This window comes from Hevea brasiliensis, chromosome 18 (assembly GCF_030052815.1).
Source record: "Hevea brasiliensis isolate MT/VB/25A 57/8 chromosome 18, ASM3005281v1, whole genome shotgun sequence".
Lineage (NCBI taxonomy): Eukaryota > Viridiplantae > Streptophyta > Magnoliopsida > Malpighiales > Euphorbiaceae > Hevea > Hevea brasiliensis.
In genome coordinates, this window is record NC_079510.1 from 300312 (window position 1) to 361259 (window position 60948).

Consider the following 60948-nt stretch of genomic DNA (forward strand, 5'->3'; position numbering starts at 1 on the left):
TGACAACATAGATGTAGATATGGTTTTTCCGGGTAGCCCAGTATTAGTGGATGGAAAGATCCTCCCAGCAGACTTGGTTCCTCTACCAGTAATGGACTTTGATGTAATTTTGGGGATGGATTGGTTGGCAACTCACTATGCCACTTTAGACTGCAGGAACAAAAAGGTGTATTTCCACATACCTGGTGTGGAAGAGTTTAGCTTTGATGGTGACAGGAGCGTAGCTCCATATAACTTGGTGTCAGCAATTAGTGCCAGAAAAATGAGGCGTGGATGCCAAGGGTATTTGGCATTGGTGAGAGATACATCTGTAGAAGGTGTCAGCATGGGAAATGTTCCTGTTGTCAGAGAATTTATGGATGTCTTCCCAGAGGAGCTTCCAGGGTTGCCACCAGAAAGGGGAATAGAGTTCTGCATTGATGTTGTTCCGGGTACAAACCCCATATCAATGCCACCTTACAGGATGGCACCAGCAGAATTGAAAGAGTTAAAGGAGCAACTACAGGAGCTTTTGGACAAGGGTTTCATACGTCCGAGTACTTCGCCCTGGGGTGCTCCTGTTCTATTTGTGAGAAAGAAGGATGGGTCATTGAGGTTGTGCATTGACTACGCATACCGAACAAGGTGATGAAGAACAAGTATCCACATCCACGTATCGATCAACTGTTTGATCACCTCCAAGGGGCTAGATTCTTTCCAAGATAGACTTGCGATCGAGCTACCATCGCTTGAGAATCGGGAATGAAGACGTGTCCAAAACGGCTTTCGTGACAAGATATGGTCATTATGAGTTCTTGGTGATGTCTTTTGACTCACTAATGCACCAAAGAAATTTCATGGACTTGATGAACAGGGTGTTCAAGCCATTTTTGGACCATTTTGTCATCGTATTCATAGATGACATTCTGGTATACTCTTGGACCGAGGAAGAACACGTGTGGCACTTGAGGATGGTGTTGCAGATGTTGAGGGAGCACCAGCTATATGCCAAATTTTCAAAATGTGAATTTTGGCTAGAAAGCATCTCATTCTTGGGACACGTGGTTTCTAGTGACGGCATTCAAGTGGATCCCAAGAAAATTGAAGTCAGAATCGATTGGCTTAGGCCTACAGCGATTCTTGAGGTGCGCAGCTCGGGTTTAGCTGGCTACTATAGGCGTTTTGTACAAGATTTCTCCAGATAGCGCTCCCTAACTAAGTTGACCAGAAGAATGTTCCATTCATTTGGACAGATGATGAGGTGAGTTTCCGAAGCTTAAGGAGTGTCTAACCACCGCCTCGTGTTGACACTACCGTGAGTGGTGAAGGATACACCGTGTATTGTGACGCCCTCGAGTTGGCCTAGGGTGTGTCTTAATGCAGAATGGAAAGGTAGTGGCTTATGCTTCAAGGCAGCTGAAGAGGCATGAGCAGAACTACCCCACCCATGATTTGGAAATGGCGGCTGTAGTCTTTGCACTAAAAATCTGGAGACACTACCTGTATGGTGAAGTGTGCGAGATATACACCGACCATAAGAGTTTGAAGTACATCTTCCAACAGAGGGACTTGAACTTGAGACAGAGGAGATGGATGGAGCTTCTGAAAGACTATGATTGCACCATCCAGTACCACCTTGGAAAGGCCAATGTTGTGGTAGATGCCTTGAGCAGAAAATCTTCTGGCAGTTTGGCGCACATTTCAGTAGAGAAGAGACCATTGATTCAGGAGGTACATGAGTTGATGGATCAAGGTTTAATCCTAGATCTTTCAGATGAGGGGGTATTGTTGGCTCACTTTTCAGTGAGGCCAGACTTGAGGGACAGAGTTAGAGTTTCCCAGCACAGAGACCAACAATTGATGAAGATCATAGAAAGAGTACAGCAAGGTGAAGGTGGTGAGTTTGGATTTGCCAATGATGGTGCCCTAGTACAAGGTTCTAGGATATGTGTGCCCGATGTAGACAACCTCAGGAATGAAATCATGCGAGAGGCACACTACACACTGTACAGTGTCCACCCAGGTTCCACCAAGATGTACCATGATGTGAAGGATAGCTATTGGTGGAATGGCATGTAGAGAGACATAGCAGACTTTGTGTCCAAGTGCTTGACTTGTCAGAAGGTGAAGTTTGAACACCAGACCGTCGGGAAGCTGCAAGAGCTCCCTATCCCGTAATGGAAGTGGGAAATGATCACTATGGATTTTGTGATCGGGTTGCCTGCACCACGCAAGGATATGATTCGATATGGGTAATTGTAGACCGCTTGACCAAATCAGCTCACTTCTTACCTGTGAAGACTACATATTCTGTGGCACAGTATGCCCGGCTCTACATTTGAGAAATAGTCAGATTACACGGAGTTCCGGCTTCCATAATATCTGACAGAGGGCCCCAGTTCACTTCTCGGTTTTGGAGAAAGTTGCAGGAGGCACTTGGCACACAGTTGAACTTCAGTACGGCTTTCCACCCTCGCATGCACGGACAAATTGAAAGGACAATCCAAACATGGAAGACATGCTTCACATGAGTGTCTTGGATTTTGGAGGTCAATGGGATGAGCCTAGCTTTGGTGGAGTTTGCCTACAACAACTTATCACTCCAAAGATAGGATGGCACCCTATGAGGCATTATATGAAAGAAAGTGTAGGTCTCTCTGTGTTGGACAAAAATGGGGAAGCGAAGGTGCATGATGTAGACCTAGTGCAAGACACTTGCAGGTAGTTCCTTTAATCGTGGAACGACTAAAATAGCTTTCGAGGCGTAAGAGTTATGCACTCCGCACGAAGGGATGTGGAGTTTGCAGTGGGCGACTATGTATTTCTGAAGGTTTCTCCAATGAAGGGAGTCATGAGATTTGGAAAGAAGGGCAAGTTGGCACCTCGGTATATTGGACCTTTTGAGGTTACGGATAGAGTTGGAGCAGTTGCCTACCGGTTGGAGCTACCACCCAACCTTTCTCACGTTCATCCCGTGTTTCACATCTCCATGCTCAGGAAATACATTCCCAATCCTTCTCATGTACTGCAGCCGGATGCGATAGAGCTAAAAGAGAACTTGACATTTGAGGAGCAACCTGTAGCCATAGTGGACTACCAAGTAAGACAGCTAAGATCCAAACAGATCCCTATGGTTAAGGTTTTGTGGAGGAGCCAGTCAGTGGAAGAGTGCACCTGGGAGTCAGAACGGGACATGCGTAGCAAGTACCCCTATCTGTTCAATGTATAATCATGTGCTTTATTCTGCCTTGTGTAAAATTCGAGGACGAATTTCCTGTAAGGGGGGAAGAATGTAACACCCCAAAATTTAATTTTTATGAGCATTTTGGTATTTTAATTTTATTTAAATTTTAGGAATTTTTTTGAGATTTTTCGGATTTTAAAAATCGGGTTCGATTTTCCGAAAATATAAACTTTGATGAATTTTAAAAATTTATTTAAAGACCACGTGGCAAAACTAAAAATATATTTGGAGTCTACGTATTTTTCTGAGTTTTCTGGAATTTTTTCGAAATTTTTGGACCTCGTTTTCGGTCCCGAGGCAGAGTAAAAATTCAAAATTTTGTATTTCGAATCGAACCGGCCGAATCGAACCGGACCGGTCGAATCGGACCGGTCTTCTTCCCTTTTTCTTCCTCCCGCGCGCGACATTCCCTCTCCCTTTTCTCTCTCTTTTCTCTCTCCTCCCTCGCCCGGCCACCGCCTCCCCCCACCCCACTCGACGCCGCCTCCCACCGTCCCAATGACGGCCGCCCCAAACGGCCGGAAACGCGCGCGAACGCCCCTCCCCTGCGCGCGCGGCGTTTCGGCTTCTCCGGCCAAAATCCGGCCGATCCGGCCACCAATTGGACCGGGTCTTGTGTCTAAAATCATCTACTCGGCGAGAGCTTTCCATAGACACCAAGAACGCCGAAATCCATCGAGCGGTTTGTCCAATTTTTGCTCGGGAAGTTTTTAGCCCATTTCGACTTTTGGGCTAGATTTCTCGAAAATCGTGAATCCCACGAGAAAACCGAGGCTACCAGCACGCTCCACTCGTCGAGAGCTTCGCAACGACATAAATTTCGAATTTTTTCGACACCGTTTTTTGGTGGATCCCACGGAACTTCGCAGTGTTTTTTCGAGCATTAAATGAGCTTAGAAAATTCTGAAAAATTTATGTACTAACCCCCGTGTTATGGGCTTCGTGTAGGTATCCTCAATTCGCGGAAATTCGACAGTTGACCGGGTCTGTGAATTTCCGCCGCATGCACTACATCGAAAAGTCTCCGAATTGGACCGAGGTTTTGGCTACCCCCCCCATTGTCAGACGTCCCGAGTGCGTCCCCGAAGTCGGAATCGGCAAAGGTAAACCCGAACCTTGCTTTATCGTAATTTTCTAGTGCTTAAATAGGATTAAAAAATTCATAAAATATTCGTGGTAGCTTAGAAAATTACGATTCTTTTTGCAATAGCAGTAATATTGCTAAGGACCGCGGGGCAAAGTTTTATAATTTTTAGAGCTTGTTTGGGCAGTTTTTGCAAAAATGATCAATAATAAGGACTAAATTGAAATTTTTCTTATTGTGATGGATGACTAATTTGATGGGCCCAGGAGAGGCTGTGTGATATGATTGAACTGTGGATATATGGATTGTGAATATAGAAGTGTGTTTTGAGCCATTTTGCAGGTTGGGTAGGTCCTAGGTATAGGGAGACTCACGATTTTCGGCACGACTTAGGACGTATTGGTCTTTTTCTTTGTTTGTATTGAGTCAAATTTATTAAATGATTGTAATAAAATTGTTAGGTGAGCCGGGACAGCCTTCTTCCTCCGCCCAGCCGCCTCAGTGACCATCGTCAAGTCTGTGAGTAGAATATTAATTTTAATTGTAATTTCGATATTATTATATGTTCAAGCATGCCCATGCATCACTTATATGCATATATTTATGTAGTTAAACTCTAGGCACGATTTATGTTGCATTCATAACTGTTGATGTGCCATGGATGTTGTTGTGGTAATTTGGAGCAATAATGTGCGTTGGCGTGCGTGTGATGTGGTGTGGACTATGGATAGGACGGGGTAGTCACACTTGAGTAATTCATCGACCCGATCCTTCGAGGGGTAGTCACGGCTTGAGTAATTCTGGGACCTCGATTTGGTTATTAAGTGGAAGTCCGAAATGAGTAATTACCGCACCAAGTTGGATTTAAGAGAGTCAGATAGGGATCACTCCCATATGTTATGATTGATACTACAGGGTGTGTGAGTGCTCCAAATTACCTTTTTGATGTTATGATGTGAAAATGTTGTTGATGTTGCATTTCACTCTACAGGGTGCATTAGTTTTAGATAGTTATAGGGATTATGGTTAAAATTGATATTTTACTCTCTGAGTCGAACGCTCACTCCTGTTCAAAAATTTTTACAGGCCACAGGAGGATATTTTATTCTGGGTTAACCTGCTTTTATACTTCGCAGGTTGTTTATCAATATTTTTGTAATTTTATTTACTCCTAGAATTTTCGCATGTGTTAGCAGTATTTATTTGAATTTGGTCTGTAATATTATTATCATGTTGGACCTGTAAACTTAATATTCTATGTCTGTTTGATAGATTGGATGAGGGAGCTGAGCTCCCATTTCTTTTATGATGTTATGAGTATGTGGAGGGTGAGCTGAGCTCCCCAATTGAGTATTATTGTGTTTACAGGTCGGGTGAGTCAAAAACTCCCCGTTGGAAAGTCCATTTTATGGCCGGACTCTGTCCGTTTGGTTTCTTGAAATTGGGCCCAAATGGGCCTTAGAATTGGGTTAATGAACAGTTAGGCTTACTACAGGCCTCGGGGGCTTTAGGCTGGCCCAGGTCCTAGTGCCGGTCCGGCCCATAGGTTGGGTCGTGACATTGAGCACGTCTTGAAACAACATGTCTACGCACAGCAAAAATGAGAAATATATTTTTTGCCATAACATCAACATGCTTACAGTGAAAAAATTAAATTGACATTTCCAAGGCATATTCCTCGATATAACTCGAGTAATTGCAAACTGTTCTTGAGAAGAAACACGTATGATAGTGGGATGGTTACTTGGAACTTGGTACTCCCGAGTCGCGGTATGAGTGCGTGATACGCAGTACGCTACTAAATGAAATATAGGATTCGCAGGAGTAGTCTTAATTTATACGCTAATACGATTTAGTTGATACGTCAATTCGATTTGGAGTATGTAAATTATATTTATTTAATTAATAATTTATTTTTTAATTTTATTTAACGTAATATATTTATAAATTTAAAACATTAATTTAATATGACAATTTTTTAATATAATATATATATATTTTTTTTATAAATTTCAAAGTTGTTTAATTATTTTTTAAGGAAAATTATTTAATTATTATTATATTAAAATAATATGATTTTAAATAATTAAAAATATAATTAATAGTTAATAATGATTATATTTTCTAAACAAGTTTAATTTTCTCCCAATAAACTATTCATTTGCACTCCAAGACCAAGATTATACTGCCACCTAACCCATTCAACCCACTAACAAGTCTATCCACCTACCCCACTTTTAGTAATTTAGTCTTTCAAAACGTACTTGCTTCTTTCTTCTTCTTCTATTTCATTTTTGCAACTTATTTTCTTCTTCTTCTTCCTATGCCTGTTGTTGTTGTACACATGTGCATGCCTTTTGATCTTTCTTCTTTCTTTCTTCCTTCCTTTCTTCTTTTTATTCTCACATAACCTCTATTTTAGAGACCCAAATCCCGTCCCTTAGCGTTTTGGAATCTTGATGACTTGCGATTCAGAATGCACGACCCAAATTGCAGTTCCCAAGGCGTTTGAGCAAATCTAGTAACTATATGTGCTAAGCTCGATCGATTTTTTATTTTTAAGTCATGTCAGCTTAGCGATTGGGCCATATCCTGATTCTATTTAAACTGCTATATCAATAAAACCCATCAATTATATAAATTAATACTGTGAGGATAATTTGATAGCGGATGATAAATTCAATTAGAAGGTGACATACGGCAATCTCTAGACTTGGCAAATGGCATAGTGTCACAATCTCAATTTTCACATGACAACCTCTCTTAAGGTTTTCTGATGTTTCCAAACGCCAACTACACAATCAGTTTTTACATCAATAATTTTCCTTGTTACTATTATAATTTACTTTTTTATTATATATTATTATATATTAATATTATTAATATTATTAAAAGAAAATTAGTCATTAAAAAAGTTAAAACAATAATATATATGGGTAATTAATAATTTAGTCCATAAAATATGACAAAATTATAGTTTAGTGCTTTTTTTTATGACAAATAAGATAATCCTTGAGGCATATTTTTAATAACAAAATAGTTTTTTTGTTAAAATTCAACCTTATTAAGTTGAAAATTGTAATAGTTTAGTCTATTACATTTCACTTTTTATGATAATTTTGTTCTTGTAATTTTAATAGACTCATGGATTTGAGTTACCTACTTTGATTATGATTGGTTAATGGTAAATTTTAATAGAATTACTATTTCGTTAATAAAAATATACCTCAATAACTAAATTGTTTCTTATAAAAGTAGAGGGATTAAATCATAATTTTATATCATATCTAAAAGACTAAATTATAAAATACCTTATATAAAAATAGATTTATTCAACATTAAAAAAAATACTTTTAAAATTTAAAAATATTATATATATATATATATATATATATATATATATATATATATATATATATATATATATATATAAGTTTAATTGATTGAATATAATTAATTAATTATAAAATGAAGATAAATCTCTCTTTCTAAATCGATGAAACAACAACTAATTACAAATAAATGATAAATCTTAAAATATTATATGAAAAAATTAATCAAGTTGTTTCTAATTAGAGTTTTCCTCACCATAGAAATATTACCATGTCAATTACAATTTATTAAAATATAATTCATATAAAGTAAAAAAAAAAAAACAATAATAACAATCAACAAAACATATTTCGTAAAAGGAATATAAATATTAATAAAATAATTAGACTGTAACATGAATGTGTTAATTAACACCTAGAATTTATTAAGAGTTTAATTTTTTCCCATTAATTAGCGGTTTATTATTGTTATTATTATTTTTTAACTGATTAAAAATACATGTACATACATGAGATATGGAAAGCGCACGTCCTTTAACAAAATCATGACAATTTTAAATATTTATTTCAGGCAATAAGTGATTAAAGTTAGTTGTAAAACCGTGTAATGTACAAATTAATTATTTTTTTTTTCATGGGATGATATAATAAAATTTTTAAAATAAGTATATTAAAAAAAATCGTGTTATCGAGCCTTTCTTCAAGCAAGAGTTTGTGATTTTTCTTGTGATCATGCATTTCTTGAGACCGACTGCTCCTGAGGTCGAGGAGGGGAGCTCTGTACTTCTACCAAGTCTCGTCGAGGTGTCTGAGCAGCGGCGGCACTAGCCTCTTTCATCAAATGTACCTTTCGGGAGACCTTCCTCTTTCGCTTGCGGCTCTCTTTGGAAGCGCCACCATTCGCCATACTGCACAAAGAAGAAGTCAGTTAGTTCGCTAAGATTGAGAGACTAGAGATCTAAATTATACCGATTGCAGGACCGAAGTCAGAAAGTTAAAGCTCGTAATCTTCATGGGAGATCAGCCGCATCATCCACCATTTCAGTTCGGCCATGATTGCATCTAAGCACGAATATTTATGGGTGGCCGCCTGAGCTTTTAATTCCTTCACCATGGCGTCTTCGTCTTATTTAAAGTAAGCTTCTCAGGGACTTGGAGGACCAAATAATTCTAATTATGTGGGATCCCCTCAAAGCCATTTTGATCCTTTCTCTTAAGGATGAAAAACTGATCCTTCCAGTTCTTCAGCGAAGAAGGGAGATAGGTGAAAAGCCTGCAGTTCGTCTTTGCCTGAAAAAATCAGAATTCATCATCCTTTCTTCGGGTAAGCCGATGAAGCTCGGCAAAGACCCTAACCGTGGGCTCCAGTCTCTTGGCTCGGCAGAGACCTCTGAAGGCTACTAAAATCCGCTAGGAGTTCGGATGCACTTGAGCTACCGAGACATGGTGGAATTTCAGGATGGCCTTATAAAATCCATCCAAGGGAAAACAGAGCCAGGACTTCAGCTGCTCCTCGTACACTATGACAAGATCGCCTTCTTCAAAGAAGTGATCGGCCCGAAGATCGCCATGGCACCTGATCAGTTCAAAAGAGTCGATCCGCAAATTGTATTATTGACTTATAGATTGGAGATCAGTCTCTCTAAGGACTGACGGCAGTTCATCAACTGGCAGGCTCTCCTTTCTCAAAGACATTCCTCGCTTTAGTCTGGTAGCCGGACCAGTAACTGGAATGATGGCTGTGCTGGATTGCCCGTTTGGTCTAATCGCATCGCCTTCTTCCGAGGTCCATGAAATATGGACGGAAGGCGGGGTCGCAGCTCTCTGACCCTCGGCACTACTAATTTTCACGAAATAAAAAGAAAAATTGATTGGAAAAAGATTAAAGCTCTTACTGGAGTGTTAGTCGGTGCCAGAAAAACTTGAAAAACAAGAGAAAATTTGATATCGATGAGAGAAATCTAAAAGTGGCATGATTTGCGAATGACTAACCCCCTCCCTATTTATACCCACTAGTGCATTAAATCCTGCATTGATAAGCAAGATCTGACCAGTGCCCTGAGAAAATTCCAGAAGCACGGAAAGGAGATCAGATAAAGGAGATCGGTTTATAAGTTCGTTTAGCGGATTAGACTGGACACAATTAAAAGGGATCGAAAAATAATGCAATAATAATACAAAATAAATATTCAAATAAAATTTCATTTCATTTCCAAAAGATTAGATTACATCATTTGGGCGATCTCTCAAGATCAATAATTATAAGTATCCCTACACAATAGTCTACCAAATTCAGACTACTTCCGAACTCAAAATGTCGCACGATGGGCCTATGTCAAAGCCTAGTCTTGTGGCTGAATCAAAGATGTGTTTGATCAGAAAGCCAGCCACAAATATTAGATAGATGTGCAGCTCAGATAGGGTGACTATGACTCTCATGATATTGAGCAGAGTCATCGCTGATGTCATTGACCAGAACCGAGCTACAGTCAGGACGCCCGATATGGTTGGGAGCCAAATAAACTTCAAGAGGCGGTCACCAACATCAAGATTGAAATTAGCAGCCCTCTTGTCTGAGATTAGTCTACCAATCGTACCGGTAAACTGATTTGAGATCGGCACAGCCGTCACTTTCGATCTTGATTGGTAAATTAGTTCAGTTCTCTCGCTATCATTAGATGACGTTCTCATAGCTCTCCGATTGCCGGGATCATAAATTTTCAAGCGAGGGGCGAAGGAAATAGTCGGAAAAACATTAAAATGGTCATCATAATTAGAATTATCACCGGAAAAGCTAGAATTGGAGAAGTGGTGCATTAAAAATAAACTAAAAAAGGAAAAAGTGAAGTGTGAAAGTGATTTCCTATTGCTGCATATATATAGGGCCCTAGCATTTATTGCGAAACTCAAAATGGGCTCATCGGTAACCGAAGAATTTATTGCTTTGACCGATACAGGTCAGATTGAGTAGGAGGTTGGAAAATAGTGAGATCGAGAAATAAAAAAGACCGGATGCAAAAGAAGATAGAGATCAGAATAACAATCTTAAGATGGGTCAGTCACAATAAGATTGGAAGAAACAGGGGATGATCTATAGAGATTGGAGAACGCAGAGGGGTTAAATAAATTTCAGTCAGAACTTTCAATTAACTCCCTTCACCGTCAGATCCGAGTTAGTTAAAGCATTACAGGCATGATCAGATCCTCACCACACATCTCATTTGCAAGGATGCCCCCCTAGCCGCCAGACGCCAAACGGTTAAAGCAACCCTGTACATCTTGATCTACACCGTTGAATATAATTGTAAGGATGGTGTTAGTAGTATGCCCTAGAGCATATCATTTAGTATGTATCTTGTACATATTTTATTAATAAAAGGCATTTCCACTTTTTCGTTTACATAATATATTTATGTGTAATAGAAAAGGTCCATTGATATTTTGTTAGAAATTCTATTCTTAAGTTGTTAAGAATATGAGTGACAGTATTTCTAGTACAAAGTATCATAAATAGGTTCACAATCGAGGATACTTCATAATAAGGACATGACTTATCCAGAAAGATTGTATTCATGTTTGTTCCCAAGTTATTTATATGAGATATAAATAAGATGGAATAGTGAGTCTCATGCCATATGACAAACATGATAGGCACTTATAAACGATAAGTAGGCCGAACCAGTGACACTTATGACAAGCGCATGGAGTTTACTCTTGTCAATGTTTTGTCATAAATCATATCAGTGCATATAATCTTTAGACCTGAGATAGCACAGTTATCTTGTATATAGGTAGTTTGAGTTTGATACTGCTTTCATACTTGTACTGTGTATGGGTATATAGGCATGTGTTGGCTCCTACTAGTTATATATGGAGGTAGGTGTTGATCAAGATGGAATCTGTTCCTCTAAGTAAATAGAGATAAAATCCTATGTTCATTTAATTATTCTTGATGTTTCAAGTTCCTGACCAGGACAGATAGATTTATTCAGAAAAGAGTTTCTGATGAGAAAATCTTTTTAATCAAGAACTGGAATTAAAAGAGAACATAATATTCATAGCAAATGGAGTTTGACATAAACCATGACTCCATCTTGAGTTGGGATTTTGTAACAGAGAGATTCTAGTGCATGGTAACATATGATTATAGGTTCATTTAAGGTAAACCTTATTACTAATTGGGTGGCTATCGCATGCTATGCTAGGTGTTAACCATGGTCTATGAGGTTCTTAAAATGATTTAGAGAAATCATTTATGGTAAGAAAGAGTTCTGATGATATTAAGAGTTGATATCATGTCTCATTGCCAATTAGTGATGAGCCTAGTAAGTCACACACATACACAAGTTATCACCTATTTAAATATGATTTAATTAATTAATTAAAGAGTTTAATTGATTAATTAAATAGGTTTGGTTTGCAATTAAATTGCAAAGTCCCTAGCATGACTTCAAACCAAATCTAGATTATTGGATGTATAGTATAAGTTAAATTTATATTTAAAGTGTTTAAATATGAATTTAATTAATGAGAAATTAATTAATAGAGATTCATTAATTAATTTATATTTGATATAAATTGATTAGAAGAAGAGAAATAATTAGTATGGGTTGAGAACTCAAAATTAAGACACAGGGGCATTTTGGTCATTTCACAGTGTGACACGTGGCACCATGAGATGGTGACACATGGGATTACACATAAGCTTGCCAAATGTTTTTTAATCATGTAAGATGATTAAAATTACGATTAAATATAAGTTTGACACTTGGCACAATGTGATTGGGTCACTTAAACCTAGAGCTAATCAAAGGGTGACATGTGGCAAGGGTTTAATGTGTTAACCTAGCTATATAAGTGTTGTTATGAAAAAGAAAAATAACCAGCAGCCACTCCTCTCCTTTGTCACGCCATTTTGAGGCTCTCCATCTATTCTTCTTCATCTCTCATCAATTCAAAGAGATTAGCCATCAATCTCTTGAATTAAGAACACTAGAAATTATTTCTAGTGTCCTGTTTACATCTTTAATCTCTTAAAAGGCAGAACTTGAATTTCTAATTAATAGAAAAAGCTTTAGAAGCTGTTCAAGGGCTGCCATAGGTGTTCTTGGTGTGGACAAGCTAGAGGGACAACATCTGGTGTCCTGAAGACGAATCTCAAAGGCGTAGACACGCTGCAGTGCATCAAGAGGTTAGTGTAATCGTTCTTGATTTAATCTAGGGTTCTAAAATTAATCTGATTAATTTTAAAATCTTAAATGGCAAATACAGATCCAAAAATATATTAAAAGAGTTTTAATATGTCGTTTATCATTGAAATCAAATAGATAAAAATAAATCTTGCATGCGCATGTGACCCTAGGTGAAAATTTTTGAATTCAATGGTATAAACTTGTGTTTTTCACGCTTCCGTTCCTTCAATTGGTATCAGATCCACTATATTTGCCATTTAGATTGATGTTTATATGATTTAATTGTGTGTTTGATCATAAGATCAAAAGTTCATTGTTGGTTGCAAAGCCAAGGTGGCGGCACAAATGATGAACACCATGGTGCGCATGGTTGATGCACCACAATGGTGTGCAAAGGTAAATGGATGGTGAATGTGCAATTGTTGTATGATCTAAGATCCATTTTATGTCTAATTAAATTGTTTAATTAGAATTTTTATCACACAATTAAATTATGATTCAAATCAGAATTTTAAAAAATTGTTCGAATGTGATTCAAATCTGAATTTTAAAAGTTATTTGAATGTGATTCAAATCTGAATTTTTAAAGTTGTTTGAATCATATTTAAATCTGATTTTTTAAAATTGATTGAATAAAATTCAGATCTGATTTTTTAAAAAATGTTTGAATGTGATTCAAATATGAATTTTTAAAGTTTTTTGAATGTGATTCAAATCTAAATTTTTAAATTTGTTTGAATGAGATTCAAATCTGAATTTTTAAATTTATTTGAATCATATTCAAATCTGAATTTTTAAGTTGAATATGAGATAGTCAATTTAATTTAAGTATGTATGTTTTCTTTAATTGTTAAATAGTGAAATGCATGATGGATGATCATGGACTATAAAAGACCAATGTGATTGGATTTATTTCTTTTATGTTTCTTTGGGATTGTAAATTAATTAATTTATTTTGGGCATGTATTATTAAGTTTGTAATAATTTTTGGGTTGTAATTTCATTTTTTTAAGTTCTTGTAAATTCACCTTGGTATGCCAAGGATTACTATGTAATATTGGATTGCAAGAAGTTCAAGGAGGTCAAAAGCATTGGTGAGACCAGTGGGAGGAATTCAAGATCAAGTGTTGATTATGTACTCCTTCAGCAACTCTTGTAAAATGAATGAATGAAATGCACCTAGGAATGCCCTGATTCAATTCTTGGTGGCTCAGAATTGAATCCCTTAGAAAGTCCATGATCATACCATATTTATTGCTTATCCATGAATGCATGAGATGTATGGGAATGTATGCTATTATATGATATATGCATGCTAAATGGATAATGTGCAAAGTGAGACCTTAATAGTAATTAGGATGACCATAAAATCTTCTAAACAAATGATTAAGTTGGAAATGCTATAATTAAAGTAATTATAACATAGGCCCTCCATTGAGGCAATTATTTTAAGAAATTTTAAATATTTGCATGAGATGCAATTAATTTAAGAGATTTTCTTAAGAATAATTGTTAAGCATGAGATGTTGTAAATATGTAAATAGTTTGGTGGCCAATATTGGATGTACCTGAGGACAATAAAATTATTTGCATAATTACTAGCTCAATGGGATCAACTTAACTAATGCAAGATAAGTCAATAATGGATGTACCTGAGATTTTGAGCATTAGGGGCTAGGTAAAGGATTGAACCTCACATGAGATGTGATGGGCAAGGAGTTGCTCACTTATAGTTTATTGTAATTCCAATAACGGATGTACCTGATGATGATCAATAGAATTATAAGAATTCAATCACCCACTAGAAATCTATCCAACTAGGATTTCCGTTTTCTACTTTGGAAGTGTAGGATTCGCTAAGTTAGTGGGAGGACCAATTTGATTAAAAGACCATAATCATTTTGGTTAATTACACGATACATTTACTAATATATCTGGTTATTTATGCAATTAATTTTCTGATAATAATGAGCACAGAACAACCACCACCATCCAATATCATTGCAAGCATACTTGATCGCAATAGGTTGACAGGACCTAATCTCTCTGATTGGCTAAGAAATTTGAAACTTGTCCTGAACCTTGAACATATAGGATATGTTCTAGATTCAAATGTTCCTGGTCCCTTACCTCCAGAGGCCACTCAATAGGAACATGAAACTTTGGACAAGTGGAAGGAGCATGATATGAGAGCTAAGTGTTACATGCTTGCTTCCATGAGTAATGAGTTACAGAAGCAGCATGAAAACATGCAGAGTGCAAGTGAGATCCTCCTTCAACTACAAGAGTTGTATGGTGAGCACAGTAGGAATGCTAGGTATGAGATATCTAGGCAGCTGTTCCGCATGAGGATGTCTGAGGGACAGAATGTTGGGGATCATGTCCACAAGATGATTCGGCTGATTGAGCAGTTGGAACATCTTGACTTCAACATGGATTTCCAACTACAGACGGATTTGATCCTTCAGTCCCTTCCTGAGTCTTTTGGGAATTTTGTGACAAATTTCCATATGACTAAACAGGAATGCACCTTAGCTGGTTTACTCAACATGTTGGTTTTTGCTTAAAAGAATATGCCGGGCAATAAAGAAAAAGAGGTAGCTTTAATTGCATCTTCTTTTGCTGGAAAGTCCAACAAGAAGAAGGGCAATAAGAAAAAGAAACTTCAGATTCCTGGTCCTTCTAAGAAAATAGCTAAGCAGAAAAGGAAGACCAAAGCTGACAAAGGCAAAGGAAATTGTTTCCACTGCCAATAGGAAAGTGTTTCCATTGCCAACAGGAAAGTGTTTCCATTGCCAACAGGAAAGTGTTTCCATTGCCAGTAAGAAAGTGTTTCCACTAGCCAGAGTATAGCAATCTAAATGAATGCATTGCCATGGTGAAAACCAACTCAAGTTCAAAATATATTTGGCACGTAAGGTTATGTCATGTTGCAGAAGATAGGATTACAAAATTGGAGAAAATGGGGATTCTATCCTCATTGGGCTCTGAGCCTACTCCAACTTGTGAATCTTGTCTTCAGGGCAAAATGACTAGATCACCCTTTGTTGGACAAGGGCTAAGAGCTGAAAATATTTTGGAGCTAATACATAGTGATGTATGTGTTCCATTTAAAGAAGTGGCTAGAGGGAGCTTTCATTATTTTATTACCTTTACTGATGATAAATCAAGATTTGGGTATTTGTATTTGATGAAATACAAACATGAATCCTTTGAAAAGTTCAAAGAATTTAAATCTGAAGTAGAAAATCAAACAGGAAAGAGTATTAAAGCTCTTCGATTAGATCGTGGAGGTGAATATTTGAGTACTGAATTTGATGAATACTTGAGAGAGCACGGCATTGTTTCCCAGCTGACTCCTCCAGGAACGCCACAGCTGAATGGTGTATTTGAAAGGAGAAATCGTACCCTATTGGATATGGTACGTAGTATGATGAGCTATACTGATATGCCAATCTCCTTTTGGGGATTTGCATTAGAATCAGCTTTGTATATTCTGAATAGGATTCCATCAAAATCAGTTTCTTCCATACCTTATGAGATATGGCATGGAAGAAAACCAAGTCTTAAGCATGTTAAGATTTGGGGTTGTCCAGCTTATATCAAAAAGCTGAACACTGATAAATTGGAAAACCGGATCAGAAAAGGGTCGATTTGTTGGATATCCAAAAGATAGTTTTGGATATTATTTTTATTTGCCTACTTCACAAAAGGTTGTGATAAGTAGAGATGCCACATTTCTTGAACAACAGTTTGTTCAAGAAAGAGGCAAAGGAAGGCAAATAGAGTTGGAATTGAAGAATTCTGACCAATCAACAGATAAGATGGATATAGATCCATCTAGTCAACCTATACCCATTGATGAAACATCTACAGCTGTTCCTCGTAGAACAACCAGGGTATCTCACCCACCAGTGAGATATGGTTTCCTTCATGAAGAAGAACAAGAGTTGTTTACTCATGAAGAAGTAGATCATGGAGATGATCCACTCACCTATGAAGAAGCTATATCAGATATAGACTCTTCAAAATGGATTGATGCTATGAAATCCGAGATTGATTCCATGTACAAGAATCAAGTTTGGGATCTTGTTGACCCACCTGAAGGTATTGTACCTATAGGGAACAAATGGGTTTTCAAGAAGAAAATTGGTTCTGATGGAAAGGTAGAGACCTATAAGGCAAGGCTAGTAGCGAAAGGGTTTCGCCAAAGGCAAGGAGTCGACTATGAGGAGACTTTCTCGCCTGTTGCCATGCTTAAATCAATTAGGATTTTATTAGCAATAGCTGCATACTATGATTATGAGATTTGGCAGATGGATGTCAAAACAACTTTTCTCAATGGATACATTGAAGAAAACATTTTCATGGAACAACCTAGGGGTTTTGAATCTCAAGATGGTTCCAAGGTATGCAAGCTAATGTGATCCATTTATGGGTTGAAACAAGCTTCAAGGAGTTGGAACATCCGTTTTGATGAAGCCATTAAATCCTTTGGTTTTATCAAAAATGAGGATGAGCCATGTGTATATAAGAAGGTTAGTGACAGTGCTATCACTTTCCTTGTCTTATATGTGGATGACATACTGTTGATGGGTAATGACACAGGTATGTTGACAACTATAAAGGTATGGTTGTCAAATACATTCTCCATGAAAGACTTAGGGGAGGCAACCTATATTCTTGGGATTCGCATCTATAGAGATAGAACGAAAAGAATAATTGGTTTATCCCAAAGTCTATACTTGGAAAAGGTGTTAAAGAGGTTTAACATGCTTGATTCCAAGAGAGGATTGTTACCAGTGAGACATGGTATCCACCTTTCTAAAGAGATGTCTCCAAAGACACCTGAAGAAAGAGATAAGATGGCCAGGATTCCATATGCTTCGGCTATTGGAAGTTTAATGTATGCAATGTTGTGTATTAGGCCGGATATCGCATATGTTGTTAGTTTGACTAGCAGGTATCAATCCAATCCAGGTTTGGAACACTGGATAGCTGTCAAGAATATCCTTAAGTACTTGAGAAGAACTAAGGATTTATTCTTAATTTATGGAGGTGGAGACTTGCAATTGGATGGTTATACTGATTCTGACTTCCAATCAGATATCGATGATAGAAAGTCTACCTCTGGATATGTGTTCATTTGTAATGGAGGTGCAGTCAGTTGGAAGAGTTCCAAACAGAGCACGACTGCAGATTCCACTACAGAGGTTGAGTATATTGCTACATCAGATACTGCAAAGGAAGCTGTTTGGATAAAGAAGTTCGTGACAGAACTTACAGTAGTTCCTTCCATTGAGTCAGCAGTTCCACTACACTGTGACAACAATGGAGCAGTCATACAGGCTAAGGAACTAAGGTCTCACCCAAAATCCAAACACATAGAAAGGTACTACCACATTATCAAAGATATAGTTGGGCAAGGCGATATAGCCATGCAGAAAAATAACATCAGCTGAAAAATCCAGCTGATCCATTCACTAAGCTTTTGTCACAATCTCAGTTAGACCGACATCTTGAGAAGATGGGTCTAAGGTATTGTAATGAATGGCTCTAGTGCTAGTGGGAGATTGTTAGTAGTATGCCCTAGAGCATATCATTTAGTATGTATCTTGTACATATTTTATTAATAAAAGGCATTTCCACTTTTTCGTTTACATAATATATTTATGTGTAATAGAAAAGGTCTATTGATATTTTGTTAGAAATTCTATTCTTAAGTTGTTAAGAATATGAGTGACAGTATTTCTAGTACAAAGTATCATAAATAGGTTCACAATCGAGGATACTTCATAATAAGGACATGACTTATCCAGAAAGATTGTATTCATGTTTGTTCCCAAGTTATTTATATGAGATACAAATAAGATGGAATGGTGAGTCTCATGCCATATGACAAACATGATAGGCACTTATAAACGATAAGTAGGCCGAACCAGTGACACTTATGACAAGCGCATGGAGTTTACTCTTGTCAATGTTTTGTCATAAATCATATCAGTGCATATAATCTTTAGACCTGAGATAGCACAGTTATCTTGTATATAGGTAGTTTGAGTTTGATACTGCTTTCATACTTGTACTGTGTATGGGTATATAGGCATGTGTTGGCTCCTACTAGTTATATATGGAGGTAGGTGTTGATCAAGATGGAATCTGTTCCTCTAAGTAAATAGAGATAAAATCCTATGTTCATTTAATTATTCTTGATGTTTCAAGTTCTGACAGACAGATAGATTTATTCGAGAAAGAGTTTCGATGAGAAAATCTTTTAATCAAGAACTGGAATTAAAAGAGAACATAATATTCATAGCAAATAGAGTTTGACATAAACCATGACTCCAGCTTGAGTTGGGATTTTGTAACAGAGAGATTCTAGTGCATGGTAACATATGATTATAGGTTCATTTAAGGTAAACCTTATTACTAATTGGGTGGCTATAGCATGCTATGCTAGGTGTTAACCATGGTCTATGAGGTTCTTAAAATGATTTAGAGAAATCATTTATGGTAAGAAAGAGTTCTGATGATATTAAGAGTTGATATCATGTCTCATTGCCAATTAGTGATGAGCCTAGTAAGTCACACACATACACAAGTTATCACCTATTTAAATATGATTTAATTAATTAATTAAAGAGTTTAATTGATTAATTAAATAGGTTTGGTTTGCAATTAAATTGCAAAGTCCCTAGCATGACTTCAAACCAAATCTAGATTATTGGATGTATAGTATAAGTTAAATTTATATTTAAAGTGTTTAAATATGAATTTAATTAATGAGAAATTAATTAATAGAGATTAATTAATTAATTTATATTTGATATAAATTGATTAGAAGAAGAGAAATAATTATTATGGGTTGAGAACTCAAAATTAAGACACAGGGGCATTTTGGTCATTTCACAGTGTGACACGTGGCACCATGAGATGGTGACACATGGGATTACACATAAGCTTGCCAAATGTTTTTTAATCATGTAAGATGATTAAAATTACGATTAAATATAAGTTTGACACTTGGCACAATGTGATTGGGTCACTTAAACCTAGAGCTAATCAAAGGGTGACATGTGGCAAGGGTTTAATGTGTTAACCTAGCTATATAAGTGTTGTTATGAAAAAGAAAAATAACCAGCAGCCACTCCTCTCCTTTGTCACGCCATTTTGAGGCTCTCCATCTATTCTTCTTCATCTCTCATCAATTCAAAGAGATTAGCCATCAATCTCTTGAATTAAGAACACTAGAAATTATTTCTAGTGTCCTGTTTACATCTTTAATCTCTTAAAAGGCAGAACTTGAATTTCTAATTAATAGAAAAAGCTTTAGAAGCTGTTCAAGGGCTACCATAGGTGTTCTTGGTGTGGACAAGCTAGAGGGACAACATCTGGTGTCCTGAAGACGAATCTCAAAGGCGTAGACACGCTGCAGTGCATCAAGAGGTTAGTGTAATCGTTCTTGATTTAATCTAGGGTTCTAAAATTAATCTGATTAATTTTAAAATCTTAAATGGCAAATACAGATCCAAAAACATATTAAAAGAGTTTTAATATGTCATTTATCATTGAAATCAAATAGATAAAAATAAATCTTGCATGGCGCATGTGACCCAAGGTGAAAATTTTTGAATTCAATGGTATAAACTTGTGTTTTTCACGCTTCCGTTCCTTCAGATGGACCTAGAGCCCTCAGATCAAAAGCAGATGATAGATTCGGTGCCTTTTGTTCCCAGCCTTTGAATCCATTTTGTAAGGCGAGACCCTTGACCGTTGGATTAAGGGATGAAATGATAAATATTTTGAACGGAATCCCGACCCTCCATTTTGATTCTCTTTAATTCTCAGACATTAGATTATGTCCTTTTGAATCCAAGCCCTCTGTCTCCCCCTGATAAGATCCTGACCCTTCATTTTGAACACCCATTCCCTATAAATACCTACATGCAATACCAAAAACAAAAGAGAGAGGTGGTGATTATCGTGGATACACACTATACTCTGATTCAGTCTTACTGCATTGCCATTCGAAGCTCTCAAAGTTTTGAGAAACTTTAGAAACCAATTTTCTGAAGTATTTCATCTAAAAAAGCTTTAAATCCTGCAATTTTCATTTTCAGTACCTGTGCACTACCCTGAGAACCCATCTTCACTCCGCCTCATTCCCGCCACTCTAGTATCTGTGCATTACCCTTCGAGCTCAACTTCATTTTGCTTTATTCCCATTACCTTGGGTAAGCTCAAGTCCTTCGGCCGTCCACCTTCACCTCTCTATGATTCGTGGATTTCAGAGTCAGCTCGCCTGTCTCCCCAACTTTCCATAGGTAAGTGTCTAAACTGTCATTTTGTTGAATATCCTTGGTTTGTTTTCTCAAGTTTTCTTTTAAAGTTTTTTTTATATCCAGTCACACTAAATCTCAAAATAGGTTATCTTAGCCCGTAGTTATTTCCTTTGTCTTCTTTTTATTCATTCGTAAATTCCATTTATCATCATTTCATTTTCATTCCTATCGAGAGTATATGTTTGAGTCATTGGCGACTCATAAATACTCTAAAGAATATAGGCAGGAGTACTTTAACATGAGAGTTTTTGGTCTGAATAAATGAAAAATGATAAAGGAAAATAGGTGTAGCAAAGGTCAAATAAGTTCGAAACAAGATTAAGTCAAATAAATAAGTTATGAGATCAGGCCTTGGAACGAGCCCAGACGATAAGACAACAGATCGAGAATCAAGACGAGTTCGGATCTCGGGTGAGCGACTAAAAAGAGTTCTGATAAAGCGATCATGCGGAAGATCGGCAAGGAGTTCGGCTTATCGTCCGCCATCTAGTTATAAAGTCCCGTAGGTTAGGAAAAGTTTTACACAGGGGTTTCCTGTGTCTTCGGTATTTCATTCCCACATAAAAGGGATCAAGAAAGACCCTTTACCCGAATCCCTAGTTCGAAGTTCTTATAAAATGTTGTTCTTATCAATACATTAAGAGATCGGGAGAGAGTTCTTGCCTGAACTTAGCCTAATTTTTAACACAATATATTAAGAGATCGGGGGAGAGTTCTTACCCGAATTCTTAGCCAAAATCTTAAAAAAATATATAGAGATTGGGGGAGAGTTCTTACTCGAAATCCTCTGCTTAAATTTTAACAGAATACATTAAGAGATCGGGAGAGAGTTCTTACCCGAACTTAACCTAATTTTTAACACAATATATTAAGAGATCGGGGGAGAGTTCTTACCCGAATTCTCAGCCAAAATCTTAACAAAATATATAGAGATTGGGGGAGAGTTCTTACTCAAAATCCTCTGCTTAAATTTTAACATAATACATTAAGAGATCTGGAGAGAGTTCTTACCCGAATTCTCTTAGCTTAAATTCAAACTAAAATATACTAAGAGATTGGGGGAGAGTTCTTACTCGAGCTCTCGAATTAAACTCTTAATACACCAAGGGATCGGCGAGAGAGTTCTTCCCAGAGTATCCTCAAAGCACTCATTTTTATAAGACAAAAATTTATAAGACATAAAATATTCAGGATATGAGTGCTTTGAGGAAGACTCTCCATTGGGCCTCAACCTAATATTCAGGATACTCTGGGAAGAACTCTCTCACCGATCCCTTTGTGTATTAAGAATTTAATTCGAGAGCTCGAGTAAGAACTCTCCCACAATCTCTTAGTATATTTTAGTTTGAATTTAAGCTAAGAGAATTCGGGTAAGAACTCTCTCCCAATCTCTTAATGTATTCTGTTAAAATTTAAGCAGAGGATTTTGGGTAAGAACTCTCCCCCAATCTCTATATATTTTGTTAAGATTTTGGCTGAGAATTTGGGTAAGAACTCTCCCCCGATCTCTTAATATATTGTGTTAAAAATTAGGCTAAGTTGGGGTAAGAACTCTCTCCCAATCTCTTAATGTATTGATAAGAACAGCGTTTTATAAGAACTTCGAACTAGGGATTCCGGTAAATGGTCTTTCTTGATCCCTTTTATGTGGGAATGAAATACCGAAGACACAGGAAACCCCTGTGTAAAGCTTTTCCTAACCTACGGAACTTTATAACTAGATGGCGGACGATAGGCCGAACTCCTTGCCGATCTTCCGCATGATCGCTTTATCAGAACTCTTTGGTTTGCAACATCCGATCTCTTTTTAGTCGCTCACCCGATATCCGAACTTGTCTTGATTCCCGATCTGTTGTCTTATCGTCTGGGCTCGTTCCAAGGCTCGATCTCATAACTTATTTATTTGAATTAATCTTGTTTCCAACTTATTTGACCTTTGTTACACCTATTTTCCTTTATCATTTTTCATTTATTCAGACAAAAAACTCTCATGTTAAAGTACTCTTGCCTATATTCTTTAGAGTATTTACGAGTCGCCAATGACTCAAACATATACTCTCGATAGGAATGAAAATGAAATGATGATAAATGGAATTTACGAATGAATAAAAAGAAGACAAAGGAAATAACTACGGGCTAAGATAACCTATTCTGAGATTTAGTGTGACTGGATATAAAAAAAACTTTAAAAGAAAACTTGAGAAAACAAACCAAGGATATTCAACAAAATGACAGTTTAGACACTTACCTATGGAAAGTTGGGGAGACAGGCGAGCTGACTCCGGAATCCACGAATCATAGAGAGGTGAAGGCGGACGGCCGAAGGACTTGAGCTTACCCAAGGTAATGGGAATAAAGCAGAATGAAGTTGAGCTCGAAGGGTAATGCACAGATACTAGAGTGGCGGGAATGAGGCGGAGTAAAGATGGGTTCACAGGGTAGTGCACAGGTACTGAAAATGAAAATTGCAGGATTTAAAGCTTTTTTAGATGAAATACTTCAGAAAATTGGTTTCTAAAGTTTCTCAAAACTTTGAGAGCTTCGAATGGCAATGCAGTAAGACTGAATCAGAGTATAGAGTCTATCCACCATAATCACCACCTCTCTTTTTTGTCTTTGGTATTGCATGCAGGTATTTATAGGGAATGGGTGTTCAAAATGAAGGGTCAGGATCTTATCAGGGGGAGACGGAGGGCTTGGATTCAAAAGGACATAATCTAATGTCTGAGAACTAAAGAGAATCAAAATGGAGGGTCGGGATTCCGTTCAGAATATCTATCATTTCATCCCTTAATCCAACGGTCAAGGGTCTCGCCTTACAAAATGGATCCAAAGGCTGAGAACAAAAGGCGCCGAATCTGTCATCTACTTTTGATCTGAGGGCTCTAGACCCATCCTTACAATTATAATCAACGGTGTAGATCAAGATGTACAGGGCTGCTTTAACCGTTTGGTGTCTGGCGGCTAGGGGGGCATCCTTGCAAATGAGATGTGTGTTGAGGATCTGATCATGCCTGCAATGCTTTAACTAACTCGGATCTGATGATGAAGGGAGTTAATTGAAAGTTCTGACCGAAATTTATTTAACCCCTTTACGTTCTCCAATCTCTATAGATCATCCCCTGTTTCTTCCAATCTTATTGTGACTGACCCATCTTAAGATTGTTATTCTGATCTCTATCTTCTTTTGCATCCGGTCTTTTTTATTTCCTGATCTCACTATTTCCAAACCTCCTACTCAATCTGACCTGTATCGGTCAAAGCAATAAATTCTTCGGTTACCGATGAGCCCATTTCGAGTTCCGCAATAAATGTGAGGGCCCTATATATATGCAGCAATAGCAAATCACTTTCACACTTCACTTTTTCCTTTTTCAGTTTATTTTCAATGCACCACTTCCCCAATTCTAGCTTTTCTGGTGCTAATTCTAATTATGATGACCATTTTAATCTTTTTCCGACTATTTCCTTCGCCCCTCGCCTGAAAATTTATGACCCCGGTGATCGAAGAGCTATGAGAACGTTATCTAATGACAGCGAGAGAACTGGACTAATTTACCGATCAAGGTCGAAAGTGACGGCCGTGCCGATCTCAAATCGGTTTACCGGTACGATCGGTAGACTATTCTCAGACAAGAGGGCTGCTAATTTCAATCTTGATGTTGGTGACTGCCTCTTGAAGTTTATTTGGCTCCCACCCATATCGGGCGTCCCGACTGTAGCTCGGTTCTGGTCAATGACATCAGCGATGACTCCGCTTAATATCATGAGAGTCATAGTCACCCTATCTAAGCTGCACATCTATCCAATATTTGTGGCTGGCTTTCTGATCAAACACATCTTTTATTCAGCCACAAGACTAGGCTTTGACATAGGCCCATCGTGCGACATTTTGAGTTCGGAAGTAGTCTGAATTTGGTAGAATGTTGTGTAGGGATACTTGTAATTGTTGATCTTGAGAGATCGCCCAAATGATGTAATCTGATCTTTTGGAAATGAAATGAAATTTTATTTGAATATTTATTTTGTTTTATTATTGCATTATTTTTCGATCTCTTTTAATTGTGTCCAGTCTAATTCGCTAAACGAACTTATAAACCAATCTCCTTTATCTGATCTCCTTTCCGTGCTTCTGGAATTTTCTCGGGGCACTGGTCATATCTTGCTTATCAATGCAGGATTTAATTCACTAGCGGGTATAAATAGGGAGGGGGTAGTCATTCGCAAATCATGCCACTTTTAGATTTCTCTCATCGACATCAAATTTTCTCTCGTTTTTCAAGTTTTTCCGGCACCGACTAACACTCCGGTAAGAGCTTTAATCTTTTTCTGATCAATTTTCCTTTTTATTTCGTGAAAATGAGTAGTACCGAGGGTCAGAGAGCTGCGACCCCGCCTTCCGTCCATATTTCATGGACCTCGGAAGAAGGCGACGCGATTAGACCAAATGGGCAATCCAGCACAACCATCATTCCGATTACTGGTCCGGCTACCAGACTAAAGCGAGGAACGTCTTCGAGAAAGGAGAGCCTGCCAGTTGATGAACTGCCGTCAGTCCTTAGAGAAACTGATCTCCAATCTATAAGTCAAGAATACAATTTGCAGATCAACTCTTTTGAACTGATCAGGTGCCATAGCGATCTTCGGGCCGATCACTTCTTTGAATAAGGCAATCTTATCATAGTGTACGAGGAGCAGCTGAAGTCCGAGCTCCGTTTTCCCTTGGATGGATTTTACAAGGCCGTCCTGAAATTTCACCATGTCTCGGTAGCTCAAGTGCATCCGAACTCCTAGCAGATTTTAGTAGCCTTCAGAGGTCTCTGCCGAGCCAAGAGACTGGAGCCCACAGTTAGGGTCTTTGCCGAGCTGCATTGGCTTGCCCGAAAAAAGGATGATGAATTCTAATTTTTTCAAGCAAAGACGAACTACAGGCTTTTCACCTATCTCTCTTCTTCGCTGAAGAACTGGAAGGATCAGTTTTTCATTCTTAAGAGCAAGGATCGAAATGGCTTTGAGGTGATCCCACATAATTGGAATTATTTGGTGCCCCAAGTCCCTAAGAAGCTTACTTTAAATAAAGACGAAGACGCCATGGTGAAGGAATTAAAAGCTCAGGCGGCCACCCATAAATATTCGTGCTTAGATGCAATCATGGCCGAACTGAAATGGTGGATGATGCGGCTGATCTCCCATGAAGATTACGAGCTTTAACTTTCTGACCTCGGTCCTGCGATCGGTATAATTCAGATCTCTAGTCTCTCAATCTTAGCGAACTAACTAACTTCTTCTTTGTGCAGGTATGGCAAGTGGTGGCGCTTTCAAAGAGAGCCGCAAGCGAAAGAGGGAGGTCTCCCGAAAGGTACAAGCGATGAAAGAGGCTAGTGCTGCCGCTGCTCAGACACCTCGACGAGACTTGGTAGAAGTACAGAGCTCCCCTCCTCGACCTCAGGAGCAGTCGGTCTCAAGAAATGCATGATCACAAGAAAAATCACAAACTCCTGCTTGAAGAAAGGCTCGAAAACACGATTTTTTTTAATATACTTATTTTAAAAATTTTATTATATCATCCCATAAAAAAAATAATTAATTTGTACATTACACGATTTTACAACTAACTTTAATCACTTATTGCCTGAAATAAATATTTAAAATTGTCATGATTTTGTTAAAGGACGTGCGCTTTCCATATCTCATGTGTGTACATGTATTTTTAACTAGTTTAAAAAAAATAATAACAATAATAAACCGCTAATTAATGGGAAAAAATTAAACTCTTAATAAATTCTAGGTGTTAATTAACACATTCATGTTACAGTCTAATTATTTTATTAATATTTATATTCCTTTTGCGAAATATGTTTTGTTGATTGTTATTATTGTTTTTTTTTTTTACTTTATATGAATTATTTTTTTAATAAATTGTAATTGACATGGTAATATTTTTATGGTGAGGAAAACTCTAATTAGAAACAACTTGATTAATTTTTTCATATAATATTTTAAGATTTATCATTTATTTGTAATTAGTTGTTGTTTCATCGATTTAGAAAGAGAGATTTATCTTCATTTTATAATTAATTAATTATATTCAATCAATTAAACTTATATATATATATATATATATATATATATATAATATTTTTAAATTTTAAAAGTATTTTTTTAATGTTGAATAAATCTATTTTTATATAAGGTATTTTATAATTTAGTCTTTTAGATATGATATAAAATTATGATTTAATCCCTCTACTTTTATAAGAAACAATTTAGTTATTGAGGTATATTTTTGTTAACGAAATAGTAATTCTATTAAAATTTACCATTAACCAATCATAATCAAAGTAGGTAACTCAAATCCATGAGTCTATTAAAATTACAAGAACAAAATTATCATAAAAAGTGAAATGTAATAGACTAAACTATTACAATTTTCAACTTAATAAGGTTGAATTTTAACAAAAAAACTATTTTGTTATTAAAAATATGCCTCAAGGATTATCTTATTTGTCATAAAAAAAAGCACTAAACTATAATTTTGTCATATTTTATGGACTAAATTATTAATTACCCATATATATTATTGTTTTAACTTTTTTAATGACTAATTTTCTTTTAATAATATTAATATATAATAATATATAATAAAAAAGTAAATTATAATAGTAACAAGGAAAATTATTGATGTAAAAACTGATTGTGTAGTTGGCGTTTGGAAACATCAGAAAACCTTAAGAGAGGTTGTCATGTGAAAATTGAGATTGTGACACTGTGCCATTTGCCAAGTCTAGAGATTGCCGTATGTCACCTTCTAATTGAATTTATCATCCGCTATCAAATTATCCCCACGGTATTAATTTATATAATTGATGGGGTTTATTGATATAGCAGTTTAAATAGAATCAGGATATGGCCCAATCGCTAAGCTGACATGACTTAAAAATAAAAAATCGATCGAGCTTAGTACATATAGTTACTTGATTTGCTCAAACGCCTTGGGAACTGCAATTTGGGTCGTGCATTCCGAATCGCAAGTCATCAAGATTCCAAAACGCTAAGTGACGGGATTTGGGTCTCTAAAATAGAGGTTATGTGAGAATAAAAAGAAGAAAGGAAGGAAGAAAGAAAGAAGAAAGATCAAAAGGCATGCACATGTGTACAACAACAACAGGCATAGGAAGAAGAAGAAGAAAATAAGTTGCAAAAATGAAATAGAAGAAGAAGAAAGAAGCAAGTACGTTTTGAAAGACTAAATTACTAAAAGTGGGGTAGGTGGATAGACTTGTTAGTGGGTTGAATGGGTTAGGTGGCAGTATAATCTTGGTCTTGGAGTGCAAATGAATAGTTTATTGGGAGAAAATTAAACTTGTTTAGAAAATATAATCATTATTAACTATTAATTATATTTTTAATTATTTAAAATCATATTATTTTAATATAATAATAATTAAATAATTTTCCTTAAAAAATAATTAAACAACTTTGAAATTTATAAAAAAAATATATATATATTATATTAAAAAATTGTCATATTAAATTAATGTTTTAAATTTATAAATATATTACGTTAAATAAAATTAAAAAATAAATTATTAATTAAATAAATATAATTTACATACTCCAAATCGAATTGACGTATCAACTAAATCGTATTAGCATATAAATTAAGACTACTCCTGCGAATCCTATATTTCATTTAGTAGCGTACTGTGTATCACGCACTCATACCACGACTCGGGAGTACCAAGTTCCAAGTAACCATCCCACTATCATACGTGTTTCTTCTCAAGAACAGTTTGCAATTACTAGAGTTATATCGAGGAATATGCCTTGGAAATGTCAATTTAATTTTTTCAGTGTAAGCATGTTGATGTTATGGCAAAAAATATATTTCTCATTTTTGCTGTGCGTAGACATGTTGTTTCAAGACGTGCTCATTGTCGTTTGTCCCATGGGCTAGCTAGTTTTGCATTGATTACTTAGTTAGGGCATGTAAAATGAATTATATGTAGAATATTTTGATATTACTTTGTGGATGCCATATTATATCAACCTTTAGAGAGTAGGATCGTCAATATTATAGATCCAACGGCAGCATTTTTTCAATAGTTCTGGAGACTGTTCATTGTAAATTTTTTTAAAGGGAACACAAGTATTTCACTTGAAATATTTTTGGTGTGCAAGTTTTTTTTTTTTTTTTTTAATAATTTTTAATTTTACACGTTTTTCACGTTAAAAATACATTTTACAAGTACAATTAGTTTTTAACTAAAAAGCACATATCACAAGAAAAATAAAAAACTCCTTGAAGAAAGGCTCGATAACCTAGTTGTTATTCATGCATTGTTCATGCTATAGTCTAATTATTTTATTAATATTTATATTCCTGTTATGAAATATGTTTTGATGATTTTTTTATTTTTTTTATATATTTTTTTGTAATAAATTATAATTGACATGATAATATTTCTATAGTATTATATTTACATCGTTTTATAAAATATTTGTATCATTTGATACAAATTTACACTGTCAATAAATTTTGTACCACTAACGATGAATTTGTATTATGTGATATTAACTAAAAAGTTATACACAATAAAATTAACAAATGAATTATAAAAAATTAGACTGAAATGTCAAAAAAATTATAATATGATAAATTTTAGAAGAATGAGAAAGTTTTGGGTGAAAAAAGCATAGGAAATCAGATAGAAAACCCAAGAGCTAATCACATAGAATTGTCCATAAAGAAAAAAAAAAAAAAACTCTATATATATCTATGCGATGATCCTGTTAATTCCACTGCATGTACACAAGCACCGCTCAAAAAAAAAAAAAAAAAAAACAGACATCTGATCTTAGTGATAAATATTATACACCTTACCACTAATGTCATCGATTCCCCCAAATTCACCCTGGAGAGGATGCGCAGCATTCTTTCCACAACCTGTATCTGAAAGTAATCAATCTGCAGCTCAATTTCTTACTGAAACTGTCTACTACTTTAATTGCCGTGTAATAAATCCTCCTTTAGATGATATCGAATGCAGAAGCAGTGATGGCGAACAAGACATCCTTCGCCATGTCTTCCGTTGGGATACTGCACCTTATCAACACGTTTTTCAGCATGGATTCGAAGCAAGGCGTCAAGGAGGTACTCCCGATGAAATTTACTTCAATTTGGATCACTATGTTCATCATAGTGGCAGACCTCTTGATTCCACTAGGCCTGCCACGCATGTCTTCATTAGCACCACCCTTAGCAGTGCTTGGTATCCAACTCTCCCTGATGGGACACAAGAAGTGTATCGTTATGAGATATATGCACCAGGGGGTATTTGGGTTGCTGAGACACTTGGAGATCGTTACAGATATCCTGCCCAAGATGAGGTTGCCTTTGTTGCTGGCATAGCCCCTCAATACATTCGCTCTGCTCAATTGTTCAGACTTACCCATAGTGGAAGGTTAGTATCTCAATTATAATTGATCACAAGTTAACCTCAAATAACAAAGATTTTTTTTTTTTAATGCATTCAGTGCGATGGATCTAAGCGAGGAAGGGATTGCGATCACTTCTAACATTTAAAAAAAAAATTATATATAAGATTTTATATTATGAAGTAAATTTTATATATTAGGATCCTTCATATCTTCATTGTTTTTGATAAGATTCAGAGGCTACCCTCCGAATCAAAGTGCTCAAGTTCACAACAAGGCTAATAAAATAAAGCCACTTGAATTACATTTCAAACATGTGAAGTTCTAATTCAATGGAGGTTTTTTCCTTTTATTTTTAACAATAAAACTTATATATAAAAATTTTATTAAACTTGATACACTACTTATGTGACGCATTTATTGCACTAATACACTAATATATATATATATATATATATATATATATATATATATATATATATATATATATATATATATATCCAATTTAAAATTTTGTGCAGGTATACAAGACGGGAGAGGGTGGATAACAGACTAATTGTCAACCGTAATTACAATCCTCAATCACATCCCTCAAGAGTGCTCCCCATTCAGAGGCCTGTATTTGATTATATTCTTAATGGTAGGAGGGAACTCTTAAATCTTGTTATCTACAATCCTAATTCTGCAGCTGGAGCAAATGATAACGCATCAAGAGAGAAACGAGAAGTCTCCTATGACGTCATTGATTGGTATACCGACAAAGTGGCAGATGTTGGCACTTACATAAATGCTGCATTTCAGTCAGCTCGTAATCGAGACGAAGTCTATTTATTCATGAAAAATGAGTACGTTCTTGTAAACTATGCTCCAGGAACAACCAATGATAGGGTGATTAATGGGCCACTTCTTATTTGCGATGGGTTTCCATCACTTACAGATACAGCATTTGCAGAGTTCGGAGTAGATTGTGCTTTTAGATCTCATCATGGAAATGAAGCATTCATCTTTTCTGGGAATCTTTGTGCACGTATAGACTATGCACCTGGCACTCTCAATGACAAGATACTCAGGGGTCCAATGCCCATTGGTACCATGTTCCCCTTCTTCAAGAGGACAGTATTTGAGACGAGTATTGATGCAGCTTTTGAGGCAACCGCTACCAATGAGGCTTATCTGTTCAAAGATGATCAATATGCTCTTATAGACTATTCGGAACCCAGAAGGATTGCTATCCGTAAAATAACTGAAGGCTTTTATAGTTTGAGAGGTACTATTTTCGAAAGTGGAATTGATGCGGCCTTTGCTTCTTCCAGGAAAAATGAGGCGTACCTTTTCAAGGGAGATCAGTATGCACTCATTAATTTTGCTCCAGGAACAACCAATGACTACATCATTGGTGGTGTGAAGCCAATCCTCCCCAGTTGGCCTAGTCTTCGAAACATATTACCTCGCAAAAATCGTGGCCTTGACATTCATGAACACTCTCATAATACTCCTGAACCCGATAGAGACAGGGATGATCTTTGAATAGTTGAGACTATAATATCATGCATAAACTATGAATAATGTTGAGGTCTTAATCTTGTTTTATTTTTAATTTTCTGTGTTCAATTGAGAAGTGCCTTGCTAAAGGGTATATGAAAGGGTTTCTGTTAGAATAATAAATGAAAAAGGATGAGTATGTATGGGGTTTATTACTGGTACAATAATAAATAAAGAAGGATCATGTATGGTGTGTCTTTTCTTTTTTTCTTTTTTCCCTAAAGAAAAAAACGCAACCTTGTTTGAGTTATTCTTGGGAAACAATTATGATTATGGTAAAAATTAATTGAAAAATTAAGGATCAATTTACCTTTAGACTTGAAGGATTTACTGCTACCGTGCCAGAAATCCTAAGAAATAGCGAAAGAGTAGCCATTGCCCAAACGCCACCGCCATCATCACCCATTGTTGATCTGCGACTTCAGGTGGCGCCACCAACGCCACCAGATGATCATCGCTGCTGTTAGGAACCCCAAATCTTTACAATTTGACGGATCGACAATTTTCGCTCTAAGCTCCCATAGTTTCAATTTTTGGTACATTAAGCTCCATAGTTCGATCTGTCAAAATCCCTTCCGATCATGACGATTTTCAACCAAGCGAAGCCTGCAACTAAAGATCAGAGGAGAACAAAGCGAAGCTTGACGGATGGTGGTCCACTCTCCAACTCACTTCTTTCAGGGTTCTTAAAACTCTCCGTCTTAATTTCTTGTCTTTCTCTACATAGGTTCTGTCACCAGCAGAGGCAGAACAAGGAGGAGAGGAGGAGAAGAAAAAAATAGGAGGGGTAGCAGAAGCGGCGAAGTCGTCGACGCCGTCCGGTTCCCTCCTCTCATCTTCCCCTTCTGCAACTCCCTTTCTCTTTCTCTTTTCAATTAACTATGATATGATATTTTGTATAAAATTAACAGTTCTTTAGTAAATTTTTTTATGGGTTCTTAAGCTACGATATCTTTAGTGAAGCTGTGTCAGATTTGAAATCCTAGCTGGGTTTAGTTTCTAAGTATTAGTTCCTATATCAGGTTATGGTGGACAAAACCCTGCTCTTTCTGGCCGCCTGCCTGGCAATTTCCCTGTACCTGAACCACCAACAACTCCAGGACCATTTGCTGCAGGATTGACTCGAAATGAAGGAACAATTCCAGGTGCTGGAGCTGCAATGCCGTTGACAATTCCATCTCTTGATGCATCAGCTCAGGGGAGCAGAAACAGCCTCTTCCAATTTCTATGCCTCTAGTAACCCCACCACTACCGCCTGGTCCACATCCATCCCTTCTTGCTGCCAATCAGCAACGGGGATATCAACAAAATCCTCAGCAGATGCCACAACAGCAACACCAGGCTCACCCTCAGCAAATGCCCCCTTTGCCTATGCCACCTCCAAATATGCAGCAGCTACAACCACCATCACATTTACCCCTCCTCCCTCATCCTCATCTAGCTCGTCCTCCACAAATGCCTCCTCATGGTGTGCGTGGATCCTTGCCTGCGCCTTCATCGATGCCCACATAACACCCATCGCCAATGCCAGGTCCAATGGTATGTTGTATATTTATTTTACCCTTTTTTTTTTTTATCGATTTTCACTGTCTGTTTGATTCCACATTTGGGACAGCTTGATTCCAAATGTCTGAGATGGTTTCATGGCTTTTAAATGCTAAAATTAACTTTGAAATGATCTAACAAAAATATCTCAACAGTTTATTATCATTGAACATTGGTGATTTTGAAAGTACTTGGTGAAGACGGATTTAGAATCTCCTAGTTTCTAAAAAATTTGTATTGGACACCGATTGAGAGAATTTTGAACTCTGATTGGTTTGTGCCTGCTTTTGCTTTTAGGGGATGCCAGGTACGATGAATCAGATGGTCCCTCCAATGCCACAAGGCCATTTTATGGGCATGAATCCGATGCACTCTGGATCCTTAACCACAAGTGCTGCCCCTTCAGTTGGGGGCTTTCCTAATGGCCTGCCAAATATGCAAGGTCCATCAAATGCAACTGGAGCTCAAATGTATCCACAAGGTGGTTCATTCAATCGGCCACCAGGTGTACAAATGCCCATGATGCCGGGTTTAATCCCTACCAGGTAAGATAAGCATTAGTTTGTGTTTGTAACCCAGCTAATGCTCCTGCTATATTCAGTGTGAACAGATAATATACAGCATTTACTCACGTTGATCATTTTGTGGAATCATGAAATGACGGACTTTTGGGGTTGCTGAATGGCTTATAAATATTGCTCATACGATTAACAATTAGATGAAGTGTATTTACTGTGACAACTGGTTTGGTCATTACACATGTTTCAAAGAAACTAACAGGTTTACTTATTGCAGTCTGGGAATCAATCTGGTATGCCTCCACCACTACCACCATGTCCTCCGCCTCATTCCCAACCACCTCAGTAGATCATTGTTTCATCACAGAGCAGCTGCTGCTGCTTACATGTGGATGGAAACTACAACTTGCACTGGCTTACTTGCGTTGGTGTTGACTCATGTCCATTTTAATTCCTTAGGATATTCTTTTTGCCTTTTCTCTGCGTTCATTGTATAATTTGGCCGGTAAACACTTGAAGATATTCAATGAGATAGCATTAGTTGAGTGGAGAACTCTCTGCAATATTCTTCTGCTTGGAATTTTGTCCTCTTAATCTCCCTCATTCTATTCTCGAGTTTTCATTTGGTTTGATAATGTCATCTAGATACAATATTAATTATTAACTTAATGATGCAACGCTAATCACAGCCTACATTATTTCCTCTGCAGTTTGCAGTATTTGTATAATCAAAGTCTTTTTTTTTTTTTTAATTTTTTTGTTAAAGTTGCAGTAGAAATTCTAGAACAGGGCTCTTACGTTTATTCCTATAGCATTAACACAAGGGGTTGCTTGATATAGTTCATAAGTTTGCAATGTTATTGCTGAAGGTGACTGATTAAATGAAATTTATATTTGTTAAATTCCGGTTATGCTTTGACCTCATCACAAGAGTCCATACTTGAACCACCTAATACCACATGATATTATACACATCCTAATCCTAATAACTTAATAGTTCAAGTTTCCAAAATATGGTGAGCAATTCAGAGTAGGCTTCTAGCTCTCACTAATTCCAGCAGTCCTATCATTATAAATTTATGATTTAAACACAACATTATTTCTAATTTTAACCGTTGGGTTGTGCGACGAAGAGCTTGAGTGCAGTACAGGTGAGAGGTCCACGTCAGATGGATTAAAGTCATCTGTGCGACGGAAGACATTTCAACAACCCAACACATGAAATTCATTTATGTTGAAGACAACAACTAAATTAAAATTTTAGATTTAGATTTTAAAAAAAAAAAAAGAAGAAGATAAAGTTGTGGAAATCAATACGAAATTTAGATATTGCCGTTCAATTTCCCCGACGCAAGTTCTCTTTGTAAATTCAGCTGTCACACAAACAGCAATAATAGAAGAATTAAAACAAGAAAAAACGACACAGAGATTTACGTAGTTCGGGCAGGAGAGAGAATTCTTATTTCCGTGAAAACTGATTTTTACAAAAAGTACCATAGAAACCCTATTAACTGAATTTTTATATCACCCATACCAAATCGCCCTCCATTTCCGCAATAGACCTTAGTGAAAATCCCATCCGAGTCATGGCTGTTGGAGACGCTTTTCATGTAAAGAAATCCACCTGTAAAGAAATTTCATGGTTGTTGGAGACGCTTTTCTTTCAGCTTCTCTTCAAGTTTTGTTTGACAGGTTAGCGTCAAAGCACATCCTCGACTTCATCCGTGGACATGACGTTGAGAAGCAAATCAAGAATGAGTCGTGAAGCTGTGGCTGGAAGAGCTTGAAGATGTTGCTTACGATGCTGAGGACGAGCTGGATGAGTTTGCTACTGAGGCTCTGCGGTGGAAGCTGGAGTCAGAAGAATCTGAAGCTAGCTTAAGTCAGGTATAGAGCCTGATTCCTGCCTCCATTAATCCAAGTGCAATTTTGTTTAATGTAGAGATAGAATCCAAGATAAAGGAGATCGCTGAAAGATTAGATGATCTTGCGAAAGAAAGATTGGAGCTTGGTTTGAGAGAGTTTGCTAGTGAAGATTTAAGTAGAGCGAGGCAAACGAGCTCTGTGGTGGATGTATCTCGTGTCCATGGCAGGGAAAATGATAAAAAGAAGATTATAGAATAGCTGCTGAATCATCAGTAAGCTAAAAGGACTTCTCGGTGAAGGAGCGGAAGCATGAAAAATACAAGTTTATATCATTAAATTCAAAAATTTTTCACCTAGGGTCACATGCATCATGCAAGATTCATTTTTTATCTATTTGATTTCAAGGATAAACAACATATTAAAATTCTTTTAATATGTTTTTTTATCTACATTTGCCATTTAAGATTTTAGAATTAATCAGATTAATTCATTGGAATCCTAGATTAGATCAAGAAGAAGTGCACTAACCTATTGATGTACTGCAGTGTGTTTGACACCTTTGGGATGTGCCTTAGGACACCAGATGTTGTCCCTCTAGCTTGTCCACACCAAGATCACCTATGGCAGCCCTTGAACAACTTCTAAAGTTTTTTTTATGAATTATAAAATCAAATTTTGCCTTTTAAGAGATTACAGATGTAAACAAAACACTAGAAACAATTTATAGTATTTTTAATTCAAGATATTGTTGTCTAATATCTTTGAATTGATGAGAGATGAAGAAGAAGAGAAGGGGGAGGCTTTTTGGGTGGCGGCACCAAAGAGAGCAACAGCCCTTGTTATTATTTTCTTTCATAACAACACATTATATAGCTAGGTCACCACTTAAAACCCTTGCCACATGTCACCTTCTGATTGGTTCTAGGTTTAATTGACCCAATCACATTTTGCCAAGTCTCAAACCTATATTTAATCTTGACTTTGATAATTTTACATGATTTAAAGACATTTGGCAAGCTTATGTGTAGTGCCATGTGTCACCGTCTCATGGTGCAGCATGGACGGGTTATTGCATATGCTTCTCGTCAATTGAAAAGGCACGAGCAGAATTATCCAACTCATGATTTGTAAATGGCTACAGTAATTTTTGCTTTAAAAATCTGATGGCATTATTTGTATGGTGAGACTTGTGAAATCTTCACTGACCACAAAAGTCTCAAATACATCTTTGGGTAGAATTGCTAAAGGATTATGATTGCACCATATAATATCACCCTGGAAAAGCTAATGTGGTGGCTGATGCTCTAAGCAGGAAGTCTTCTGGTAGTTTAGCCCATATATCTACCAAGAGGAGGCCTTTAATTGGTGAATTACATGAGTTGTTAGATCAGGGAGTAGAGTTTGAAATCGTAGCTGGATCATTCTTAGCACATTTTCAAGTTAGGCCTATCTTGATTGATCGAATTAAGGCTGCTCAGAAGAGGGATTCTCAGTTGTGTGAGATTATAGATAGTATTCATCAAGGCCAAGCTCAAGGGTTCATGTTAAATGATGATGGAGTTCTTCATTATGACACTAAACTTTGTGTCCCCAGTGTTGATAAGTTGAGAAGAGAAATCATGGAAGAGGCATACCATTCTGCTTACACAGTATACCCAGGTTCAACTAAAATGTACTGTGATTTAGGGAGCATTATTGGTGGGGTGGCATGAAGAGGGATGTTGTAGACTTTGTTACTAAATGTTTCACTTATCAACAGGTTAAGGCAGAACATCAGAGACCATCTGGGCTACTTCAGCCGTTGCCTATTTTCGAGTGGAAGTGGGAGCACATTGCTATGGACTTTGTTGTGGGTTTACCCAGTACACGAGGTGGTTACAATGCAATTTGAGTGATAGTGGATAGATTGACAAAATCTGCTCATTTCCTTCCTGTGAAGACTACATATGACTTTGCTAAACTTGCACAGTTATATATAGACAAGATTGTTAGTCTTCATGGTATTCCAGTTTCCATTGTCTCTGATTGTGGTACTTAGTTTACTTCTCAATTTTGGAAGAAATTCCAATAAGCTTTGGGAACACGAGTGGACTTTAGTACTACTTTTTACCCTCAAACAGATGGACAGTCAGAAAGGACCATACAGACGTTAGAGGACATACTTCGTGCATGTGTTATAGATTTTGGTGGCTGTTGGGATCATCATTTGCCTTTAGTGGAGTTCGCTTATAATAATAGTTATCAGGCAAGTATAGAGATAGATCCATACGAGGCATTATGTGGTCAAAGGTGTAGGTCACCGATTTGTTGGGATGAAGTTAGAGAAAAAAGGCTTATTAGACTAGAGTTGATACAGTTAACTTCAGAGAATGTTCGACTAATTCATGATAGACTTTTGACTGCTCAAAGTCGACAGAGAACTTATGCTGACCCTAAGCGTAAAGATGTAGAGTTTATGGTTGGTGATCATGTATTTCTGAGAGTTTAACCTTTGAAAGGAATCATGAGGTTTGGGAAGAAAGGGAAGCTTAGCCCTCATTTTGTTGGTCCATTTGAAATTTTGGAGAGAATTGGAGCAGTTGCTTACCGTTTAGCCTTTCCACCTGGTTTTGCGCATGTACATCCAATTTTCCATATTTTTATGCTTAGAAAGTATGTACCAGATCCATCTCATATTTTCCAACCTCAGACCATATAATTTAGGGATGATATGTCATATGAGGAGCAACCAGTAAAGATTTTAGATTGACAAATTAGGAAACTCCGGTCTAAGGAGGTGGCTTTGGTCAAAGTCTTGTAACATAATCATTCAAGTAGTGAGGAGAGAATTGGAGCAGTTGCTTACCGTTTAGCCCTTCCACCTGGTTTTGCGCATGTACATCCAATTTTTCATATTTTTATGCTTAGAAAGTATGTACCAGATCCATCTCATATTTTCCAACCTCAGACCATATAATTTAGGGATGATATGTCATATGAGGAGCAACCAGTAAAGATTTTAGATCGACAAATTAGGAAACTCCGGTCTAAGGAGGTGGCTTTGGTCAAAGTCTTGTAACATAATCATTCAAGTAGTGAGGCCACATGGGAGGCAGAATCTGAAATGCGAGTCAAATATCCTCACTTATTTGATTCTTCAAGTTAGAATTTTGTCTGTTTAAATTCGAGACCGAATTTCTTTTAAGGGGGAAAGTATATGGAAACCCAATATTTTATTTATTTATTTATTTTAATTAGCTAACAATATTTTAATATATTTATAAAAAAGGGAATATTTTATTGGATGACCTTCTTATTTATTTAATTATATATATATATATATATATATATATATATATATATATATTATTTTTGAAAATAAATATATATTTGTAATCTGACCAACCTAGTTCAATAACAACTCTTATATCATTTTATACCTAATAAAACTCTTGAAATATATATACCATAATCATCTCTTTCTGCTAAACTGTGCTCTCAAAAACCCGTTTATCTCCTTTTATACCAAATACTCTCAATAGGTATTTTTATCATCTTTTATTTATTGTTATATATATATATATATATATATTTCAACTCTATTTTCAAGGTAAAAATTTTCATTTTTTGTTCAATAATGGGTGAATTTGATTTTATTTTCTTTCCTTGAATTGTTACAACTACTCTAGAAATTCATTTTTTTCTTTGACTATTGGTATTGAATTGGGTTGATCATTATTACTGTGGGATATATATGTATTGTTGTTAAGTTATTATTATTATTATTATTATTATTATTATTATTATTATTATTATTATTATTATTATTATTATATTAATCTTTTTTTTCTTTTCAATATATATTCAATGTGTCTGTCATATTAATTTAGTTGATTAAATTTTTACGGTATTTTGGGTATGTAAGAGATTCGTCTTTTCAATCTATCAGCTGAATTGTCTCTCTTTCATTGAGTATAACTATTGTTTTGGAGGTTCCAGGTGAGTGGTAATTATAGTACATGACACCGTTTTAGTTCCTTTTAAAATTTCTTAGCATTAAATTTGTTACTAAATGAAATTTTAAATCAATATTTTAATAATTATTTTACATGTGATTTTCTAGAGTTTTATTTTATTATTGAATTTTATTTCAATTTTGATTAAATAATTAATTTTGTCAATTATCTCTGCATTAGAGCTATTTAGAATTCCGGGAACATGCCTTTAATGTCTTTATATTGATTGATATCTGAATATAAAATTTATCGATGTGTTACACTGAATTTATTTGAAATTGATTTGATCTTATTGACTCTCTGAAATTATTGAAATAAACCGTTGGAATTGCACTATTAGTTATTATTTACTATCTGAAATTTTTTGTGGATTTTGATTGATTTGTACAATTTGATTTTCTATTTTGAATTGGTACTTGTGCTCAATATCTGTATCTGCTATATGGCCCCGCCATGTGGACTATCACGGTATTAGGTTGCATTGTTAAGTCATGCATCATTGCACTTTATGGTTTGCATTAGTATCATATGCATTGATATCTGTGAAGGAGGAGGATGATATCTAATATCTGGTAGCGCGCTTACCATCTGGCCTTTGGTGATGTGGGGTATCATCATCCTGGTGAGCTGTACCAAAAAAAAATTTTATTGAATGAATTTCTTTTATATATATATTTTATGAAATTATTTTATTAATGATTTTGATAGCATGAGTATGATTTTATATAATAGAAAATTTATTGTGAAATTAATCAAGCGTTTGTCTATTCCTATTCTGTTGTGTGCTATAATTATCATTCACTGAGCATTAGCTCAAATCACATTTTCTCTGTCTATTATCTATTTCAGATCAGTAAAATTCTGCGACTGATCCAAATATTCAGTCTATTTTCCGGAGAGGGACAATCTTTTATTTGTTCTCATGGTATGCTCGAATTCATATTCCCTCTGGCTAATAATTAATTTAGTTTATTGAATAGTTTAAGTTTTTATTTAAAATCTGTAAAGACTCCGCAGTTTACTTATGAGATATTTATATTGTTTATTCAGTATTTTGTTTATGTAGATTTTATCTATTTTTTGGGGTTAGCATGTGACAATATATTTTTTTAAGATACTTTGATAAGGCTTGAATGATTTAAGAATACTTAAATTATGCGCTGGTCATGACACAGAATTTTGGGTCATGACAGTTTCTTCCTTATCTCTTTCAGCTTTCCCTTGGCAGTAGGTTACACGGGTTTGTATCTTTGCTTACACGACCCGTGTAAAGTGTATCAGCAACATTTCTCTTCCCTTTGTGTTTTTCCAAGCTTTCTTTTGTACTCCTATACCTTAGAACTTCACCCAAACATCTGAAATGATACAAAAAACATAGAATTTAGTGTTTGTCAATGGAAATCACAAAAGTTAATGAAATTAATGACTATGCATGAGATTGCTTGCCTACATGCTATGAAATATTATACAAATGTGCTTAAAAATATCTATATAATATAAGTGTATCATGTATCTGCTGCTTAAACGTGTTCATGATCACTCGAGCTACAGCGGATCTGATGGAAAACCTGTACACATGAAAAGAAGATATATGGAGAGTTAACACATGTATCAATTTCATTTATAAACCAATTAGAATTTATTTTTTTAACTCGTTTCCTTCTCGAATTTTAAGGAGAATTCACCCCATAGAATCAATCTCTGATTTAGGTTCAAGGTGAGAACCTTGTGAGCTATTAGATAAATGCTCTTGGCCATCTGTTGTAACACCCTAGGCAAATCCCACATCGACAAAATACGGGAGAGATGCTGGGTTTATAAGTTGGCGGTTCGTAACCCCTAGCGACGCATTTTAAAACCGTGAGGGCTTCAGCCCAGAGCAGACAATATCACTAGTGGGTCGGGCCGTTACATTTGTGGCATCAGAGCTGCTCCGCGTGCAACCTTGGGCGATGGTGGGGCAAACCTCAGTGAGGACGCTGAGTCCCATAAGGGGGGTGGATTGTAACACCCTAGGCAAATCCCACATCGGCAAAACACGGGAGAGATGCTGGGTTTATAAGTTGGCGGTTCGTAACCCCTAGCGACGCATTTTAAAACCGTGAGGGCTTCGGCCCAGAGCGGACAATATCACTAGTGGGCCGGGCCATTACATTTGTGGTATCAGAGCCCTCCGCGTGCAACCTTGGGCGATGGTGGGGCAAACCTCAGCGAGGATGCTGAGTCCCATAAGGGGGGTGGATTGTAACACCCTAGGCAAATCCCACATCAACTCACAAATATAATGGCTCGGCCCACTAGTGATATTGTCCGCTCTGGGCTGAAGCCCTCACGGTTTTAAAACACATCTCTAGGGGTTACGAACCGCCAACTTATAAACCCAGCATCTCTCCCGTGTTTTGCCGATGTGGGATTTGCCTAGGGTGTTACAATCCACCCCCCTTATGGGACTCAGCGTCCTCGCTGAGGTTTGTCCCACCATCGCTCAAGGTTGCATGCGGAGCGGCTCTGATACTACAAATGTAACGGCCCGGCCCACTAGTGATATTGTCCGCTCTGGGCCGAAACTCTCACGATTTTAAAAGGCGTCACTAGGGGTTACGAACCACCAACTTATAAACCCAGCATCTCTGCCGTGTTTTGCCGATGTGGGATTTGCCTAGGGTGTTACAATCCACCCCCCTTATGGGACTCAGTGTCCTCGCTGAGGTTTGCTCCACCATCGACCAAGGTTGCACGCGGAGCGGCTCTGATACCACAAATGTAATGGCCTGGCCCACTAGTGATATTGTCCGCTCTGGGCTGAAGCCTTCACGGTTTTAAAACGCATCGCTAGGGGTTACGAACCGCCAACTTATAAACCCAGCATCTCTTCCATGTTTTGCCGATGTGGGATTTGCCTAGGGTGTTATAATCCACCCCCCTTATGGGTTTCAGCGTCCTCGCTGAGGTTTGCCCCACCATCACCCAAGGTTGCACGCGGAGCGGCTCTGATACCACAAATGTAATGGCCCGGCCCACTAGTGATATTGTCCACTCTGAGCTGAAGCCCTCACGGTTTTAAAACGCGTCGCTAGGGGTTACGAACCGCCAACTTATAAACCCAGCATCTCTCTCGTGTTTTGCTGATATAGGATTTGCCTAGGGTGTTACATCTGTAGATGTATCATATTGGCTAGCCACAGGTGTGGTTGCTTGGACTGACCGTTGTGCCTGAGGCGTTGAAGACTCACCTTCCTCATTTGCAGACAGTGTTTGGGAACTACTTGTAGTATGTCTACCCCACACCATATCTGTACAATGCATAAGCATGAGAAGAAATGTTAATTTGAAAGAAAAAAAAATCTCATTTTTACCTAAAATCTAGCATAATCTCCCCTAAAATTTGAATTTCCCTAAATTTTAACAACACAACTTATAATAAAAACATTGCCATCCTGGCTTGCACAACTATCATATACATCTCCTTTATAACAAATTTAGAATTCATAAAAAATAAAATAATAATATAGTTAAAAATATTACAATGCACAAATTAGTAAATCAAAGTGCATTGCCAAGATAGTGTGACAAAATATTAAATACATAAATAATTTATTTATATAGGACAATACAATTTATTCACTATTACTATCATCATCATATACAGAAGTTCATCTTCAACTTCTTCTTCACTTTCTGATGACAAAAATAAAACTTTCTCATCCGGTTGTTCTTCTTCTTCAACAGATGCAAGCTCTAGTGATTCATTGCTTGAATCATCTAGGGGTCTAATCTGTTCATCTGCTACTTTTGACTCAATTTGTGACACTTGTACCACCTCATCTTGGAATGCTTGGTCAGGTATTCGCTCTATTACATTTGTCTGAGGCATGATGACAACGACCCTAAGCTTCACTTTATGCACTGCATACCAATCGACCTTATCTCATCTTAAGGTCGAATAAGGGACGTAAAACATTTGTTCAGCTTGTGAAGCAAATATGAATGGTTCATATTTATTCAATCTTTTTTTGTGATTGATGTCCACTAAGGTATAGTGTTTGTGGACCTTAATACCCACATCCAGAGTTATATCAAACCACTCACATTTGAAGAGAACAGCTTTCTTTATTGGTAATGCAGGGTACTCTAGCTAAACTACATCTTTCAAGATACCATAGTAATCATTGGTGGCATCACCATATGTTGATCTCCTAATTCAAACTTTGCTATTCATTGTGGATTGATTAGCACCATAACCGATTGTGTGAAATCTATATCCATTTATGAAATACATAGGATATGATATTATACTTCTCAATGGTCCTTATGCTAAATCCTTAATGAATTTTGTTATCGATGTTTGAACTCCTTGCCTGATAAATTGAAGAGAATTTAAATCCTTATTATCACATATTACGTTACTAGTTACATGTAGATAATGGTAGGGGTGTGCAGTTTTCGGTTTAAACAGAAAAACCGAACCGAACCGATTAATTCGGTTTAATCGATTCGGTTTTAAAATTTAATCGGTTCAGTTCGGTTTTAAAATTTAATCGGTTCGGTTCGGTTTATAATTTTGATAATTTTGGTTAATCGGTTCTGTTCGGTTATTTTCATAAAAAAATCAAAAAAACCGAACCGAACCGAAATTATTAATATATATAGGAAATCAAAAAAAAAATCGAATCAAATTGAATTGAACCGAATCGAAATCAAAGAAAACCGAACCGAACCTAAAGATTTTTGAGTTTTGATTTCTAATTGTTTTTGTTTTTATGTTTTTATTATTTAGATTTAATGTTAAAAATATGAAATTTTATAAATTTCGTTTTGATCGGTTTAAAACCGAACCGAACTGAAATTTATCTGTTCGATTCGGTTCGGTTTTCTCTTATCAATCGGTTCGGTTCGGTTTTTAAAATTTTCGATTTTCGGTTTTCGGTTTTATCAGTTCGGTTCGGATCAGAACCGAACCGGCCGTTTGCACACCCTAGATAATGGAATGGTTTATATAAATGTAAACTTACATAAGATTTAAAGCAATCTATAAATCTTTGTTCTACTAATTGATTAACTTCTACATCACTGATATTCCATGATGTCTATCGCAATTCAGTCTGGAATTTACTGCGCATAAATAAATTAGGCAATTGTTAGAGTAAAATGAAAATTCACAAATGACATTCAAGAGTTTGAACTTATATTTATGGGTTTTGATAAACTTACTTTACATATATGTCCATTTTAGGGCAATTTAGTAGGATGTATACATGGGCAGGCCTATATTCATCATCTTCTAACCATCTTGTTTTAGCTCTGCCATACGATCGACTACGATAATTGAATATTGATAAACTTCCTTTGATCTCATCACTGTCCCCACCATCATCATTATGGGGTACTCGTCGATCCCGCATTATGAAGTGAGATTTAAAATAATGTGCACAAAAATTGGATGCTTCTTTGACTAAGTATGCATTACATATTGAACCTTCTACTTTTGCTTTGTTCTTTATATTTTTCTTCAAGTGTCACAAAAATTTGATAAAATAAAACACCATATTCAAATGACTTAGGAAAAGTTTATGATAAATTTTAGAACATAAAAAGAAAAATAACGATTCTGCATTACCTCTCGAAAGGATACATCCATTAATATTGTACTGGCCCTGTAATTTTTGCCTCATAAGGTAGATGGATGGGAATATGTTCCATCGAGTCAAAGAAGGTAGGAGGAACTCTAACTTGCAAATAATAATGGAAATTTCTGCTTTTAGATGCTCCATATCTTGCACCTTAATATTTGTAGAAGTAAAATTTTTGAAAAACAAGCTCAACTCAGTCAATGCTTGCCAAACTATATTAAGAAGGAATTCACGAAATGCAATTGGTAATAATCTCTGCATAAACACATGACAATCATGGCTCTTCATGCTGAAAAGCTTGTACATTTGCATGTCAACACACCCTCCTATGTTGGATAAATAACCATCTAGAAACTTAAGGCTTTTCACCCACTCACATAATTTTTTGCTTTTGCTGTTTATCAAGAGCATAGCAAGCCTTAGGGTATTTACCCATTCGCACATCTTTCTCTAACTCTTTTCTATGACATAAATGTGCCATATCTTCCCTTGCTTTTGCATTATCCTTTGTCTTCCCTTCAATATTCATCACTGTGTTAAAAGTATTCTCAAAGACATTTGTCTCGATGTGCATAACATCTAAGTTATGGAGAATGAGATTGAAAGACCAATATGGTAAATCCCAAAATATGTTTTTTTTTTTTTTTTGCAAGCTAGTGTTTCTCGCTATGGTAACATTGACCACTTCACCATCAATGTTCATTACCCTCCTAAGTCACAAATCTTCTATCTATGGAAAAGTGTCCTCACTACTCAAAATTGGAGGAGACTCATTCGTGCATGCTTTTTCGTTAAGGAAATTTATCCTGTTTCGTCTAAATGGATGGCTTTGTGGAAAAAACTTACGGTGATTGTCAAACCAACTAATTTTCCCTCCGTGACTCAATGAAAATGCATCTGAATAATCCATACAATATGGACACGCTAGTCTCCTAGTAGTGCTCTACCTAGGCAACATTGAATAAGCAGGGAAATCACTAATTGTCCACATAAGAGTAGCATACATTTGGAATTTTTGCTTCTTAGATACATCATCTGTTTTAATTTTAAGTTTTAATTTCAATTGGAGTTAAACAAACTAAATAGAATTAAATCTCAAAACATCTTTACACCCTCCCCCAACACCCCCACAAACCACCCCCCCCAATTGTATTCCACTACATTATCAATACTAAGTATGCATATAAATGTTGCTTTTGAAGTTAGATGGGAGCATCAGATGCAAAAATATTATAGGTGAAAGCAATTGTGTAAGCCAAGTTACCCTTGAAGGCATCATAAATATATGTGTGTGTTTCTCAAAAACACCATCACTGATTTGTTTTAGAAAAGTAACATGAATTAATAATTAATTTGCTGTAGAGTACATAAAAAATCAATTTAACGACTGCTTTTAAGACAACAAGCACGATCAAGGATACCCATAACCCTTGGAGATGGGAATTGGAATGAACTTTCATAACCCATAATGGGCATAGGTTAAAAAATGAGATTAGAGAGACCAAGATTGCTACATTTACTCACCCAACACCACTGGCATTACTATAAGAAGGGTTGATATTGATATCTTTTATAAACTATATTATGCCATTTGTAAAACTAACTAAACCCATAGCAGTGTCAACAATTATTGATAGCATGATTTATCAAGATGCTTATTACCTTGCCACAACTAAAACATGCAGAATACTAATTATAAATTCTAATCTACTATCAGTAGTATGTATAGTTTCAAACTTTCAATCTAAATTACCAACTGGTACCATGGAGTGCAACCATAGAACACTCTGTAGAATGCGCCCACTAAAGATATTAATTTGTCTTTGCCACTACCCATTTTTATCCTTACATACTTATGCATAAAATATATCAAAGGTAACTATGTTCAAATTACAAGGAAACAATACAAAAGAAATATTAAATACACCTGTGTCAATCATGGATGTACATAGTTTTGTACAAAACCCATGCTCGAGTTCACAACAACATATATATGTAAAATCATAAAATATGCAGCTCAAATTAGGAGAGAGAAAATTACAGATATCTACTATCTCTGTAACACTCAGCACCAAATGTCAGGTTTAAATCCCAATTTACCAAAATTTTCAGACAAAAAGCTAAAACTGTATGTTCCTAGTCATCTGCTATAAAACTTATCATATTCAAAACATCAACAACTTTGAGCATCTCCTATAACCAATCTCAACAAGTAAAAATGGTCAACAGTCATCCAGATAGCATTGTACAAATAAAAATCCATTTTTCTTGGGATTGAATAAGAAGTAAATTAATGTTTCTCTATTCCAACTAGCATGATCAAGTGAACCAAGCCACAGACGAATGACTCGAAATTCTCTTGTCAACATATTAAAGGCTCAAGGCACACTAAGGTGCCAAAAGGTCCTTGAGCCCAGAAGCGAGGTGCCAAAAGAATAACCACAACAATAAAAAGAGCTAAAAAATAAAAATAAAAACTACCTAGAAACTTATAGAGCTTGATGAAATGATCGATAGATCCAGAGGCGAGGCAGGTGGAGTTTGGGCTGAGAGCTATCACTGTAACGTCATCACAGTGGTGTCGAAGAATCCTGGGCGCATCTAAAAGGAGAAGAGAGTCATGGACGCAAATGATTTTAGGGGCAAAAGGAATTTGGGACGAATGATGTTAAAGAAGGAATTTGGGACGATTGATGAATGAAACTAGGGGGAGAGAGAGAGAGAGAGAGAGAGAGAGTGTGTGTGTGTGTGTGTGATAATTGGAGAGTGTCACATTGGGAAAAAACGAAATTGGGGGAGGGGAGGAGGGAATTTAAACTTTTTTATGATTGGGGAACTAAATTGGGGATTGTAAAACAATTTTGTTAATTTTTTTGGTAAATATAATTTTATTAAATTATATAATATGTATTTTATTTAATTGGTAATGAGATTTACAATTTAAAAAAAAATGTGAGTTTTTAAAAAAAATTACAACAATAAAAATTTTATTCAAAATGATGTAAAAATATTAAAACAATTCAGAAATCATACAAAAATAAACTGTAAATTTTATATATAATCTAGGTCTAGCAAAATAAGCAGAGATCAAATAAAATCTATTATATATATATATATATATATATATATATATATATATATATATATATATATATATCAAAATAAAACCATATTATATACAATTCTAAAATAGGCAAGACATATAATCTGAGTCTAGCAAAATAAACAAAAATCAAAAGTCCACTGTAAGACTAAAAAACAAGCCCAAGATGCTTCAATGAATCTTTAGGCTTAGGCAAAGCATAAGTGTATGATCCTAGCATTCTATTGATGTGTTTACTAAAAATGTCTTTATATGAGCAAAAGCACCACCCACATAATGACATTACTAGTCATTACATTGCTTGTGTAACTAGAAACATAACTTATATTCTGATAGCTTTCTTCTTTACACAACCAACAGCACTGCTGTGTTAGTGCTAACATAATCTTCACCTTCACTAAAACTTGAAATTCTCACTGCTTTTAAGCTATCTCACCCCTATATCAGCATAAAATTCCTTTTACCATTGCTACCAATACTTTTTGACCACAATTAAACCTAAAATGCAAAAAAAAAAAAAGCTAATTATAAAATTATAAAACTAAACTAAACAAAACAAAAGTATTACTAAAAATATATAAAAATAACTATTTATAAGGACAAAATGTATACAAAACATATTCTAAAACCCTATAAAATATGAAGGCATTATGAGGTTTAAAGGTTTATAAGAGAGAGAATGTTTTTAGCATGTTATTTTTTTTTTCTCTTTAAATCTAGCTACGAAATTGGTTTTCGTAGGTAAATAGCAACTACTCAGTCTAGTAATTTTTTTTGTCATATTAAAATTTTATTTTTTTAATTTCTTGTTCAAAATTTAGCTACGAAATTGGTTTTCGTTAGTAATTACTAACTACTCGTTTTGTTCGGTAATTTTCTTTTGTGATGTTAATTTTTTTTTTTTTTAATTTCCTCTTTAAATTTAGCTATGAAATCTCTTTTCGTTAGTAATTACCAACTGCTCGTTTTGGTAGGCAAATTTTTTGCCATGTTAAAATTTTTTTTTTCTTTTTAAATTTAGCTACGAAATCGATTTTCATCAGTAATTACCAACTACTTGTTTTGGTAGGTACTTTTTTTGCCATGTTAAAATTTTTTTTTGTTTCCTCTTTAAATTTAGCTACGAAATTGCTTTTTGTCAGTAATTACCAATGACTCGATTTTGTCAGCAATTTTTTTCATTCTAAAATTTTATTTTTTAATTTCCTTTTTTAAATTTAGATATGAAATCCTTTTTCGTTGATAATTACCAACTATGCATTGTCATAGGTAAATTTTTTTCATTTTAAAATTTTAATTTTTAGTTTCCTTTTTTTTAAATTTAGCTACGAAATCTATTTTCATTTGCAATTACCAACTGCTTATTGTGGTAGGTAATTTTTTGCCATTTAAATTTTTTTTTTGTTTCCTCTTTAAATTTAGCTATGAAATCGTTGTTTGTCTGTAATTAGCAACTAATTTTATCATTGGTAATTTTTTTACCATGTTAAAAATTTCTTTAATTTGATTTACTCTTTAAAATTAGCTATGAAATCACTTTGCATCGGTAATTACCAACGACTCCTTGTGGTTGGTTATTTTTTGCTATTTTAAAATTTTATTTTTTTTGTTTCCTCTTTAACTTTGGCTACGAAATCATTGTTCGTCAGTAATTAGGTATGAAAGTTATCATCGGTATGTTTTATATTTGGTTGCTAACTTCATTGCCATAATTTGGCACCACATTTACTTAGGCGCCGGTAAAGTTTCCATTGATAATTTCACCAGTAATAATTAGTTTAAATTTTAATTATTTTGACTTCACTTTTTCATCAGTAAATTTTAGGCAAATAGTCGGTAATTACCAACAAAATTTTTTTGTCGGTAATTTTTATAGCTATTTTTTTAATTTTTTTAATTCTTCTACACAACTATGTCCTTCACTTGTATATATGCAAACATAAATCTTTAAGATGAGAAATTATTAAACAATAAAATATACCAATTGAGTATTTCTAGCTAGTTCTTGCTTTCATATAAAATTCACTTGATTTGTCAAAAGTAATTCTTATATATATATAAATGTTAGAAATTAATAGTACAATGAAAATTAAATAGATTCAAGTATCAGTTAAAAACAAAAAAGCCTCAAGTAGAATTTATGATAAATCTATTTAGACCTTATACTGTTTCTTATTCTCTTCAATTTTTTTAATAATTTATAATCATAAATGTATAATGTATTAAATTGAAATTATATTTAAAATTTTGATATAGTAACTTATTTACATCAATGAAAAATAAATTTTGTTTTATTAAAATTTTATAGTATAATAAATATAAAAGATTTAATATACTTCTACAATATAAAAGAAAATAAGATAGAAAAACAATTAAACAATTTAAATTAAAATACTAATAAAATAAATTATTAGCATCATTCATTCGTTACTCAAGTCATAAGTTAGCGAAGTGGAAAAGCCCAATTTTTTTTACAATTGTCATGGATTTCACTCATAGTGCAAGCAAGGATCCCAATTAATAGTTGTTCCTTATTTTTATTATAATTTCCGTTGATAGAAAAAAATAATTGGATATCTTTATAAAATATGCAAAATTTTACTTTAGTTCAAATGTCAACTAATTTTAAATCCCACCATAAGATGATCTAGGTTTGACTCTTCATGGCAAAGATTGTATGAATTTTTTTTAGGAATTGAGACCCAAACTAAAATTGGAACCGAAATGGAACTAAGTCCCAAAATGAAACTGAGTCCTAAATTGAAATCTAAACTGATATCACTTATATTTGAACCAAATTGAACCAAGATTTTGATTTTGAATCTAATTCCATGAAAAATAACCGAGGTTCAGTTCAACTTTGGTTCTTGCTAAAAATCGAAGTCAAGATTTTGAGCTATTCTCCATCAATCACTATAAAATATGTGAGATGAAGAGGCAATAAAAGAGGATCATCTAAAAAAATTTGTCACAAAAAATCAGTAGATTGAACTGTTACTAGTTTTGGTATTCTATAGACTGCTTTTTCTGGAGAAACACATGTTTGATTTTATGGATTGCATATCATACATATGAGGGGACAGTTTCGCATGTGAATTGGCATTGATTGTCAAAAGAATTTTTTTAAATATGATCTTGTTTTGGGATTTTTCCTGCTGATCTAGACCTATAAAACAAGAGAGAGAACGGGTGAATTGACTTGGGTAACCTCTAGTTTATCTTATGTGTATATATAGCCTAGATCTTTGTTTATTGATTCTTTGAGTAATTTGTAGTAATCTTCATATTCTTTTATTACATGCCTTTATTTGTTCATTCTATTGATTGAAAGGGTAAATGATAGTAAAGGAATCATTAATTAAGCATTTGTTAAAGCTTTTAAAGTAAGTGGATTCTTATTTTCTGTTGAACATCATTATTAATTTTTTGATAATGAGTGAAATTTTTAATTTAAATTGAAAATTTTATGAAGCAATTAAAAAAAGGACTCAGCTAAGAAGGGAGAGAAAAATTAGAGAGACTAAGAGTTGCCAAATTCAAACAACTTAAAAAGTTGCAAGGCAAAGAATGGAAATTAATTATTATGCCAAAGCAATTGATTTCTTGTGTATCTTGTTGATGATAATGCCTTTTCGTGAGAATTATTTAGTTTAAGGGAAATTATTGCCTAGATATGGTTCATCACGAATTCAAGACACAAACACATGAGATCCATATATTTAATAGGTAAATTTTACTATATATCATGTGATTTGGGTCTATGGTGGACCAGATCTAGACAAAAAAAAATCTTTAGTTTAAATTATTACTGGGAATAGTACCTTTTTAATTGAGTGTTGTGGTCTCTTGTCAAATAATAAATAGGAAAAAAAAAAGATAAATTAACAAATAATTTTACAAATAAATTTTTTAAAAAATAAAATATTTTTATTAATAAATTTAATAAATAAAAATTTTATTAAAATTAAAATAATTTTATTAACAAATATAATAAATAATAATTTTATTTAAACAAAATAATTTTATTAATAAATGTAATAAATAAAAATTTTATTAATAAATAATCATAAAATCATTTGATCATCAACGATGAGTGAGAGATAGGAGCAAGATATAAGGGAGAGTGGGAGCAAAATAGTAATTTTGTGATAACTTGGAAGCATGTAATAATAAGTTAGTGGGATTTTTCTGAAATAAAATTAGAGTTAAATAATTTTATTGAAACAATTTAAAATTAAAGGATAAAATTGAAACAAACAACAAAGTTGAAAAATGATGCATAAAAATTATCCCTTATATTTTACCTGGCTTATATAATTTTCTTTTAAATATATAAGTAACAAAACTTATAGAAATTGTATACGGGATTGTGGTTTCAATCTAATTTAAAAAAAAAAATATTATTTTAAATATTGTTAAAAAAAATTTTAAAAATTGTTTTGAAGTGTTTATATTTAAAATATCTTCATATTTAAATTAAACTAATTTTTAGTGGTTTCCAAGTAACATATATGATAAACTTATTTTATATAGGTATTTTAGAATAATTTTGCATCTATTTTGCTTTTTAAATTAAGTAATTTTGTGGTTTTTAGCCTTAGTTTTAGTTAATTTGTTAATTTTAGTTCTTTTACAATTAATTTATGGAATTTATATGTTTTTAATAGGTTTTAAGGTGATTTTAAGGCCAAAGATGCAAGTGGAGGTAATTGCAAGTGCTTTGGAATCTTAAAAATGTGAAAAAGTTCAAGAAATTTTGCTTTGAATATAAAACCCACCGAAATTTTCTTGAGACATAACACTAGGTACGCTAAATTCAACATAAGGCATGAAACGGCTCATGTTCAACAAGGAAAATTTCCTTAAGAAGCAACATGAGGCATGAAGTGGGTCATGTTGACTGACGCTGACAGCGTATAATGAGATGGTTTTTTTTTTCACCTCACTACTTTTGTACATTTTATCCTTATCTTCTTTTAACCTATTTTAGGATAGACTTTTGGGTATATATATACATCATTTTCTCCTTTTTAAGAGAGGAGGAAGCCACAAGAATAAAGAAGAAAAGAAACAAGGAAAGAAAAAAATAAGAAAGAGAAGAGAGGATGCCATTTCTGCGGGAGAGCTGCTGCTCAATGATATTCAACTACAGTTTTTCAGAGTTTTGGATTTTTCTTCACCTAAATTTTTCTAATGTTAATTTATTTTTATGTTTCCTTTATTAGTTTTATCATTTTCCTTTGTAAATGCATATATGAGTGAGTAGCTCAAATGGTAATGCCAAATAAATACTTTATATATAATAACATGATGAAAATTAATTCAAAAAATAATTAAAACTTCAAAAAATAAAATTAAATGACTATTGAAGTTCATGATATTTATTCTTGTTCATACAATACATCACACACCATAAAATCTACATGGATGATCCTAAATTATTAAGAGATACATTTCCCACATAGATTAAATTTGAAAGTGCCTATGTTTTGTTCTTCAAGTAGCCATGGTCCTTGGACGTCTCTTGGGTATGACATTCAAAGGCACAAGTTTTCTCACTGATATCCCAATCCTTTCTCTCATATCTAAGGTTTCTGGAGTTGACCCCATGTCAAGTTTCCAATCAAAACAGTGAATTAAAGATGCCAGAGCAAGCAGAACTACTCGTTGAGCCAATAATATACCTACACAAATCCGCCTCCCCGATCCAAATGGAATTAGCTCAAAATTTTGCCCTTTGTAGTCAATGCTTGAATCAAGAAATCTCTCAGGCTTGAAGGCCAATGGATCTTCCCAAGAATCCGGGTCTCTTCCTATTGCCCATGCATTCACAAGAACTTGAGTATCTTTGGGTATGTGGTACCCCATGAAATCTGTATCATGTATTGTGTTTCTCGGAAGGAGTAAAGGAATTGGAGAATGGAACCGAAGTGTTTCTTTCAAAACAGCTTGCAAATATGGCAACTTCTTTATGTCACTCTCTTCAACATTTCTATTTACTCCTACAACTTCATCGAGTTCTTGTTTAACCTTTCTCATGGCCTCAGGTTTGCGAAGTAACTCTACCATGGCCCATTCTGATACTGTGCTTGTAGTCTCTGACCCAGCCAAAAACATTTCCTTGAATGTTAAACACAAACAAAATTAATTAATTTTAATCTAAAATGTAGTTAACCAAGTGCCTCCCTCCTAACAAATTATCTTGGCATCGTGATTCATATAACAGAATTATTGTGAAAAATGGCAACCTTCTTGAAACAACAGAGAAAAGACGATTAACTCAGCCAAAATTATAAGACTACAACATGGAATTTATTAAGTGTTTGTTTAATATTATTTTGGAATTGTTGTTGAGAAAAGTAGTACTTTTTAGAATATATTAGTTAGATGGTATTGAAAATTAATTTAAAATTAAATTTGTCATGTTTGTCATAAGAATTTAAAAAAAATAAAAAAAATTTTTAAACTATTCTCTTTTCAACATTTAAAATATATATATTTTTTTCAAAAACGTGTTTTTAGTCTAAAACCTCAGTGCCAAATGGGGACTAAGTTATATATGTTGGTGTGCTTACCAATATGATTATGATGATTTTTTCATATGGGATCTTCTCATTCCAATCTTTCCCATCACCTTCAAATTCCAACAATGTATCTAGAAAGTCCTTAGCCTTCTCCTCATTCCGTTTGTGCTCATTAATCCTCTCTTTCACAAACCCTTCAATTATCTCCATCGCTCGTCCCAAATCTTTCAACATGTTCTTCTTTAGTCCTTGTGGATCTAACCATTTCAAGAATGGTAGAAAGTCTGCTACATTTGGCTTCCCTGCCCATACTGCAACATTTCCCATGGCTGCAAAAAATTCACATCCTTCTTTACTTTGTGAATCCAAAAGGTCTCTTGATAGCATGAGGTTACCAACTACGTTGAATGCCATTATGAAGAGATGGTGAGGTAAATTCACTGCGGCTGATTCTCGCCCTGCACTTGCAGCTGCTGCATCATCTTCAATACTCCTATTGAACATTCACATAGGATGAATTATTATGATCTACTTTTTTTTTTGTTACTAAAAAAGAAGGATTTTAACTACATGCATTGAATTAATTTTCACCATTTTATTATATATTAAGTGCTACGTGTTACTAATCTATAACATATATATAAATGTATGAAGGGGAGGGGGACATTGGCATTGGCCAAAATGCCCTTAATTATTTATATTATTTGCATATTTAAATTAATTTTAATTTTTACATAAATTTAAATTTTTAGTGCTAATTCTACTTAACTTCCACTTAATTTATATAATTTATAAAAGATATTAATTAATATAAATATTAAAAAATATAATTCTAATAAAACTGTAAAAAAAATCGTTGGAATAGTTTTTTTTCACATTTTTTTATCCTAATTTAATTATACAAGTAATTTTAAATTAAGCAGAATTTTATTTACTAACAAATCCCATATAATTAAATATCAATAATATAAGAATTTATATAATTAAATACAATAGCGAAGAAATTTTGTCGCTGATTTCAAATTAATTTATTGCTAATTACTTTTAGAGAATAATATTATTCATCGCTAATACTTTCAGTAACAAAATGCTATTCAAAATAAATTCATCGCTAATAATAATTAGCGACAACTTATCTGTCGCTAATACTTTCAACAATGAGAAGCTCTTTTATATAAATTCATCACTAATAATTTTCTTTTAAATAATAATATTATCCATCGCTAATATTTCAATAATAAGAAACTATTCAAAATAAATTCATCGCTAATAATAATTAGCAACAACTTATCTGTCGCTAATACTTTCAACAATGAGAAGCTCTTTTATATAAATTCATCACTAATAATTTTTAGCGTCGACTTATCCATTACTAAATTTATAAATAATTTCAATTTCTAATATTACTATAATTAATATAAATTAAAATTTTAATATTATTTTAACAGTAATTTTACTTATATAAAAAATCCTATTATAATTCTATATTCTTAATTCTATAAGTATTATTAATTTTTTAAAAAATTATTTGATTTATTATAATAAAATCTTGAACACTGAATTTCACTTTCACTAATTTATTTTTTTAATCATTATAAATATTTACAAATTTATAATATTAATTATAAAATTACAATTAAAAAATAACTATTTAATTAATATAATTATAAAATTATTATTAAGAACTATTTAATTAAATAAAAAATTTGTAATTATATCTAATGATATGAATTTCTAATCCTATTCAATGTCGAATACTTTATTTAATATAAATTTATAATAGGACTCAATCCTAATTACTTTAGAGCATAATATAATTTTTTTTTCTTTACTATATTTTTGCCTGCATCTTTTTTTTTTTAACGGGTAAAATTTATTTATAAGTCTTTAATTTTTTTGAGTTTTTGTATGCCACATATATCATTCTTATGAGAGTAGTTGTATGTAAATGTAATCATTAGGATTTTGTTATTATTATTAATATCAAATGAAACTATTGTTAATATCAAATGAAACTAGGAAAAGCACCTTATTCAAATCTAAACTCAAGCTTGATTAATATTCTCAATTTCAAAACTCGTTCTAAATCTGATTAAAATTTATCATCAACTATTTGAATCCACCCCAAACTCAATTATTATTATTCGAAAAATACATGAACAGGTTTAATTTTATATATTTTTAATTAATAATCTATATAATTTTTTATTAATAAATTATATTTTATAAATTTAATATTCTATAAAATATTTAAATTCTATTTATTTAAAATATAATATTTTAAAAATTTATAAATATTATTATAAAAAATATATATTTTATATTTAATTAATTATTTATATAAGCGGGTTTGGTAACAAATACCCAATATGGAAAATCTGAACCCAACCTAAATCTAACACAAATATTATTTCTTAAACTGAATCGGTTCCAAATTCAGTTATATACTATTAAATCACATCCTATTAGGGTTCAGTAGAATCGGGTACCTGCAAATATCCAACCCATTGCCATCCCTAAATGAAAACAATATCCTAGGAATAGCAAAAGTTCCTAAATCCAATATGACCTACCCTGAACCCAATCAATTTTCCCTGACCCTGCCTTGATCACGATACTGTGTGTGGCGCGAATGGGGAGATCTTCTCCCCACCCCAAATCCCTATAACCTGCCCTGAACAATAACATATTATTATTTTTTATTAAAAAAATTATTTTTATATATTTAAATATTATAATTTAAGTAGAAATATAAATATATTATTAAAATTTTGCTTAAAACTTTCATTTCTAACTTATATTTTATTTTTTAATAAACAAATTTATATTATACAATAATAAATTAAAATAAAAAAATAAAAAGAAAAATTCCCATGGGAAAACTCATCCCGCCCCCATTCCTCAGCGGGAAAGATCTCACCTCGACCCTGAACTCTTGTGGGGTGGAGATGGGGGGAGCGATCCCCACCCTGACTCGCCCCATTGCCATTCCTACAATATCCAAATTCAATGATATTTATATAGGTTAAGATATATTAACTTTCTTTTTTTATGTTTAATATTGATGCATCCAATAGTATTTGGGATGATTAATATTGTTTTTACATTAAAAAAGTGCATTTTAGATGTGATTGTATGAGATTTTAATTTTCTTGAATTTACTTAGTTTAAATGTAGATTAATTATAATTTGTTAATATCCTTATGTGCATGAACATATTTTTTTGTTTTTAATTTATTAGTCAATCTTAACTAGGTTGTTGATTTTGACTATGAGGTTATAAGTTTAATTACATTTTTGCATATGTTTATGTGAAAAGTTATGCTCCTCTCAATATATATTAATTTTAAGTTGTTATGTTTTAAATTTTTAAAATAATAAAAACGAGAGGAAGATGCGAAAAGGAAAAGGAGAAAAAAAATATTTAACTACTTGAGAATATTCTTATATAGTTATTATGAAATAATTAAAAATGCATGATTAAATTTATATTTATATTTTAATTCATAATGTATTTATAACATATATAATATAATTTATAATTTTAAAAAATAAAATTTTTATAAAATATATTAAATAGGTTTTAAAATTATTTGTATTAAATAATATGGTAATATAAAATTTCAAGATATCAATATAATGAAAATAAAAATTTATAATTATAATGTACTAAATTACAAAATATATTTTAATAATTATTTTATTTTTTAATTTTATAAATAATTTTCTTTCACATTAATATGACTATGTAATCTCATTATCACAGTTGACATAATTTTAAATTATGAAAAAAATAAAAGATATGCAAATAAAACATATTTTTTTAAGTAAAATAATAGAGTCTGAATAAATTTAATTCAACGAGTTAATTTTCATTTATTATTAATTTATTTTAATTTTTAAATATTTTTATCCATATATATTTTTAAAAATTATTATTATATCTTTTTTTATTATATTTCATTTAAGTTTATAATTAAGTTAATATTATGTGTTAATAATATAACACATAATTTTTATTAAAATATGATTGAATAAAAAATTAATAATTTTAAATTGATAATATTTTTATTTATATAATTAATTAAAATGACATTAAAAATAATATTTTAATTTAAATAATTAAACATAATATTTATAATACTATGATAATATTATATCATATATAAAAAAAATTAACAGAAAATTTAAGATGATTAAATAACTCAATAATATTAAGTCCATCTCTAAAAATAGTATAATTATATCAAACCCTAGGAAAAAAAAAGTATCAGTAGTTAAATTTGTGAATTAGCCGTTTTGAAATTAATTCACATAGAAAAAGTGATATTCAAGTTTCTTCATTTGTGTTAGGTTTTCTCACTTAACATACCACGATCTAGGTCAGGTGTATTATGAAGATCAATCTGGATGGAGTTTAGTTGATTGTGCCCATACTAAGTTTTTCGTAATTCTTTTTTTGATAAAAAATTTTTTACTTATAAAAAAAAGAAGTGATATTCAACCCATAATGTTACGAGAAATTATTTAGTAAATATATTATATGTAGAACGAATTCATCATAATCATATTCATTGATTACAGTGAAATCAAAATTACGAGAAATTATTTGGTAAATCTGTTACATGTATGACAAATATAATAACAATCAACAGTTAAAATTAGATGCAGCTTAAAATTTTCTGTTACCTTATCATTTGATCAATGCATTTCCGCCGTATGGAGACTGTCTCATTGATTCGCTTATTAGTCATCATTTCCATTGAGCAAAGACGCCTAAGCGTACGCCAGTACGGGCCAAACTGGCCGACTGCAAGTGACCCATCTATGTAGTTATGACTAGTAAATACGTCATGATACTTACGGTCACAGAAGCTGGCGTCGTGATTCTTGAACAGCTCTGCCGCAGCCTTGGCCGACTGTATTACTATCGTTTCCATGGATCCTAGTCTTAACCGGAGCACAGGTCCATACTTCAACTTGAGCTCCTGTAGAGTTTGATGGGGCACGGTTCCAAGATCGAAAATATTGCCCACGAGTGGCCATCCTGGAGGCCCTGGAGGCAGGTTCTTGGTTCCATTTCCCCACTTTTTTCCATTTAGGGAAAGAACCAGAGCTAGTGATAAGAAAAGACTTGAGCAAACAAGGAAACTGTTGATGTAATCCATTCCTCGCTTGTGTTTTGAGACAGATACTGCTAGCAGCTGCTCTTTTATAAGATAAATCTCGACATCTTCCTCCGATAAAATCTAATTGTACGTGTGGGCTGTCACATGTGAACGCTTGCAATAGTTGAATATTCTAAGGAGACTCAAAATATTTCAAATAAGGCTGCTCTGTTTGGTCTTTGCTGCAAGCTTTTGTAATAATTAATTATTACAAAGGCAGTAAGGGACAAAAAGAAAAGAAGACGAATTAACTTTTCATGGGATATATTACTTTACATATTGAATTTTAGAAAGAAAGAAAAAAAATCATTAAAAAGAAAAACAGTACAAAATCTTCTTATAAATTTGAATTTTCAAATAAATAAAATTTAATACAAATATTAAAAGCTAAATATAAGAATAATTATTTTGATTTTCATAGCGTAAATCGAGTTGATAAAGTAATT

At 34.2% G+C, this 60948-nt stretch overlaps 2 protein-coding genes and 1 long non-coding RNA gene across 6 annotated transcripts; 2 read left to right on the forward strand and 1 right to left on the reverse strand.

Annotated features, from left to right (window-relative positions):
• Nucleotides 1–4238: 4238 nt before the first annotated feature.
• Nucleotides 4239–5747, forward strand: LOC131176067 (uncharacterized). The gene is made up of 3 exons (XR_009146214.1): nt 4239–4326; nt 4769–4826; nt 5394–5747. It is a non-coding gene; the product is annotated as an uncharacterized LOC131176067 (long non-coding RNA).
• A 24232-nt stretch (nt 5748–29979) lies between these two features.
• On the forward strand, nt 29980–34769 carry LOC131176012 (uncharacterized). Of its 4 annotated transcripts, none has more exons than XM_058141000.1 (6): nt 29980–30637; nt 31133–32804; nt 32881–32974; nt 33176–33692; nt 33996–34243; nt 34494–34769. In XM_058141000.1, exons 1-2 carry the CDS (start codon nt 30063–30065, stop codon nt 32136–32138), a joined length of 1581 nt encoding a protein of 526 aa, XP_057996983.1. In that variant the 5' UTR covers nt 29980–30062; the 3' UTR covers nt 32139–32804; nt 32881–32974; nt 33176–33692; nt 33996–34243; nt 34494–34769. The 4 variants fall into 4 exon arrangements, with proteins under 4 accessions (XP_057996983.1, XP_057996984.1, XP_057996982.1 ...); XM_058141001.1 differs by having other exon boundaries at nt 32881–32969; XM_058140999.1 differs by having other exon boundaries at nt 32881–33692.
• Nucleotides 34770–54159: 19390 nt separating this feature from the next.
• On the reverse strand, nt 54160–60529 carry LOC110653205 (iridoid oxidase). Its single transcript, XM_058140934.1, has 3 exons — nt 60024–60529; nt 55386–55827; nt 54160–54930 (listed from the first exon to the last, which is right to left on the reverse strand). The coding sequence occupies exons 1-3, from the start codon at nt 60500–60502 to the stop codon at nt 54307–54309; spliced, it is 1545 nt and encodes a 514-aa protein (XP_057996917.1). The 5' UTR covers nt 60503–60529; the 3' UTR covers nt 54160–54306.
• Nucleotides 60530–60948: the final 419 nt, after the last annotated feature.

Excerpts from the sequence above, each read along its gene's own strand:
- LOC110653205 (XM_058140934.1), bottom strand. The coding sequence starts at position 60,502 with ATGGATTACATCAACAGTTTCCTTGTTTGCTCAAGTCTTTTCTTATCA. Across the intron at positions 55,828-60,023 it reads TGCATTGATCAAATGATAAG|GAGTATTGAAGATGATGCAG; the intron begins GTAACAGAAAAT and ends AATGTTCAATAG. Across the intron at positions 54,931-55,385 it reads AAATCATCATAATCATATTG|GAAATGTTTTTGGCTGGGTC; the intron begins GTAAGCACACCA and ends TTAACATTCAAG.
- LOC131176012 (XM_058140999.1), top strand. The coding sequence starts at position 30,063 with ATGTCATCGATTCCCCCAAATTCACCCTGGAGAGGATGCGCAGCATTC. Across the intron at positions 30,638-31,132 it reads AGACTTACCCATAGTGGAAG|GTATACAAGACGGGAGAGGG; the intron begins GTTAGTATCTCA and ends AATTTTGTGCAG.